This window comes from Asparagus officinalis, chromosome 5 (genome assembly GCF_001876935.1).
Source record: "Asparagus officinalis chromosome 5, Aspof.V1, whole genome shotgun sequence".
NCBI classification, from domain to species: Eukaryota; Viridiplantae; Streptophyta; class Magnoliopsida; order Asparagales; family Asparagaceae; genus Asparagus; species Asparagus officinalis.
In genome coordinates, this window is record NC_033798.1 from 16,419,850 (window position 1) to 16,491,938 (window position 72,089).

At 39.3% G+C, this 72,089-nt stretch overlaps 1 protein-coding gene across 1 annotated transcript; it reads right to left on the reverse strand.

The window, feature by feature from the left end:
* Positions 6,956-43,005, reverse strand: LOC109843785 (CSC1-like protein At4g02900). The gene is made up of 13 exons (XM_020412748.1): positions 42,849-43,005; positions 41,843-42,178; positions 41,281-41,430; positions 40,489-40,624; positions 26,655-26,756; positions 25,268-25,387; positions 25,078-25,158; positions 24,341-24,681; positions 23,928-24,173; positions 22,785-23,109; positions 14,346-14,579; positions 13,532-13,788; positions 6,956-7,259 (listed from the first exon to the last, which is right to left on the reverse strand). Exons 2-12 carry the CDS (start codon positions 42,154-42,156, stop codon positions 13,555-13,557), a joined length of 2,283 nt encoding a protein of 760 aa, XP_020268337.1. The 5' UTR covers positions 42,157-42,178; positions 42,849-43,005; the 3' UTR covers positions 6,956-7,259; positions 13,532-13,554.

Below are 72,089 nucleotides of genomic sequence, written 5' to 3' on the forward strand. Positions count from 1 at the left end.
TGTAAAGAAAATACTGGGTATGGAGATCAGAAGAGAGCGGGCGAATCGGCGATTGTTCTTGAGTTAGAAGGGCTACATAGAGCGGGTGATCGCGAGGTTCGGGATGCAAAGTGCAAAATCGGTGGTGACCCCATTGGCTGCACACTTTAGGCTTTCAGGTAAACAATCTCCCACTACAGCGGAAGATAAGGTACACATGAAGCGTGTTCCTTATGCTAGTGCAGTTGGCAGTTTGATGTACGTCATGGTATGTACTCGCCCTGATATTTCACAGGCGGTTAGTGTGGTCAGCAGATTCATGGCGAATCCGGGAAAGGCGCACTGGGAAGCGGTGAAATGGGTCCTGAGGTACTTGAAAGGTACCGCGGATACGGGTCTGTGTTTTGGTGGAAATACATGTCAGGTCGACGGGTATGTGGACTCAGATTATGCGGGCGATCTTAGATAGACGGCGATCTACTACTGGTTATGTATTCAGGATACATGGAGCTCCAGTTAGTTGGCGATCGATGTTACAGGCTATAGTTTCACTTTCTACTAAAGAGGCCGAGTACATGGCCATGGCGGTGGGAGTGAAGAAAGCATTGTGGTTGTGGGGTCTTCTAGACGATTTGGGGATTGAGCAGGAGAACGTGAACTTGTGGTGCGACAGTCAAAGTGCGATTCACTTGGCGAAGAATCAAGTTCACCATGCTCGTACCAAGCATATCGATGTCAGGTATCATTTTGTGCGGGATGTCATAGAGGAAGGCGATATTTCTCTCATGAAGGTGCATACGAATGAGAATCCCGCAGACATGTTAACCAAGGTGGTGACAGGTAGCAAGTTCCAGCATTGCTTGGATTTGCTTCATATCAGCCTGTGTTGATTTGCCTAAGAGGGCATGGCCCTGCGGGGCAGTGATGGAGGTGAGGTGGAGACTATGTTGGAGAATGATTGCAGAACTACGGTTAGCTTGATCTCGGTGGAGGGTACGTAGGCAGTCGCGGTATAGTGACGCAGCTGGTTTGGCCTGGTTTGGCCTATATCTCTCTGGTAGAGTTCGTGGGGGGTTCTTCTGGTGTTGTCGTTCAAAATTTGAGGTTTATCAAATGATGAACGAGGTGGAGAATTGTGATCCCGCCGCTAAAGCTCGCCAAACTGCTTCGGGTTTTCTCCTATAAATAGGAGGTGGTTGTGAAGTGTTTAAGTGTGGGAAAATTGTGGGAAAAATCTCAAGTTGAGTATTTTTGAGAGAAAAGAAAGAGAGGAAGAGAGAACTTGTATAAGTTTGGTATTTTTCTTCATAGTGAAACCCCCTCCCGTGAACGTAGGCTAGTTAGCCGAACCATGTAAATCCCGTGTTTGTATTTGTCTTATCTGTGAGTTGCCATAGCTTGTAGGTTCCCTCGAGATTTCAGTCCTTGAACTGATGAGAGGAAGAGTGTATATTTCACTTTGATGAAATATATCACTTTCGATTCTTGTTTCCTTTGAGAAATAAGAATTTCATTATCTATTCTCGTTTCCTTTGAGAAACAAGAATTTAGAGGTTGACTTGTGCTTTTGTGATAACGAAAGCCAGAGCTCTCTCTCAGGTGATAACGCTTCCGCGGCGGTGGGCGTGACTCTCCGCTCCAACATTCATCTCCTGCATCATTTACTTTCCTGATTTTTAGAAACCTTAAGGTAATTGATAGAACATGAATTTGGAATCTGGCCACGCTCACATTTGTTCATTGCCAAGGAAATACGGGAGAAAAAAAATTCAGTTGCTAGACTTTTCTAGTATTTCTGTCTGCACCTGTCTTTTCAGTTTTTAGTTAGCTTGAACTGCAATCACTGTGTCAGTTTGGTCTGTGTGAAACGTGAGCCTGTGTTTTGGCCCTTTATAAGTGACTGGGTGTTTTTATAAAGAAAATAAAATGTTAAATCGCAAAGGTGGACCTGGATTTTTCTACTCTCTCTTAATACTAAAAAGAAACTTGTTGATTTGCTTTGGTTCGTATTGAGTACATATGCAAAGCTTGCATCCAAAAAAATAATTAAAAAAATAAAAAATAAATAAATAAATAAATAAATAAAGGTCTTAAGTGAAAAACAAGGATAAAGTAAAATGTCTTTCAAAAAGGCAAAATTACCAAATTAGCAATTTTTGTAATCCGTCTGAAGCAGTTTGGCATTAAAAGCTCCTTCAACGAGTTTGGCATTAAAAGCTCCTTGGACGATTTTTTCGAATTATAATTTCACTCAGTTTTCAATTAAGCATTTTTTTTTTCCTGTTACGTTTTTCGCAGGTGATGGTAAAAAAAGGCAATGCGTCTGTCAAATTTTTTTACCCAGTTTTCTTTATCATGCCGCGTCCCGCTATTTTAATTGTTTAATACTTTTTTTTGGGTGAATAATCCGTATGAAATCCAAGCGCAGCTGGCATTTCCGGTACAAGAAAATGTGATTGTAGCTGTTCTCTTGCTCAATTTCCTCATCTCAGTGGAAGAAATTCATGTGCGCTATTTTGGTAAAAAAAAACAATTGCTGATTTAAGTTTGGAATTGTTTATTTATTGATTGCATGTGTCTTTAAAGCATTATTATCTCCTGCCTTTGTTAAAGTTAAACCAATGCATGACACATTTTAACAGGACGTAAATTGTAGTTAGAAGAAAGCAGAGCAAATAACCGATGCGTTTCATAAAAAGCAAGTTGTCTAATAATCATATCATATTCCTTTTAAAAACACGAGTTCAGGAAAATCTTTCTATGATCAATATTACCCTTTATTTTTTTAAATATTATATTTAAAATTTAATCTGTTGTAATTCTAATTATATCTTATCTAATCCCACATGAACTATTTATAACTCAACAATTTAAAAAAAGATTAACAAACTACATGGAATATTATTTTAAATTTTTTATTTAAATCTTAATCTATCTTAATACTAATTATATCCTATATTAACCCCACATGAACTACCTATAACTCAGCAATTTAAAAAAATAAGATTAAGATTTAATTCAAAAATTACACAAAATATCTTTAAAACTTTAAAATTACTCAAAACACCGTGACTTTTTAAAACTTAAAACAACAAACATGATATCTAAAAATTAAAAACAACCCCCGAGGAATTTAAAAATTACAATTATACCTTCAAAATTTTTAAAATTGTAGAAACAACCTCAAAAATTCAAATTAGAAAAAACACCCTAAAATCAATGACTTTAAAACTTGCAAACAACATAGATAGATTTCGTGGATTACAATTAGGCACTTAAAAAGTTAAAATTTATAATAAATAACCTCAAAGTTACATAAACTACAAAAATTCCCTCAAAATTTAAAAATCGCAAAAATCCTAAAATTTTAAAACTTATAACCGGTAGACATCAAATCTAAAAATTATCAGCAGATCATTGAAAATTTAAATTTATCAAAAAACAACTCAAATTTTTAGTAATTATTAAAAACACACTCAAAATTTCATAGTTGAAAGAAACACCTTAACATTTAAAAACTTACCACCAACTCTTAAAACATAAAAATTACAAACATACAACTTAAAATTTAAAAAATTAAAAAAAATAACATTAAAGTTAAAAAAATTACAAAACAAACCCTTAAAAGTTTAAAATCACAAAAGGCTAAAAATTAGCAAAGAAAAGAGTAAATGTTTGATATCATTTCATTAGGATATATAAATTTAAGTTTCAATTTAAAGTTTATCATCCTTTTTTAGCATCTAAAAATAGTCTAAGTTGACGTTGGTAAAAAATAACAATTACGATGATTAAAACTATCTAGTTTAGGAATAAAAATTTAAAAAATATATGACAGATTAAAAATTAATATTACTATATAAATTTAAGGAACATATAATATTAGTAACAACATTAATTGATAGAAGACTAAATTACATAAAACTAACAAAAGACTATAATACATATAATATTAGTAACAACATTAATTGATAGAAGACTAAATTACATAAAACTAACAAAAGACTATAATATAATAAGTTAGCAACAACATTAATTGATAGAAGACTAAATTACATAAAACTAACAAAAGACTATAATATAATAAGTTAGCAGTAATTGATTATAATGTATAAATATTCATCTCTGATGTTAATAATATTTATAGAGTAAAAAAATACAAGGATTATTGCATGAAAAAACTATCAAGAAGTTCAGAGATATCCTTTAAAAAAATTAAGCTTTTTTATTTTTAAATAGAGAAGTGAAGTAAATAAACCCAAAATATGAAAAAAAATTCATGAATCACTTGAACTGAAATTGACAAAAGGTATATCTAGCAAAGAGCACCGATGAGTTCCCCTTGAAGAAATGTTTAACAATTTTGTCCCAATTAAAAAAACATTCACCGTGAAAGATACAAGAAAATTTAGTTTGTATGTATAAATTTTCTTACTTTATTCTTGAAATACTAAATGAATCATAAGCTTAATATAAAATTACATATAAATAATCTTACAATAGAAACTAAAGTGAAGTCATTGATCAACTATGTTGCGAGATATAACAAGCCAGATAAGATGAGAGAAATTACTATAATGGACAAAAGATATATAGATGATAATTAGTTACAATAGCATAAGTAAAAAAAATTAAAATTGATATTTTTCTTTTTCCAATATATGGTATGACTTTGCAAGTAAATTTATTTGGGGATATGACTACTTAATAAAGGATTAGTTTTTAAAGACACGATCAAAGATAAGTACATAATAGCACTGTTAGATTTCAAGATGTTTAAATATGAATGTAGCATATTTTACTACTAAATTTTTTATTAAAGGTCACTAAACATAAAATTCACATTATATCTGTCTCAAATTTGTAGGAAAAATATGCATGTTATCGTAAATTATGTTAACAACCAACACAAAGATACAACTTATTAAAGAAATACAAGAATGATAAATAAACCAAGCAAACATACATATAACACAATAAAAAAATATTACACTTTAAAGCTACTACGCATGACTTATTCTGAACAAGCTGCTAATATAGAAGCATATCCATTAAGGCTCTTTATAAATACAATACAATTTTAAACTATTGATGTATGCAATAATCACAATATTAAAGAGGTATGATCTTATAAGACCTACTCTAAAATTTACACAATTTAACTTAAAAATACTCTACCAATATACAGACACGCTATTGGACCTATAATGTAAAGATAACTACTATTTACAATAAAGTTGAGCTGTGGTTCTAGCTTGCAAAGGATACAACAAGAAGATTGGATAGAGATGTTAATAAGAATGTCCAAATGATAAATATCACAAAATTACTAATAAAGTAGTACCAATGTTGAGTAATATGCCTTATTCATGAAATAAACATATCAAGATTAAATATTAACATTATAATTTAAGACAATTTGATAATAAAAAATACAGTTATTTAATTCAGATAATTATGGAAAATAACATAGATAGAGTAAAAGTAACATTATTTAACGCGACAGAAACTCTTATTGGATGCAAACCAAAAGAATTTATTGCAAAGAAAAAAGAGATAGCTCCTAACCTTTTTTGAAAAATAAATTAAAAACAAAAAAATTTCATATATATAAAATTAACATTTAGTCTCATTGAAACACAAAAATAATCAATGTCTGTATTTGTAGAATTTTTGTTGAACATCAAAAATGCATTCAACTTCTTTGTGAAGTAAGACGAGAAGACAAAACATGAACGAGCTCAGGGAAAAATAATTACACAAGAAATCCAGCTCTAGTCTGGTGTCACAATCAATATAGATGATGAAGACACGGCTCTAAAATTACTCAAGAAAAAGATTAATGTGAAGAATGATTGATCTTAAATCAATAAAAAATGAAACAAAAAGAATAAAAGATTTTATTTTTTGAATATTTTATATTGAATAAATTAATTTTTTGTGGAAAACCAGGAATCTTTAGAAATGATTTTCATGAACTCTTTTAAATATTTTTATATGGTTATGTAGATGCTTTTATCATATAAAATATACTAGAGTTAGCATTAATCTTTAGTCAATGATTTTTTCTGAAGTCTATCAATTAATTAGCAACAGACTTCATATTCTCTTTAGTTTTATTTTAGCTCACTTTTAATTTATCATCTTGGCTTTTAAGCTTTAATTATCCACCTTTCTTTTATAACACTATTTTTAAGTGTTTTTTTTTACTTTTACAACATCATACTTTCAAGCTTGGTTTTATGTCGATCCAAATCATGTGAAAATTCAAATTGGCTTTAGATTATATTTGTTTCCCATCAATTTAATTATCAACATAAAAATTTAAACTTAATGTAGCCCATTCAAACAAACATCAAAGAAAATAAATAATCACAATGCTAAAATTTAAAGGCATAAGTGAACAAAAACGATCAAAGTGGACCGAGGAACAAATTTTAGTAAGGGAATAAATTAAAAATATTTACTCATGATATTTAACAACGTGCATTGCACGTGCATAAAACCTAGTAGGAGAAAATATCTAAAGGTTGTACTTCTAGAATGTAGTAGATATTGATACGAGATACGAAACAATTATAGAAAACTCTCTAAACTACTGAAAATTGTTGTAAAGCAATGTTTAACATAAAGGATTAAAAAAATCTAAAACTCTCTAAACTATTGAAAATTGTTATAAAGCAATGTTTAACATAAAGGATTAAAAAGTCTAAACGATCCCGTTTCCTATCTATCCTTGCCACGAAACTTATGCTTCAACGAAGTTTAAAATGTGCAATGAAAAATCATCAAAAACACGTCGTATGCAAAGCATGTGACAAGTTAACTGTTGTTAGTCACGACAGTTAAAGTGAGACAAATTCAGGAGGCTTTTGTTTTCTCTCTATTTTATGCAGCTTGGAAGAGTTTTGTGTAAACACAAAGTTCATTGTGGGGTTTTGTGAAATCCACAGTAAAATTGCCTTTTGGTAATGAAAGAAAGTCCGCCATTGAATCGGCAATACTCCCCCTCAACTTCCATTAGAAGTATATATATATACAATTGCCCTTTGAATGGCTGTATTGAAACTGCAATCCTTTCCTTGTTACTTCTCACTAAATCCAATTGTTTCAAAGAGTAAGGTTTCTGTTCACGTGAAGTAGTGATAATTTACAAGGGGAGATAAATATATGACCAAGAAAAAAGAAAACACAAAAGAAACTCTAATGAATCTATCTCATAACCTTCGTACTCCTTAGTTTGGTATCTTTTAACTTGCTTGAACGAAGCATTTAAAGACCTGCAGAAATGTGAGTCATATATTAGGACAGCATCTGTTGGGAATAAGATGTAGATTTACAGAACTCTTTTCGATTCGGTAACTTGAAAATGGCCTGGAAAAAGCTAAGATGTTCAACGTTGTGTCTTCCAGAAGATTAAAAAGAAAAATAAACAAGGGCGAACAAACACAAGATTTGGGTGGGCATTGTGTGAAGAACCTTGGAGAATGGAATTCCAATAAAATTGCAAATCTGTTGCATTTAAGTTGTCTGCAGCTTGAGTTCAATTAGTTCTTGTAACCTGAATTTTGCATGGAGATGTTGCCGGTTTTCAAAATGTCTAGCTATTTCATGGTGCATTCTACTTATTAATCCTGTATCTACTTCTCACCATCTGGATACACTATTAAATAGGAGGAACCACAAGAATGAGAGTAAAAGTTTCTTACGAGGAAAAATTAATTAAGCACCCTGATTCATCTCAATTATTGGTGGTAAATAACGAGACCAACTAAATAGAGGGACTTATTTTGATCAAAAAAAGGTTTTGTGAAGAGAAGACTAGAGCACTTTAATGAATTGAAAACCTTTATATTTTATGGCTGAAATCTCTTGGGCTTATATAGGCCCCTACAAACACAACCTTACACATAACCCCCTACATATTACTAATATGTCAACACTCCTCCTCAAGATGGGCGAAAGATATCCACTAAGCCCATCTTGTCACATCCTCTAATCATATCTACCGAGCTAAGTCCCTTAGTCAGACAGTCTGCTGTCTGATCTTTAGTTGGAACATGACTTAACTCTGGTAGTCCACTGTCCAGCTTCTCTTTGATGAAGAACCTATCGATCTCGATGTGTTTGGTTCTATCATGCTGCACTGGATTGTTGGCGATACTGATGGCTGACTACCACAACTTTATCTTGGCTCATTGATCCAGATTTAGCTCCACCAACATTCTCTTCAGCCACAACAACTCTGCAACTCCCAAGGCCATAGCTCTATATTCCGCCTCAGCTGTCGATCTAGCTATCACTGACTGCTTCTTGCTCTTCCACGAGACCAAGTTGCCTCCTATAAAGATGCGGTATCCTGAGGTGGACCTCCTGTCATCAGCACAGTTAGCCCAATCAGAGATACAATAACCCTCAATGCTCACATGTTCATTCTTCCTGAATATCTGTCCTTTTTCGGGGGCACTCTTCAAATACCTTAGAATCTGGTCAACTGCATCCATATAACCCTTCCTCGGATCATGCATGTAGCGGCTCACCACGCTCACTGCAAAGGAGATATCGGGACGTGTGTGACTCAAATAGATCAACCTACCCACCAGCCTCTGGTATCTGTCACGATCAACTGGTTCTCCAGCCTCAGCCCCCATTTTGAACTTCTGGTCGATCGGTGTAGTTGCAGGTTTACACCCTTACATTCTTGTCTCTTTGAGAAGATCCAATGCATACTTCTTTTGGGAGAGGATAATCCCCTCCGCTCCTCGAGTTATCTCTATTCCAAGAAAGTGTCGAAGCAAGCCAAAATCTTTCACCTCGAATTCCTTACCCAGTCTCACTTTGAGTTGGGCAATCTCCTTCTCATCATCCCCTGTAATAATCATATCATCCACACATACCGTAAGCATGGTAATGTGACCTCCACTCCATCGAAAGAATACGGTATGATCGATGTTAATCTGCTGGTACTCCATACCTATCATAGTCCTCCTGAATCTGTCGAACCAAACATGAGGAGACTGCTTCAGCCCATAGAGAGACTTCTTCAATCTGCAAACCTTGCCCACTGTCTAATCTATGTCGAATCCTGATGGTATCTTCATGTATACCTCTTCCACTAGATCTCCATGAAGAAATGCATTCTTCACATCTAGTTGGTGTAGCTTCCATGCACCATTTATTGCCAGAGAGATCAAGGTCCGAACAGTGCTCATCTTTACCACCGGTGCAAAAGTCTCATCATAGTCGATGCCATATGTCTGACTGTACTCTTTGCCACCAGACGAGCCTTGTAGCGCTCAACCTGTCCATCTGGATTCTGCTTCGTAGTGAAGACCCACTTGCATCCAACTTCTTTCTTCCATTCTGGTAGTTTTACTAACTCCCAAGTGTGGTTCTTCTCAAGAGCCCCTAGCTCCTCGTGCATAGCCGCTTTTCACTTTGGATCCTTCTTAGCAACCTGCCAATTGTTAGGTACAGTAACAGAGTCTAATGATGTAATAAATGCTCCATGTACAATAGAGATGTTAGAATATGATATAAACTGGGCAAGATCCTAACCATATCTATCGGGAGGATTTCCCGCATTGCTGCGAGTAGTCCTCCGTACTGATATTGGTGTGGGAGGAGTAAGGAGAGGAATAATATCACATTGGGAGGAATCTGGTGGTGGTGTAGGTATCTCAGGAGTCGGAGCAGGCATTGGCAAGAGATTTGGTACCAGTGGCACTGTAGGTACTGTTCCTGCAGTTTGCTTCCCCTTCCTACTATAGGTAAATAGCTCCCCCTGAACCGTGAGCCTAACACCTCTTGTCACCTTCTCCTCTTCTTCTTTATTCTCCTACTCCTCCTCATCCAATTCTTCCTCCCAAGAAATCGATAGAGAAATCGATTTCTCCACATTATTCTCCACATTGTTCACCTGCCTCTTACCATTCTCCCCCTCTCGCCTCATACTTCCAATATCGGGCGAGTCACCAACGAATGAAGTTACCTCCCGGGTGTAATATGGCTCGAGTTCTCGAAAGTGTACATCTATGCTCACAAAAAGTCTCTTCTCCACCGGGCTCCAGCAAACATATCCCTTATGAGTAGCAGAATATCCCACAAAGATGCACTTCACCGCTCTAGGGATAAGCTTCTCGACGGATAACCTGTTGTCCTTCACAAAGTACACACAGCCAAACACCTTCAGTGGAAGAATCCCACCATTATCTCCCTTCAACGTCTCACACGGAGACTTCTAATCCAACACTCTCGAGGACATTCTGTTGATCAGCTGAGCTGCGGTCAACACTGCTTGCCCCCATAATGTTTCTGAGACATTCATGGAGATCATCATGCTTCTAGCAACCTCTAAAAAATGTCTGTTTTTTCTTTCCGTTATCCCATTCTGAGCTGGTGTGTATGGACACGTAGTCTGATGTTGTATTCCCTGAGCTGACAAGTATTTTTCAAGCGCTCTGTTGGTATACTCTGTCCCATTATCAGACCTCAATACCTTCACCACTGCTCCGTATTGAGTCTGAACATACCTATGAAAGTTTTGAAAATAACCAAACACTTCACTCTTATTTTTCATCAAGTATAACCAAGTAACGCGAGAGAAGCAATCAATGAAGGTAACAAAATACTTGTATCCATTCATAGAACTTGTGGAACAAGGCCCCCAAACATCTGAATGTATCAGGTCAAATGCATGAGAACTCCTATGACCAAAACTAACATAAGAGCTTCTAGTAAGCTTTCCAAACTCACATGCATCGTACACAAGTTTCTGTTTATTAGCTTTCTGTTTATTTGCTTTCTCAAACAAAGATGGATACAACCTACTTAAAACACTAAAGGATGAGTATCCCAAGCGCTGGTGATGAAGCATCAACACACTCTCAGTACTCATCTCAGATCCTACTCCTGCTCTCTCTACCATTGACACCAACGCCGAGTCCAGCCCTTCACGATCCAGGTACCATAGTCCACTACTCCATGTGCTAGTCCTAAGTCTCCGTCCTGTCTCCTTCTCCTGGAAGATCACCTTGAGAATGTTAAAAGAAACAATACATTTTAGTTAGAGTATGATAGCACTAATGGACAAAAGATTGACTGGAAAGGAAGGAGCATGTAAAACATTGGACAAAGTTATAAACCTATACAATTGACTGTACCCTTACCAATCACTGGCTAAAATATACCATCAGCTGTTTGGATATTATCAGCCGATGCTAGGTGAGTATACGATGAGAACTCACTAGCATTACCTGTCACATGTCGAGACGCACTGGAGTTGACTATTCATTCTGATAATCTACCAGGAGACATAGAAGCAAGAGCATGTATGTCATCAGTACCTTTGGTCGGATGAGCATAAGTAGCAGTATTGCCTCTGATGAAGAACGAAGTGGATGCCTCCTCAGTCCCACTCCTCATGTCTCCATCTCTTGCTACTTTCTGCTTCCTCCTGAGTATCTCCAGGAGAGCATGATCCTCCTCAGTAAAGACCACCTCAGCTGCTTCTTCTCCTTCTGCTACCATCAGATTCGCCCGGTTGCCTGCTCTTCTTTCACCTCGTTGACCCCCACGGTCACGACCACCAACTCCGAACTGTCCACGTCCATCCAAATCTTCTTCCTTGGGTGGCTTGGTGTAAGCATGCCTTAGATGACCCATTTCACAGTAGTTGTAGCACTGCCGAGTCTCCTCCTTGGATCTACTGTTGCTAGAGACCGCTAATGCTTACTTCACCACAGGAAGTCCACCTGTCCCCGCTTGCAGCCTAATGCAAGTCTCCTCCTGAATCATGACCGAGACTACCTCCTTAAGTGTGGGAATCTTCGGCTGAGCTAGCAGCAATGCAATCCTCTGATCAAACTCTGATACCATCCCCTTGAGAAACACCATAGTCCTCTCCTGTAGAAAGGCTTCTCGCTCCTTACACTTCGGGTTCTTGCAGCTCGTCCGAGGTGAGAAGTGATCATAATCTAGCCACATGCGCTCCAACTCTGTGGCATACTCCTGTACAGTCCTCTCTCCCTGGACTGTGGCATCGATCTCTCCTTTGATTTGGAACACCCTCAGATTATTCCCCACCCCATCATAGGTCCTCCTCAGCTTCTCCCAGACATCCTTCACCTTCTTAATACCATCCACTGTGGCGACGATCGACTGGACCAATGAGTTGAGGAGCCAGATGTACACCAACATATGAATGAACTTCTACTCATCTCTTCCCATCGAGGTCTCAGACGGCTCTGTCTTCTCTCCTGTCAAGTACCCCTCCAGGTTCCTCCCTGCAAGGATGTATTTCACCCGTCATGACCAGCCCAGGTAAGTAGCCAGTCCATCAAGCTTCAGATCGATGGGTGGAAGTTCTAACTTCGTCGGTGACCTTGTCGCGCTCTCACCAGCCGACAACTTCATCAACAGCATCAAAGTTGAGACCTTCGCGGGGTTCAACTTCTTGATGATCTCCTCCATCTATCTAGATCAACCACTGGTTCTCCTTCTCTTCGAACCCTTGTTGTGCGCAGTGAAAATTTCGGCAACACTTCTGTTGCACAACAAGAGTAATATCTCAACTAAATTCTCGTTTTTCAAAGGAAACAAGAATCAAAAGTGATGTATCTCAACACCGTGAGATATACACTATCCCTCTCATCAGTTCTAGGACTAAAATGTCAAGTAAATCTAACAAGCTACACATCCTCTCATCACTTCTATGACTGATATATCGAGGGAATCTATCACGCTACACATCATCGGCACTGCCACCTTGTGGAGCACGGCGAGCGGGAGCGCAACGGTTTAGCGAGCAGCAGCCAGCAACAGCAGACAGCAGCGTAAGACAAAAGAACGCGCGCGCGGCGTAGCAGCAACGACAGCGGAAGCGCGGGACACAGCAGCAGGCCAGCGCGCGCGCGGCAGCAGTACGTGCGCCGGGGTGAGGTGGACAGTGGCTAGGGTTTGGGGTGGCTGTGAGTCGGAGGCACTAGGGCGGCGGCTAGGGTTAGGGTTATGAGGATGGTGGCAGCTAGGGTTTTGACTCTGATACCATAATGAATTGAAAACCCTTATATTTTATGGCTAAAATCTCTTGGGCTTATATAGGCCCCTACAAACACAACCTTACACAACCGCCTACATATTACTAATATGTCAACACACTTGGTATCAATCAATACATTTTTTTGGTCAATTGAACCGACTCCCTGCAATACATTGTGTCGCGCTTACTAGTGTAGTTCCATTGCTGCAGATAGATACTCGAGTCAAATTTTTTGACTTTTTTACCTTGGTGAAATTTGGGCAGATATTACCCCGAGGTGAAAATAGCGAGCCTCGTAAAGGGTAGAAGAGTCAAAAAGTTTAACCGGGGCTATTTTCAACAAGGAACATACATGGCTAGTAAGTTCAAAACAACGATACTACACGAGTCTGTGTGTCTGTGCGCAATTAACCCTATAGCTTTTTGGTGATGCAAGAAGTAGAGTGAGGCTTCATCAAGGAAATAGATCAGCAAAATCAGTGAACAGAACTTCATTGGTTAGTGAGAACTTACAAACAATGATGTAAAGTCAATAGCTAGAAATCAATCTCTGAACCGGCATCAGAACCATGTTTGCTTTCTGCGGGTGTGTTTCTTTGAGAAGTCCTCTTTGTGCGCACGAGAGGGCTAGTTTCTTCCTGATCAATGGCAACTGGGTTCTCGACCTTGTCCTTTTGGAAAACCGGGTGAATGTATGCATCTTGAAGGTAAGCTCTCAAATTTAAGTTTGGCTCGGTAGCCTGCTCTAATGTATCCTTCACCATTGCATCCTGTAAAGAGAAGTTTCGAAGAACAATTTAGAAAATGTGTATGCTTAAAGCCTTTGTTAATTAATTTAGATAAGAACATTGCACTTGAGAGGGCAAAGTTCTAAGAAGACCTCATTGTTTAAACATTGGTAAATTTCACGAAACCTTCAATACTTTGGGGTGTTCCCCACAAAATCCTGCAATACTTTGAGGCGTTTCTCATGAACCTCCCAATGCTTTGTTTTTTGTATTCCCCCCTCCTTTTACTCAACATCAAAGACATTTCTCACATAACCCCCGATGGCCTTAGGGAAAAAAAAAATTCCTTTTTTTTCACATTTTAATTTCTTCTTTTACCAAAAAAACCCTCACAATTTCTTAACATCTGTCTCCGGCAACCAACGGTGAGGGTAGGGTAGGAATTTCTTTGTTTTACAAAAATAAATAAAAGAATGAAAAAGAAGATTTTTTTTTTTTTTTTTGCAAAGTATTGGGAGTGTTACAAATTTTTAAAATGGGAAGTAATATTTGTCAAAAGAGAACGGTGTATCATACAAAATATACGGATTATGACAAACCTGCAATGGGAACTTTACAAATGCGGGCTCAAATCGATTCTTGCAGTATATGTGAAACCATATGGTCAATACCGGGAGGGCGAGGAGCAAGGGCGTAGAATGAGATGCTTTTTTGGTACTCAACAAGCCCATGAGCAGAAGCTGTGATACTATAATTGCAGTTATCAAGCGCCTTTGTACGTCTGGCCAGAATGCTGCCCCGCTCTCATACTGTTGGTTGTAGACGTTTATAATCTTGCAATAGGAAAAAAAAAAACATGGAACTTCAATGTAGTATACAAATGGGAATTCAATTTATACTACAATGCGCATCAGCTTGATTTAGCATTATAGCATTAGCTTAAGAGTGTATAGGATAATATGCAAGTAAAACAATGGAAGAACAATGTCTGTGCAAACAAAAAAACTAAAAGAAAAGAGGAAAATAATGAAAAAGAAAAAAAAATACATACAAATAATAACTACTGTGTGCGCTACTCAAAATTGTTTTTTCAGCAAAAGTTAGGACAATACCACTTAGTTTCCAAATAATGAAATTCCCTCGTAGGAGTCTTATAATTTTAGATACTTACTACCAAATATTTTATAAGTTGGTTAATTAAAGAATGTTCTCGCATGCACACATTCTGCCTCCATCGTGGTCCCTTAAAATGTCGACTATAGCTTATAAAAGGTTTTCGCAATAGCTCGAATGCCCTGATCAATAGGATAGTTTCAGCGTTGCAGGGCATCTCGATGGGTGTAACTCAACTGTATTCCTGTCGATCTATTTCAAGGGTATAAACTCTTAAATCGTTGCACGAAGCGTAGAAGTTCATTTGTTATTGAAGTCATTAAACACTGTATTTCTACATAATGTGATTGGCAGAACTTAACAAGGCAATGATAAAAAGTAGAGACTGTTGTGCGCAGCGAAAATTTCGGCAACACCTCGACGCAACAAGAGAGTAAGATCACAATAGGAATTCCTGTTTCACGAAGGAAATAAGAATCAAAAGCAAAATATCTCAACAAAGTGGGATATCAGCTCTTCCTCTCATCAGTTCTAGGATTGACCTGTCGAGGGAACCTAAATAAGCTATTACAAATCACACAAACAGCGAGACAACCAATTTTACGTGGTTCGACAAATTGCCTACGTCCACGGGGCAAGGAGGGGGGAGATATACTATTAGAGAGAGGGAGAATACAAATAGGGTTTACAATCACACAAATTAAACCCTCACACAAACTCTTAAATCTCTCACAAATATCTCCACCAATGGATGCTCAAAACCCTAACAAAAGCCACTGCAAAATTTCTCCACATGCTATAGCCGCCAAACCTCTGCTCATGAACCCCTTTTGCACCTGCTGCGACTTTTCCCCTTCTGATCTTGCACGCCAACCTAGGGCATGAATGAAACAGATATATATATAGTTGTGATCATATCGGGTGGGCCTGCAATTTCATCTCCTCACGCGGTTTTCATTGAGAGCGGAAAAGGTTGTGGCCCCTACTTTTGCACGAGATACATTCTCAGTTGGGTTGATGTTCACGTGATCTCATGAACAAGTTCACAATTCTTCACCTCGACGAAGTTTTCCCAAAACCGAGCCGACACCAAAATAACCAAATGTCTCACTTGTTGTGTCCAGTGCGAAGTGAAACAACTCACAATAACGGACTCAATCCACAACAAGTCGATACCCAAATGAGAATGCGAACAAACTCCAAACGTCGGTATCTACTCACCAAATCGACTGCATCATAAATTACTGCCTACGTATCCTCTTGCCCAAGAAATCAAGCCACCCGTAGTTTATCTAAATGGCCGCTAACGGCCTCAACAATCACGAATGTGCAATAAGTTTCGACAATGATCAAACTTATTGCTCGGAACCACCTTAGTAAGCATATCCGTCGGATTATCCTTCGTGTGGACTTTCACTATCTCCACATCTCTATCTTCAAGAACATCCCGAAAGAAGTGATAACGAACGTCAATGTGCTTCGTCCTCGCATGAAAAACCTGATTCTTCGCCAAATAGATAGCACTCATGCTATCATAATGAATAGTGACGGACCATTGCGATATACCAAGTTCCTCTAAAAGTCCTCGAAGCCAAATAGCCTCATTCACAACCTCCGTAACCGCCATATACTCTGCCTCTGTCGTAGACAAAGCCACCGTAGACTGTAAGGTTCATATCTAACACACTGACGCACGGGTCAAAGTGAACATATACCCCGTAGTAGACCGGCATTTATCCAAATCCCCGGCATAATCCGAATCAACATAGCCAATGCACAACTGACCACCTCTAGTGTCCCACTCATAAACCAAATCAACATTGAGCGTACCTTGAATGTACCTCAAAATCCATCTCCCGACGTCCCAATGACCCACTCCTGGATCGTGCATGTATCTCAAAACCATGCTCACCGCTTGTGACAAATCTGGCCTCGTACATACCATCGCGTACATCAAGCTCCTAACCACGCTCGCATATGGAGTATTCGACATCAACTCTCGATTTTCAACTGTCTTCGGTAAAAGATCAACTGAAAGCTTCAAATGAGCTCCCAATGGTACACTAACTGACTTTGTATCCATGCTAACATGAAATCGCTGTAGAACCTTCTTCAAATAAGCCACATGTATCAAATAAATTCTGTCATTCTTCTTGTCTCTATCGATCTTTATTCCTAAAATACGCTTCGCCTCACCCAAATCATTTCTCTCAAACTTCTTTAAAAGGTATGCCTTCAACTCATCTATAGCAGATCTAGAAATAGAGACAACCAAAACATGTCATCGACATAAAGTAACAAATAGATGTACGCACCTTCTTTCAACTTGTGAAAATATACGCAAGGATAAAACTGGCTCCGAGTGTACGAATGACCAATCATAGAACCATCGAATCGTCTATACCACTATTGAGGAGACTGCTTCAAACCGTATAGCGATTTCTTCAATTTGCAAATCAATTTTTCCTTCACTGCAGCTCGGAATCCCAATGGCTAAGTCATATATATTTCTTCATCAAGATCACCATGAAGAAATACCGTTCCCAATGGCTAAGTCATATATATTTCTTCATCAAGATCACCATGAAGAAATACCGTCTTCACATCCAACTGATCTAACTCCTCTTCATCAAGATCACCATGAAGAAATACCGTCTTCACATCCAACTGATCTAACTCCAAATCATACTGTATCACCAAATCTAGCAAAATCCGAATTGAAGAATGCTTTACTACCGGAGAGAAAACCTCATTATAATCTATTCATTCCTCCTGTGCATAGCCCTTCGCAACCAACCTAGCCTTGAACCTTAATGGAGTGCCTTCAATGCCCTCTTTCTTCGTGTATACCCACTTGCAACCAATTACCTTCTACCCCTTTGGAAGCTCAACAAGCTCCCACGTATCATTCTTGTGAAGAGACTCCATCTCCTCCTGTATAGTTACCTGCCACGAATCGGCCTCCGAACTCTGCTCGGCCTCTTTGAATGTAGTAGGCACCAATGTAGGCAATAAAAATCGCCTTTAAATCCTTATCAGAGAAGTTCAGAACAAAACTGCTAAAACCTCACCCGAAATAGCGAAAAAGGGGAAAACGCAGATATCTCCCAAACCGTAAGGAATTTGGCAAAACGGAGGAAGCGAACCGAAGCCTTCGGCTTGGTTCGGATGGCTCCATCTCGTCGAGATAGGCGATTTTCATATATAATTCGTCCAATTCCGACTTACGGTTTGAAAGTTACGGCCTATTCTTCAATCCATGCTCAGGAGCTCGCCTGCAACTCAAATTCGCCTGCAGTCCCAAATCCGCCTGCAGACCCAAGTCTGCCTGCGCACCTGAGCTCGCCTGCAAACCCAGTTCGCCTGCTAGCTCGCCTGCAGACCCAAGTCCGCCTGCAGTCCCAAACTCACCTGCAGACCCAGTTCGCCTGCAAGCTCGCCTGCAGACCCAAGCTGCAGACTCGCCAGCTCACTGTCAACTGCCCACTTGGAGTATGGGAACAGTTACATCAGTGGTCAAATCCCACAAATCAAGGGAGAGGGCACAATACTCCAGGCCCGTCAGATGGCCGTCCACAGTACGAATGAGCGGACAGGCGCCGAAACAGCCTGCACCCTCATAAATGCGGCTCACCTCAGTTGTCCAGGTGAAGGGACGAGAGCCGCCAACGCTCGGTGGTTGGTCAGATCCACGCAAGCATCTGACAGCCGTTGTCACGCATACGAGGAGGGGCTTTCCCACTCCTATGTAGTGTGATGCATAGCACAGCTCTTCGAATGACCATTGACGGTACGAATGAACAGCAGGACGTCTCCGAACAACGTGTGGTCACATCCCATAATTCAAGGAGCAGTCAAGCTATCTCCCTCACCTCTATTAGTGGTCAAATCCCATGAATCAAGGGAGAGCCCATGCCATCCCTTGCCTGTTAAAACCCATCTTCAGCAGCATGAAGAAGGGGGATTGGCCGTTGCATATTCTGCTGGCTAATCTCCCAAAGGTTGAACCTGGACCTTTGCCAAAGGCTCCCTCATTTGAGAACCGAAGCTCCGGCTCCGGCATCAACTTCGATCGGATCGTCCAAGGGAAGCAGACTCGGCACGAGCACCGAGCGAGGCATCCTATCGCCACCTAAAGTCCCCACACAAAAACAAAGAGGGCCTTCCCTCTGCTTCTGTTGTAAATATTTGATTTGTTAGTTTGTAATAAGCTTTCTTATAAATACAAACGAAACTCCTTCCTTCGGAAGAATCAAATTTTCACCCTACAACCAACTCATCGATACTCTCCCTCGGAAGTGCATATGCAACTACTGTATCGATATACCGTGCTGACATCCATATGTCTCTCCTCTGTCTCCGAATCGTAACAGAATCCTAAACCTGAGCCGTCAGTCTCTGATCCTGCACATTAGTACCCGTATTCTCCGTATCACCATCGTGCTCGCCTGGCGTCACCTCAGTCGGCACTCTAATGGACACTGCACCATCTGGACACTGTGGAGCTGTATCGATCTCCACCATCTGTGATATCTCCTCTGTCGGGTCGCTCTCCACCTGATGAGAGCTGAGAAGCTTTAAGATAGAAGTCTCATCGAATGTGATGTCCCTACTCAGCACAATCTTTCTATTAACTGGATCCCATAGCTTGTATCCCTTTGACACCACGCTTGAATCCTACAAATATGGTCTTCCTAGCTCGAGGTTCAAATTTATTTGTTCTCACATGATAAAATGCAGGGCACCCAAATACCTTGAGCTGGTCATAGTCATGTGCTGGCTCTCCTGACCATATTTTTATAGGTGTCTTCCCTTCAATCGCAGATGAAGACAGCCTATTAATGAGCTGACTCGCATATGTAAGTGCCTCAGCCCAAAAGATCTTATCCAAACCACTCTGCGATAATAAACATCAGACATTCTTCAGCAAAAACTGATTTAGCCTTTCTGCCACCCCATTCTGCTGCGGTATATGACTAACCGTGAAGTATCTCTCTATGCCATCGTCTCGACATAACTGCTGAAAAGGGTCTGAAGTATATTCACCATTATTGTCGGATTACAACGTCTTGATCTTTCTCCCAGTCTGCAGTTCCAATCTCTTCTTCCACTCCACAAACAAATCTAGGACGATCTTTCTCCCAGTCTGCAGTTCCAATCTCTTCTTCCACTCCACAAACAAATCTAGGACTTCATTCTTATGCTTCATGGTCCAATCTCTTCTTCCACTCCACAAACAAATCTAGGACTTCATTCTTATGCTTCATGGTGTACACCTAATAACGTCTAGAATAGTCATCAACAAACGTGACGAACTAATATCGATCACCAAGTGATATAATCTTGGTGGGACCCCAAACATCTGTATGCACATAGTCCAGGATGCCACTCGTCCTATGAATGGCCGTCCCGAACTTCACATTCGTCTTCTTTCCAAGAACACAATACTCACAGAACTCAACTTTACCACTCTTGGTTCCCTTCAATAGCCCCTGCTTGCACAGCGCTTACAGTGACTTCTCGCCTGTGTGCCCTAACATGTAATGCTAAAGCCTACTCATGTACACCTCTGAAATAGCCGAAGCAACCTGGCCAATCTCGGTGCTCCCCTTCAGATAGTATAAATTTTAACTGCGAACTCCCTTCATCACCACCAAAGATCCCTTAGTAACATCGCTACAACATTTTTAAAGGTCACCTTGAATTCCTTTGCCTCCAAATCTCCAACTGAGATAAGATTCTTCTTCAGCTGAGGAACAAATCTCACATCCTTTAATTCACGAACTACTCTATCGTGCATCCGGATTCGTACAGTACCTATCCCACAAATGTCACATGACTGATCATTTCCCATGACTATAACTTTCCCATCGAGCTTCTCAAAAGATACAAACCAATCTCGTCTAGGGGTCACATGATAGGTAGAGCTGGAACCAAGCATCCAATGTGATGCATCTAAGTGGTTCACCCTCGGAGTAATCAGTAGAGAAAAGCTCGAATTATCAGAATCATCGCCTTTTGTAATATTCACCTCATTGGCTTTCGAGCCCTTTTTCTTACCGTTCTCCTTCTCCTTGAGCTTCGGACAATCTCCCTTCTAATATCCCTGCTCATTGCAGAATGCACATTGGTTCTTTGCTAATTGGTGATGACCTCTTGACTTTGACCTTCCTCTATTACCACATTTCGGATATGAGCTTCTACCTCTCGTCGACAAGACATCTCCTGAAGTACTAGTGCGAAAAGTCTCCTTATCCTTCCTCCTCAAATCATAATTCGTTAGTGCATTAGTAACTTCACTATAGTTGATAGAAGACCTTCCGTTTAACAAAGTGAGCACGAAGGTATCATACTCCTCATCCGGTAAGGAGCCCAATAAAATAATCGCATTATACTCATCCGATATCTTCTCATCAATATTTGCTAAGTCTAACAATAACTTAATGTAGTTATTCACATGAGCCGCTAGTGAGGTGCCTCGGGACATCTGAAATCTGAACAATCTTCGCAGCAAGTACAACCGGTTCTCAACACTCTTTGTAAGATATTTATTGTTAAGAATTTCTCATATCTTTATTGCAGACGTCATCCCAATCACATCATACTTCAGCTCCTATTCCAAACAGGATCTGATCACCCCATAAGCATTCCTATTCATCTTTTCTCATATCCCTCTTCATATTTTGGTGATCTCTTGTGGACCATGATGGTATCCTCCAAGTTTTGAGCATTAAACGCATCATGTACGTCACTCATCCACAAATCAAAGTTGATTTTACCGTCATACTTCACCACACTAATTTTGGTGTTCTAAAAACCAACTTGAATTGTACTCGCCATCGACTTGTTGCTTTTACCTTATTCTCCCATTGCAAACTAACTCCAAGTTATAGAGAAAGAATCAAACTTTGATAGAAATTAAGAATTACTCAACTGAACCCTAGATCAGATTCCAAATAGATCTCATATCCACATGAGAAAAGCGAAATATTCAACGACAACTCCTAATGTTATCTCCACCGAAGCCTAGAACTCTAAGAACCAAACTTCACACAAGAATCTTCCTCCACCTAATTCTAAAACCCTAAATCTGAAATCTGGGCTCTGATACCACTTGTTGTGTGCAGCGGAAATTTCGACAGCACCTCAAAAGCAAAATATCTCAACAAAGTGTGATATTAGCTCTTCCTCTCATCAGTTCTAGGACTGACCTGTCGAGGGAACCTAAAAAAGCTATTATAAATCACACAAACATCGAAACAATCAATTTTACGTGGTTCGATAAATTGCCTACGTCCACGGGATAAGGATAGGGGAGATCTACTATTAGAGAGAGAGAATACAAATAGGGTTTACAATCACACAAATTAAACCCTCACACAAACTCTCAAATCTCACAAATATCTCCACCAATGGATGCTCAAAACCCTAACAAAAGCCACTGCAAATTTTCTCCACCTGCTACAGCCGCCAAGCCTCTGCTCACGAACCCCTTTTTGCACCTGCTGCGACTTTTCCCCTTCTGATCTTGCACGCCAACCTAGGGCATGAATGAAACAGATATATATAGTTGTGATCATATCCCTTCTGATCTTGCACGCCAACCTAGGGCATGAATGAAACAGATATGTATAGTTGTGATCATATCGGGTGGGCCTGCAATTTCATCTCATCATGTGGTTTTCATTGAGAGCGGAAAAGGTTGTGGCCCCCACTTTTGCACGAGATACATTCTCAGTTGGGTTGATGTTCACGTGATCTCATGAACACGTTCGCAGAGACAACATCATCAAAAAGCTAAAAGCAAACAACCTATGATATGGAGCCGCGGATAGCAAAAGATACTTAAAATAGTATAGAAAACTAAATTCAGCTCAAAGTCCAGACTCCAGATTTGTTGGAAGAAAGTTGCAAAATCGACAAACCTGGTGTCGGAAAACAACGTAAGACAAACCGAAGAAGACTACTATGAAAGGAAGCAGAATCGGTGTCACTACTGAATAGACAAGGCCAAGCAAGAAATACAACTGTATCCTCGGTTCAGATGTTGCAAATTCCAGGCTCCCAGGATCCATAGCTTCTTCTCTATCTTTCTCGGTTTTAACTAGAAATGCATTCTTTAAATGAAACACGACCAATGGTTTCAACCTAAGAATCTCGGCAGCAATTCCTGCCCAACCATCCACCATTACGTAGGTGATAAAAAATGTTGCTTTCATGGGGATGGACACACCAATGGTTTTGGGAATCCTGCAAAAGGAGTTCAAATTCAATATCAAGATTTTTTTCTAGGCATTAGATGGTGTCAAATGAAGTTGTTCGCTTTGAACTTATGTGCAAGTAAGATAACATGAAAGAACCAAAGAATTAAACATAAGCAGGCCTAAAGAAGGTTGCTTTTCTGGAAATATGATAAGGAATTCTTTTTCAGTAGGAAGCAACTGAAGAAGATAAGCTCATGACAATCAGGAGAACGCGTTTATGTGTTCCCTCGAGGTGACCAAAAGTAAAGCATGATAACAGAAACTAGAAAATTGGAACAATACAAATTACCTACTGGTCCTGCTTATGCCTATTTTACCCCTTAACAACAAGTATTGGCGATCTAAGCGCTAGCTGACTTCTGAATTCCTTGATGCAAGCATACTTGGCATATCGAAAGTCCAAATAGATTAACTGAGAACCCGTATACTTACTGTGGCATCAATTTTTCTTGGGTTAATTGCAAAAAGACCCCCTTGTAGTATCACCCTTTTTTGTACTTTTAAAAGAGTAAAAAAAGTTCAAGGGGTGTATTCGCACTTGGGCCAATACTAAGGGGTCTATTCGCAATTGGGTGATACTACAGGGGGCCTATTCACAACTAACCTATTTATCTTTGTGCAGATAAAGCAATGGTATTTCAGATGGATCAGCACACAATTAACTGATGAAAGCCCTACGCTTCTTCCTACGAGTCACAGTGAAACTAATATTGCAACTTTTCTGCAATAACATGCTAAGCATAAATGTAATTATGTCTACATAATTACATTGCAAAATTTTAAATAGAAGAAGACATTACGTACTCGGTAGTAGATTGATGGAGAAACTTTTCGAGTTGCTCAAATGCTGTTCCAGTGATTATGCTCCCAAGAAACACGTTAACAAAGACGAAAATGTAGTATTTTGCTGCCGACTTTCTGTCCAATGCTGACAATGATGTGTAACCCTCTATCTTGGACATAGTCATTAGTATTGATGGAAGAATGATAAGGAAGAGTTTTAATGCAATCCCCGGCAGAAAACCTTGTATGAACGACTTAACAACAGGCCTGCAGAGCATTCCCATAAGTTAGCATTTTAAGTGAAATGATTGACTAGTTCAGAAACATTTTGAGAAAGCGGAGCAACGATATAGAAATTATAACAAAAATGGAGAATTAACCTGCCCACCAGGCAGAAAAAACAGTTTATAAAATCAAAGCAAAATTACACTCACGCTTCCATTATAGGTTTTAAGAATGGCGCAACCTTCTGTATACCCTCAATATTCGCAAGAGACTGAACAAATGCAATCGGAATCATGAAGAAAAAGGTCAGAAAGAAAAGCGCGACGGTCATAATACACCTCCGAATAGTAATCTCCACAAACGGGACAGAAAGATTTTGCCAATGAATGTCACGAGGTTCAGGAGCCCACTCAGTTAACCATAACGTTGGATTACTTGATTGCTGGGTTTGAGCACAGACAGCTGCACCCCATCGACTTTTAAATGAGACAAATGCTGCTGGAATTATCTCCTTAGGGTCGGTCATTATCTTTTCGGTTTCGAGAGCTTCCTGCATAGACCTTGAGTTGGAGTAAACTAAAAAAAAAAAAATTGAATGATCTACATGTAAGGATACATTTCTTTGGTAGTTGGAGAGGGGTAAATGAAGGAAAGTTCAAAAGTCTGCATATGTTAACACATTCCTCTACAAATATCATACGAGAAATTTTACAAACGATTGGTAGCATCGGGATCATGAACTGTTCACACAGTCAGATATATACTTTAGTTGTTCTAAAGTTCCAAAATATGAAATATTACGAATGGATTAAAAAAATAAGATGCAGAAAACAAGGTTGTTATGATATTTGATAGTTTGGGTGAGCCATTACTGGAAGAAAAAGAGTACATAGTTATAAATATCAGTAAGAGCCTAAAATCCAATAACAAATATAGAGGCACGTACTTCATTTCTTAGCTCCTCAATCTTAGCAGTGTAATAGTCAATTGCATCCACTCTCGTCCCACTGATTCCAAAAAGTCCTGTCTATGATATACGGTAGTTTTATAGATTGGTTAGAAGACCTGAGTCATTTGAACTCTTATGAATTAATAACAATATTAAAATAGAAATAACTTTTATGAACTCGAAGTACCTTACAGGTTGGCCTCTTTGAAGGATTTCTAGTAAACTTGTTTTCATAGTAAACAAGCCAATTCTGCAGACCTTTCCTTTTGTCGACAAGTTTTGCAAGTGCATTCGCATTATATACAACCTACCACCATATGTAATATACAATATAATTAGAGATTTATAGGCTTTTCCTACTAAGCAAATTCTAAACTAATGGACATATTCGAAAGTATAAAACCACCTTTGCAAGATGACAACACATATACGCATCTTTCTGTAGTTCAAGAAAATCACCCAAGAATTTGAAACAACATGATAAAGTATATGGTGCATATTAACACACAAAATACCAGTCCATTTACACTAATAAGAAATAGATATGATTAGGAAATATTTGCAGCCAAGATATGTAGGTCTCTTCCTTTAATGTCACCCAAAAAAAAAAAAATCCAGTCCTCAATTGCATTAATACAATAAACCTCTAAACCTTTTGGTATGTCTGCTAACACCTACAAATTCAAATTCTATATATTGATCTTCACAATAGATCCAAAGACATGAAATTGTGAATGTTTATTATTCATGAAATAAGTGCTGATAAGTACTAGTTAAAAAACACAATAGATCCAAAGAAATGAAATTGTGAATGTTTATCCTTACATGAAATAAGTGCTGATAAGTACTAGTTAAAAAACAACAAGCATCATAGAGAAGATTTTTATTCTGGGCATGATTTCACACTACAAAAACAAAAATCAGTAGCAGAATTTTCCGGATTAAAGGAACCAGGAGTCTGGCATGAACATGGACATATATTTAAGGAAAATAAAAACCTAAATCTGTTTTCCTTTTTGTTCCTCAGAATAGAAATTTTAATCATCTCTCGGGAACCCAGACAATCAATATGGAAAAATAAGATGGAGCTTCTATAATTAGTCAAATATAGAGTTCCAAACATATTAAAGCCTATGCAACCTACAATGGATACATTGTGGGTAATCTAGAAAAAAGTTAAACGAGATGACAGCATAGGACGACTTGAGTTTACCTCTAAAAATCATACGACTGATCAGTAAAATTCAGGCATTAACTGTAAGTAGCTGACTTAAGAAGCAACGCTTCCAAACATGCCAAACCCTCACAGGCCTACTATGGATTCCTAACAGGCTTATCATGTAGACAAATTTAAAGATCAAAGGACCTAGAGAAGGGAAAAAAATAAGGTCGGGAACCATAGCTCAACTTTCGACTTATCTTAAACATGTAATGAAATTAAATAAACTAGGCATTCCATTAATGACATTTCATCAACTGAATATGGATTAAACTGCGAAATATAACATTTAATTAAGATGCAGAATTACAGATGAAGAAATCTGCTGCCAGGGAGAAATCTTAGAGATCCAAACCTGATGGGTGAGATAATGCTCACGGTGATTTACAGAAAAGAAATGTTCAACATGCTCGCTAACTGATTCGTCCGGATCTGGAGGGACATTTCTCACGAGGACCTACAAGAAATGGGAGGGAACCAACTGATGGCTCAGATGAGAAAAGTTGAAAATATATAGATTAAAAGCAGTGGAAGGCTATAAATAAGAAGTAAATAATACTATCAGAGTTCAGAGAAACAGAAGAATGCAAAGCAAGAATGAGATATCAACCACATAAATGAACAGAGAAACAGCAAGCGTGCCCTTACAGGTATTTTGAAGTTCGGAAGATTGGTGGGTTTAAGCTATTGTTAGGTCATACTAGCATTCCTTTATTTGTTTGTTGAATGACGGGTATAGCTTGTTTGTTCCTAGACATGACTCTTGTTTGCATCATCATACCATCTAACCATGTAGCATCCACAATTCCAGGGCGTCTTCTATAAATCATGAAAAGTTATTAACAGAAAGTGTTTTTCTTTATTTTCCTTTTCTTTTATTGAATTCGTGAAATATAATATCATCAAATGATGTGATGATCACTACTTCAAAGTTATCAAAGATTACATGGTTATATGCACTCCATTTGCTGCATGCTCCACATTCTACCTTTTGATGGTATTGTTGCGTGCAGCAGAAATTTCGGCAGCACTTCGGCAGCACAACAAGAGAGTCAGGTCGCAATAAGAATTCCCGTCTCACCAAGGAAACAAGAATCTGAAGCGAATATCTCAACAAAGTGAGATATCGGCTCTTCCTCTCATCAGTTCTAGGACTGACCTGTCGAGGGATCCTAAAAGCTATTACAAATCACACAAATAGCGATACAACCAATTTTACGTGGTTCGACAAATTACCTACGTCCACAGGAAAATGAGGAGGAGATCTACTATTAGAGGGAGAGAATACAACTAGGGTTTATAATCACTCAATCTAAACCCTCACACAAACTCTCAAATCCCTCACAAATACCTCTCAAAGGGATGCACAAAACCCTAAAAGGGACTGCTCAAAATCTCCTCAACACTTCTGCGTTTTTCTCCCGCAGCCAAAGACAAAATCACCTCTGCCGAAGAAACAGCCGCACAAACCAAGACTCCTCGCACTAACAAAACCCTAGGAACAATGTTCCTTTATATAGCCTCCTGATAGCAACTTAATCAATCGGGTGGGCCTGGGCCTTCGTTCACGTCCTCGTTCACAATTCTTCACCTCAGTGAAGTTTTCTCAAAACTGAGCCGACACAAAAGCAACCAAATATTTTACTTGTTGTGTCGAGTACGCCGTGAAACAATTCACAACAACGGACTCAATCCACAACAAGTCGAGAACCCGAACAAGAGTCCAAACAATCTCACCCCCATCAAAATTAACTAATCCAAAAACCGGCTGCATCATAAAGACTGTCTACGTATCCTCTTGCCCAACGAATCAAGCCGAACGTAGTTCACCTAAATGGTCGCTAACGGCCTCAACAATCACGAATATGCAACAAGCTTCGACAATGATCAAACTTGTTGCTCAGAACCACCTTAGTGAGCATATCCGCCGGATTATCCTTCGTGTGGACTTTCACAATCTCCACATCACCATCTTCAAGGATATCTCGAACGAAGTGATAACGAACATCAATATGCTTCGTTCTTGCATGAAAAACCTAATTTTTTGCCAAATAGATAGCACTCATGCTATCATAATGAATAGTAACGGACCTTTACGATATACCAAGTTCCTTCAAAAGTCCTCGAAGCCAAATAGCCTCCTTCACAGCCTCCGTAACTGTCATATACTCTGTCACCGTCGTAGACAAAGCCACCGTAGACTGTAAGGTGCATCTCTAACATACCGACGCACGGGTCAAAGTAAATACATACCCCGTAGTAGACCGACGCTTATCCAAATCCCCAGCATAATCCGAATCAACATAGCCAATGTATGACTGCCCATCTGTAGTGTCCCGCTCATAAACCAAACCAATATTGAGCGTACCTCGAATGTACCTCAAAATCCATCTTACGGCGTCTCAATGACCCACTCCTGGATCGTGCATGTATCTCGAAACCATGCTCATCGCCTGTGATAAATCTGGTCTCGTACATACCATTGCATACATCAAGCTCCCAACTGCGCTCGCATATGGAGTCTTCGACATCAACTCACGATCTTCAACTGACTTCGGTGAAAGACCAGCTGAAAGCTTCAAATGGACTCCCAAAGGTACACCAACTGGCTTCGTATCCATGCTAACATGGAATCGCTGTAGAACCTTCTTCAAATAAGCCACTTGTGTCAAATAAATTCTGCCCTTCTTCTTGTCTCTGCCGATCTCCATCCTTAAAATGCGCTTCGCCTCACCCAAGTCCTTCATCTCAAACTCATTTGAAAGCTAAACTTTCAACTCATCTATAACCTACTTGGAAATAGAGGCAACCAACATATCATCGACATAGAGCAACAAATAAATGTACACATCTCCTTTCAACTTGCGAAAATATACGCAAGGATCGAACTGGTTCCAAGTGTACGAATGGCCAATAATAAAACCATCGAATCGCCTATACCACTATCGAGGAGACTGCTTCAAATCGTATAGCGATTTCTTCAACTTGCAAACTAATTTTTCCTTCCCTGCAGCTCGGAATCCCAATGGCTGAGTCATATATATTTCTTCATCAAGATCATCATGAAGAAATACCGTCTTCACATCTAACTGATCTAACTCCAAACCATACTGTGTCACCAAAGCTAGCAAAATCCGAATCGAAGAATTCTTCACCACCGGAGAGAAAACCTCATTATAATCAATACCTTCCTCCTGTGCATAGCCCTTCGCAACCAACCTAGCCTTAAACCTCAATGGAGTACCTTCAATGCCCTCCTTCTTCGTGTATACCCACTTGCAACCAATTGCCTTCCGTCCCTTTGGAAGCTCAACAAGCTCCCATGTATCGTTCTTATGAAGAGATTCCATCTCCTCCTGCATAGCCACCTGTCACGAATCAGCCTCCGAACTCTGCTCGGCCTCTCTGAATATAGTAGGCACCAACTCATCGATACTCTCCACCGGAAGTGCATACGCAACTGTGTCGGCATATCGTGCTGGCATCTGTATGTTTCTCCTCTGTCTCCGAACCACAATTGAATCCTGAACCTGAGCCATCGGTCCCTGATCCTGCACATCAGAACCCGTATCCTCCGTGTCACCGTCGTGTTCATCTGGCGTCATCTCAGTTAGCACTCTAATGGATTCTGTACCATCTGGACAATGTGGAGCTGTATCGATCTCCACCACCTGCGATATCTCCTGTGTCGGGTCGCTCTTCACCTGATGAGAGCTAAGAAGCTTCAAGATAGAAGTCTCATCAAACGTGACGTCCCTACTCAGCACAATCTTCTTATCAACTGAATGCCAAAGCTTGTATCCCTTGACACCACGCTTGAATCCTACAAATATGGCCTTCCTAACTCGAGGTTCCAATTTATCAGTTCTAACATGATAATATGTAAGGCACCTAAATACCTTTAGCTGGTCATAGTCATGTGCTGGCTCTCCCGACCACTTCTCCATAGGGGTCTTCCCCTCAATCGCAGATGAAGGCAGCCTATTAATGAGGTGGCTTGCATACGTAAGTGCCTCAGCCCAAAAGATCTTCTCCAAACCACTCTGCGACAATAAGCATCGGATCTTCTCCAGTAAAGACCGATTCAACCTCTCTTCCATCCCATTTTACTGCAGTGTATGACTAACCGTGAAGTACCTCTCTATGCCCTCGTCTCAACATAGCTGCAGAAAAGGGTCAGAAATATACTCACCACCGTTGTCGTATCGCAACGTCTTGATCTTTTTTTCAGTCTGCAGTTCTAATCTCTTCTTTCACTCCACGAATATATCTAGGACTTCACTCTTCTTTGTCATGGTGTACACCCAACATCGTCTAGAATAGTCATCAACGAAAGTGACGAACCAATGTCGACCACCAAGTGATGCAGTCTTGGTGGGACCCCAAACGTCTGTGTGCACGTAGTCCAGGATGCCCCTCGTCTGATGAATGATAGTCCCGAACTTCACCTTCGTCTTCTTGCCAAGAACATAGTGCTCACAGAACTCAATCTTCCCACTCTTGGCTCCCTTCAATAGCCCCTGCTTGCATAATACCTGCAGTGACTTTTTACCTGTGTGTTCTAACCTATAGTGTCAAAGTTTGTTCATGCCCGCTTCTGAAATAGCTGAAGCAACATGGCCAATCTTGGTGCTTCTCTTCAGATAATACAAATTCTGATTGCGGACTCCCTTCATCACCACCAATGATCCCTTAGTAACATTCGCTACAGCGTTTTCGAAAGTCACCTTGAATCCCTTCGCCTTCAAAGCTCCAACTGAGATAAGATTTTTCTTCAGTTGAGGAACAAATCTCACCTCATTCAATTCACGGACTACTCCATCATGCATCCTAATCCGCACGGTACCTATCCCACAAACGTCACAGGATTGATCATTTCCCATGACAACACCACCCCCGTCGACTTTCTCAAAAGATGCAAACCAGTCTCGCCTAGGGGTCACATGATAAGTAGTGCCGGAATCAAGCATATAATCTGATGCATCCACATGGTTCACCTCCGGAGTAATCAATAGAGAAAAGCACGAATCATCGGAATCATCGTCTTTCGTAACGTTCACCTCATTGGCCTTCGGGCCCTTTTTCTTGCCATTCTCCTTCTCCTTAAGCTTCGGGCAGTCTCTCTTGGCCTTCGGGCCCTTTTTCTTGCCATTCTCCTTCTCCTTAAGCTTCGGGCAGTCTCTCTTCCAATGTTCCTGTTTCTTACAGAATGCACATTGGTTTTTTGCTAATTGATGACGGCTTCTTGACTTTGACCTTCTTCTATTACCACCTTTCGGATATGGGCTTCCACCTCTCGTCGACAAGGTCTCGCCTGAAATACTAGCGCGGGAAGTCTCCTTATCCTTCCTCCTCAAATCGTAGTTCGTCAAATCGTTAGTCACTTCACTATAGCTGATAGAAGATCTCCCATTCAACAAAGTGAGCACGAAGATATCATACTCCTCATCCGGTAAGGAGCCCAAAAAAATAATCGCCTTGTACTCATCCGATATCTTCTCATCAACATTCGCCAAGTCCGACAATAACTTAGTGTAGTGTAGTTGTTCACATGAGCCGCTAGCGAGGTGCCTCTGGAGTCTGGACATCTGAAATCTGAAGAGTCTTCGTAGCAAGTACAATCTGTTCTCAACACTCTTCGTGAGATATTTGTTATTGAAAATTTCTCACATCTTCATTACAGACGTCACCCCAATCACATCATATTTCAGCTCCTGTTCCAAACAGGATTTGATCACCCCACAAACGTTCTTATTCATCTTCTCCCATACCGCCTCTTCATATTTAGGTGGTCTTTCGTGGACCATGATGGTCTCTTCTAAATTCTGAGCATTAAGCGCATCCTGTATGTCGCTCATCCACAAACCAAAGCTGATTTTATCGTCATACTTCACCACACTAATCTTATTGTTCTGAAAACCAACTTGTATTGTACTCGCCATCGACTTGCTACTTTCATCTTCTTCTCTCATTGCAAACTAACTCTAAATTATAGAGAAAGAACAAATTTGATAGAAATTAGGAACCACCCAACTGAATCCTAAATCAGATTCCAAATAGATCTCCTATCCACACGAGAAAAGCGAAATCTCCAACGACAACTCCTAATACTATCTCCACCGAAGCCTAGAACTCTAAGAACCAAGCTTCCAACTGAATCTTTCTCCACCTAAAAAACCCTAGATCTGAAACCTGGGCTCTGATACCACTTGTTACGTGCAGCAAAAATTTCGACAGCACTTCGATAACACAATAAGAGAGTCAGGTCGCAATAAGAATTCCCGTCTCACCAAGGAAATAAGAATCTGAAGCGAATATCTCAACAAAGTGAGATATTGGCTCTTCCTCTCATCAGTTCTAGGACTGACCTGTCGAGGGATCCTAAAAGCTATTACAAATCACACAAATAGCGATACAACCAATTTTACGTGGTTCGATAAATTGCCTACGTCCACGGGACAAGGAGGGGGAGATCTACTATTAGAGGGAGAGAATACAACTAGGGTTTATAATCATTCAATCTAAACCCTCACACAAACTCTCAAATCCCTCACAAATACCTCTCAAAAGGATACACAAAACCCTAAAAAGGACTGCTCAAAATCTCCTCAACACTTCTGTATTTTTCTCCCGCAGCCATAGACAAAATCACCTCTGTCGAAGAAACGGCCGCACAAACCAAGACTCCTCTCACTAACAAAACCCTAGGAACACTGTTCCTTTATATAGCCTCTTGATAGCAACTTAATCAATCGGGTGGGCCTGGGCCTTCGTTCACGTCCGCGTTCACAGGTACAACATAGACTATATACATCTAATGCAATTCTTATTCTCTAAATATAAAATGGGCGGCCCAGTGGATGAGGCTCCCACCATTCTGAGTTCTGGGGAGGGGCAGATGTGTTCAGCCATACCCCAGCATAAGGAGAGACTATTCCCAAGATTTGAAATGTGACCTCCAGGCCACAAGGAAACAACATGACCATTGCACCAAGACTCACCCTCTACAGCTTTCAACAAAGTATCTATCCATGGTTGAGGTTGTATGAATTTAAGCTACAGTATCATAACCATATGTAGGTCTACCTACAAGCCAACTGACCCTTTGCGCTAAGACCATACCCCGCGTACAGGGAGACTATTTCAAAGATTTGAACCCATGACCTTGAGGTCACAATGCAACAACATTATCATTACGCCAAGACTCACCCTATACAACTTTCAACAAAGTATCTATCCATGGTTGAGGTTGTAAGAGATTAAGTTGCTACAAGTCTATATACAAGCCAATTAGTCCTTTCAGCTTCCAAGGAAAGACAAACTATTTCATGCATTTTCCTTGGAGACCTCAGATTGATAGTTAATCGAGTTGACCAGTTCTATTGAAATTCTTGACTTTGATTGTTGATCAGTATCCAGCCCTCTATGAATAAGCTTGAAAAACTATGCGGACGGGTTTCTCTATTATCTTCCCTCAACGAAGATGGAAAATAGGCTATCTTTTGTAGCATTACGTGGAAATTGGAAAATCTTATACCAAAAAGATGATCAAATATTCCATCAACTTCCTTGACCGTTTTCTCTATTAACTTCTACCCATTTATTCCTATCAAACATTGAAGCACAATTCGTCTTGTCTGAGCATTGTTCGTGCTTTTTAAGACCTGATAGTAACTTCCAAACACTTATCATTTTTGTGAACGTGACACTATAACACAATGGGAATAACTTATACACTCATGCAAGAGGCATCAGATTGGACTTCCCATTATGTTGGACTATCGTCCTTATGATGTAGGACATATTCAGATCTGAATCTGAAAAAAAAGTTGATGATGGTTGAATTTGATTTATTTCAATTAGGATTAGAAAAATTAGTTTATGGTTTTATTAGATTTATCTTTTTCCTTTGGTGAGGATATTATTTGATGTTATCTTCTTTTAGTCAGGATGTTACTTGATGTTATCTCTTCTTGAGTTAGAAAATTTTTCTTTGTTTTTCTATAATAATATAGTATTTTTTTCCATTTGAGGAGAATGAGAGAAGAATGTTTGTGAGAAACTCTGCATGTGAATTGCAGTTAGTATTAGGCATGTGAGATGTTGACATGTAAAATGCTATGGTGTGAAGCCTATTATTTGTTTCTTTTTTTGTTAAATGAAGAGTACAATTTTAATAATATTTGCATTTTGTTCTATTATATTCTAATAAGTTGTCTCAAGAAATCTTCATTTTCTGCATCATTAGTAACAGAGACGAAGAGATCCATCATTGCAGCTTCAACATTAGTGATGCAGCAATTCAAAGTCCATCAATGCTATCCAATTTTAAGCTCGTGGGTAGTTTCTTCAAGAGGGGGATATTTGAAAAAAGTTTAATGAAGATTGGATCTGATTTAGTTCAATTTGGATTAGATAAATTAGAATGATTTTATTTGATTTATATCTTTCTTCGGTTAGGATCTTATTTGACGTTATCTTCTTTTAGTCATGATATTATTTAATGTTCTCTCTTCTTCGGTTAGGATTTCTTTATCTTCTTATTTTTTTATATAAAAGAGATTGCGTTTTTCATAGAAGGAAAAGAAAAGAATGTTTGTAAGAAACATTGCATGTGAATTGCAGCTAGTATTAGGCATGTGACGTGTCGACATGTGAATTATTTAGGCGTGAAACCCATCATTTGCATCTTTTTTCGTTAAATGAATAGTGCGATTTAAATAATTTTCGTCTAAAGAAATCTCCTTCTTGTGGTTTCGCATCACTTTACCTTTAAAAAGAAAATCCAGAACATTCCATAAATATCCATCCAACCATCAACAACAAACTAACATGTATCACTAACCTTCTAACTTTATTCATCTACTTCAAACTAAATTTCCTGGGTGTTGTGCGTAGCGAAAATTTCGGCAACACTTCTGATGCACAACAAGAGAGTAGATCTCAACTAAATCCCTGTTTCACAAAAGAAACAAGAACCGAAAGTGATATATCTCAACAAAGCGGGATATACACTTTTCCTCTCATCAGTTCTAGGACTGACTTGTCGAGAGAACCTAAACAAGCTATTACAAATCACATCAAGACAACGAATTTTACGTGGTTTGGCAAGTTACTTACGTCCACGGGGCAGAAGGGGGGAGATACTATTAGAGAAAAAAGAATACAAATAGGGTTTACAATCACACAAGATCTCACAAATTAAACCCTCAAACAATCTCTTGAATCTCTCACAAAAGGACGGCCATCAACACCTAGAGAACAGCCGCCAAAACCCAAAGGACAGCCGCCAAAACTTCTGCGTTTTTCTTGCATGTCGCCCACGAATTTTCCCCCTCTGCTCACTTGCACCAAAACCCTAGGAACTCACGAAAAGTTATATATATAGCTGCAGGATTAATCGGGTGGGCCTGCTGTCTCATGCGGAGAGGGTCACGGGTGTGGCCCCCCTATCTCCTCACACGTCCCCGTTATCACAGCAAGAGCCTTATCTCCTCATGTGGGTGTGGCCCACTATCTCCTCACGTTCACAATTCTCCACCTCGACAAAGTTTTTTCCAAAACTGAGCCGACACCAAAACAACCAAATGTCTCACTTATTGTGTCCAGTACATCGTGAAGTTAATTCACGACAACAGACTCAATACACAACAAGTCGGGAACCCGAATGAGAGTCCAAACAATCTCCACCCATCAAAACCAACTAATCCAACTGGCTGCATCATAAAGACTACCTACGTATCCTCTTGTCCAAGGAATCAAACCTTTACGTAGTTCATCAAATGGCCGCGAACGACCTCAATCAACTAGACGAGTTCGGAACCCTTCTCCAACATTACCAACAAATCTGTGGCTGATAGCTCTCCTAATGGCCCCAAAGTGAAACAAACCAAACACCTCCTTCTGAGGTGAACCAACGACCATAATCAAATCTGAACTATGTCCACCAGTTATACTCGAATCAACCAACTCATCATCTGCATCCAAAACAATATAATTCCCAATCTGTGTCACCTCAGCTGGAATCCCAAACGATACAATATGATCTGGAGAACGTGGAGGAATCTCCATCCAACGTGAAGTGACATCACACTCCACCTGCTGTGATATCCTAACGATCTGATCAACACTCTTTACATGCCGAGAGTCAAAAATGACATACCTGCTCAGAACAAAATTAGAGTCCCTTAACTGATAACCAAATGAGCCTCTGAATCCTAAACGTGTAATCAGATCAAATCTCGCATTCTTGATGTGATCAAATGCTAGGTAACCAAACATCCGACGTAACCTAAAATCTGAAGCAGCTCTACCAGATCCAAAATCTCTAAACACAGCAGTCGGCAACCTATGAACAAGATGATCCAAATATGTCGAAACCCGAACACCAAAACCAATGCTTGACATCAAACGTCGATCCTCCTCCAGCAATGAGCAACTCACCAAATCTGCCATCTCATTTCGTCGCCCTAATATTTTTCCTCTAATAAAGTGTCTCCAACTGTCATGAGCTCGGCACAAACGGAGAAAAGAACCCCTACCTAAAACAGAATGACATGTTACCTTTCTGCCAACACACTTCCTCCAACTGTTATTGACTTCTAGGACTTCATACTAACGGGACTTAGTTACAACCCACCAATGTCTAGAATAGTCACCAACATAGAAAACTACATACCTATTACCTCCTAAGGCCTCCAAATGCCTGAATGAACACCCCTTAGAAGACCCCTCGATCGATGGATAAAAGTGCTAAACTTCACCTAGATCTTCTCGCTCATACCAATGTGTTCATAGGACTTTAAACTGCAGGTTAAAGCACTCCTCAACAAACAATACACGGTACCAATAACCAAATATCATAGCCTCAACAAACACCACATTCTAGCCAAATCCAAAGATGTCGTCAGCTCATCACCAATCACCGTGCTACTAATTAAATGATATAAATTTCTCTTTTTGACGCTTTCATCACAATCATAGACCCAAATGTGACAATCAACAATGCATCCTCTAATGTCACCCGATAGCCTGCCGGCTTCAAAACTCCAAATAAAATAATATTCTTCTTTAATTACGGAACGAACCTCACTTTATCCAACTCCCGAATCACCCCGTCACACATCATAACCCGAACGGTACTAATACCACTAATAGAGCATGCATGTTCATTACCCATGAGCACGACATGCTCTCTTTTCAACTCTTGAAAGTTGAAGAACTAATTCTTCATAGGGAAATATAGTAAGAAGCACCCGAATCTAACATCCACTCTATAGAGTTGGTAACACAAACTGACTGTAGTGCAGATAACGAATAGCCTGAAGAATCCAAATCTGAATTGTTACCACTAGACTTAATAACATTTACCTCGGAAGCTTGAACAACTTTTCCCTTATTCTTCTCGGTTCGATCTAACTTTGGACATTCGGCTTTCTAATGTCCATTCTTTTTACAAAAAGCATACTGATTTTTATAAACTGCAAAGTGTGCACCTCTAGACTGCGACCTCCTACTACGGTTTGGACCACAGCCTTGAACTGCTAATGCATCTCCCGATGCCTTCTCAGAGGGTTCATCAACACTCTTCTTCAGCTCATAATTCACCAACGCTGAGATCACCTTATTGTAATTTAGTAAGAACAAAAGTACCATAATCATCCTCGGGTAACGAACACAAAAGTAACATTGCATTGTCTTTATCCTCAACCATGATATCCATATTGACCATATCCGAAAGCAGCTTTGTAAAGTTGTTAACATGCTCCCTAATGAAAACTTCCCTCTTCATCTTGAACTGGTAAAACATTTTCTTCAAGTGAAGCCGATTCTCAATGCTCTTAGTAAGGTACTTCTCATTGAACGTTTCTCATAATTTCTTCGCCGACATCTCGTTCATCATATCATAAAATAAGATCCGACGTCAAGCATGACCGAATAACTCTATAAGCCCTACTATTCAACTTCTTCCAAACATTATCCTTCATATCATTAGGTTTCTCTTATAACTCAAGAGCCTCCTCCAAATTCTGTGCGTCCAACGCATCCATCACTTGGCATCTCCACAAACCAAAATTAATCTTGCCGTCGAACTTCGGAACATTAATCTTTGTATTATTGATGCTCATACTCTGTATCGCCTTCATAAGAAACGATCTCGATGTGCTTGTTTTACCCATGTTGTAGATCTAACTCTTCAAATAAGAATCCTTCAGCGAATCCTTCAAAGAAGCCCCAAGTCAAAACCTGGGCTCTGATACCATTTGTTGTGCGTAACAAAAATTTCGACAATACTTCTGGTGCATAACAAGAAAGTAGATCTCAACTAAATCCTTGTTTCACAAAGAAAACAAGAACCAAAAGTAATATAACTCAACAAAGTGGGATATAAACTCTTCTTCTCATCAGTTCTAGGACTGACTTGTTGAGGGAACCTAAACAAATTATTACAAATCACACCAAAATAATAAATTTTACATAGTTTGACAAGTTACCTATGTCCACGAGGCAAGGAGGGGGAGATCTACTATTAGAGAAAAAAGAGTACAAATAGGGTTTACAATCACATAAGATCTCACAAATTAAACCCTCAAACAATCTCTTGAATCTCTCACAAAAGGACATCCGTCAACACCCAAAGAACACCCGCCAAAACCCAAAGGACAGTCGCCAAAACTTCTGCGTTTTTCTTGCACGTCGCCCACGAATTTTCCCCCTCTGCTCGCTTGTACCAAAACCCTAGGAACTCACGAAAAGTTATATATATAGCTGCAGGATTAATTGGGTGGGTCTGCTGTCTCATGCGGAGAGGGTCACGGGTGTGGCCCCCCTATCTCCTCACACGTTCCCGTTATCACAGCAAGATCCTTATCTCCTCACGTGGGTGTGGCCCATTATCTCCTCACGTTCACACTGGAGGCATATGCTCCGATAAAATGGCTCGCTTCCTCGTTATTACCACCGGCTTGATTGTTACTTTTGCGGGTTTTTGTTATTTTTTTAAATGTCAGGCATTCGTTTAGGCCCTCAAGGTATTCCATATTTCCAACTTAACATGAACATGTCTACTTATTTATCTCTAGATTATTGTTTATTCGTAAAATGTTGAATATTAATTCGACAGATTAATGGCTACACAATTTCTACTTGCTTATCTGGGCCAGGCTCGGTTATGGAGGGTGGGATCTAAATTAAAGTATGGTTGAGATGATTTCTTAGGATGTCGCATATCCTAGTACTATTTTGGTCTGATCATGCTTCACTATAAAGTTTTTGCCATGGATTACCAAATGAAACAAAGAAAAAAAATTCTAGTTCCCACTCTTCCTTGAGCTCATTGGATCTTGGAAGTTCTATGAGCCAAATATCATTCTAGCACAAAACTACAACAAATATAGGGTATTATCCTTCCCTACATTTCTTCCAGCTTAAGAAGAACAACATTAAAAAAAAGGAGAGATCTCATAGTTTCTAATTACTTTGCATGAAGAAAATAATCTAGCTACTATTTCACATCTTCATTGGATCCTCTCAAAACCCTTGATCTAGATCAAGTTTATAAGGTGTCCTTGATCATTGCAAATAACATCAAGAAGACAAGTAAAATTCTATTCTTAGCCATCACGTACTAACATGATTTTTCTTTAAAATGGAGCAAGCTGAAATGTTAAAACAAATGGCCTCGAAAACTCCCTTCTAGGGGAACTTTACATGAGCATATACCTCCGTGTATTGATAGAAAAATAATAGCAAGAAAATGCACAAAATTAAAGGCAATCCAACTAATCAGATAGGTTACTAGAAAGTCTTAAGGCCTCAACCTTTACACTAAAATTCTGAAGTTGTCATGAGAGTTGAGGATTGTTTTATATTCTAACATGCCCCTGCAGGTTGAATGACCTTTTTATGGACTGAAACCTAGACTCGCGTAGCAGTATTATTTTTGTAAAATCCACATTAGATTCAGCTAGTGGGATTCAAACTTATGGTGCACTGGTACCATCTTAAAGTTCCTAACCATCAAACCAAAATTCTGAAGTTGTAGTGAGAGTTGAGGGTTATAGTTTTATACTCTAACATAAAGATCACCAAGTAAAGTCACTTCTTAAATTTGATATTTAAATAACTTTGTGCAAAAGTTGAGATTAAATACCGAAGCACTATTGCAAAAAAAAAAAAAAATCACTTACAGTAAATTGATCTGGACGACGGGTTTCAGATGCAAGATAACACAGCCTCGTAGATGCTATATTCTTATACTCTTTATGTAGCACATGGAAAGTCCAAAATGTAAAGGCATATGTAATTACTATATGCGCCCAAAACCTGAAGGTAATGGCAGAAATACTGTATTATAAACACAATGAGCTAAACAAACATAACTGCAATCGTTAGCATTTGGCACAACCATTATACATTTTCATCTAAAATAAATATGTTTTCAATAGGTAGAAATGCTATCAGTAAAATGTATTGCAAACACCACTAAGAAGTTGTTCTCAAAGTTCAATGTAGTAGATATTGAAGTCTTGCAGCTCTCGCTCTCTTACTTGCACCTACATCTTATTCTCCACATCTCAGATTTCTACTTGCGCTCAAAATGGTGAGGTAGGTTAGTTCATACTAATTTTCTCTATTCATCTCTTTGAAGATCACCCCCTCCATTAAATAAACAACTATCATATCTTTTTTCACAACCTGAATCCATGTGCATTTAGGTATCCTGTAATATCGTTGCTAAGTGAGATAATAATTTCAGCATCGTCACAAATTGCTGCTAGTGCATATCATAAGCATGTCCATTATCAAAACAATTTAAGAAATAAGTTCGGGTTTAATTCCATGTTGAGGTCACTAAATGGCTCAACTATTGCCGACCAATATATACAAACAAACTTTTATGTCAATAAAAGACATCACTAACTTAAATGTCATAAATAATATTCTCAAATAGAAATATGAGTAGGGGTATGTGCTCAAACCTGTTTGATCCAGGTGCAATATTAGATATTGAAAGCTTGTCAATGTCATTGAACGTTAAATTGTTAATACGGTCCAGAGCTCCACCAGTCCAATTAACAGGCAGCAAGACCACAAACGTAAGGACAGTTAGGGGGACAAATAATTTTAACCTGCATAGAAGAGAGAAAAAGAAAAAAAGTAACTCATCATACCTTGAAACTAAAATTGAACTTCCAAGCAGTTAGTTGTTAGAAATGTATCAAAGTTACATCCTGGAAAACAATTAATAACCACGATAAAGTTCTGAACATGGAAGGGGGCGTTGTGAATTTTGACACACTCTAAACCATAAATTTTATTTGATAGCAGATAACAGGAAGCAAAAAGGAAACATGGTTTCCCTTGATTAGCATGTACATTGTAGAAAGTTGGAGTCAGCATGGAATTTGGAAGAACAACAATACATGCTTAATCATGGATAAAAGTAAAAACAATGCATAATACGGAATATGGATCCTTCTGATAGATGGCAACAGAGATATGTATAAATGCTAATAAAGCATTTTTACCACTAGAACTTACCCAAGTAGATAGATGCGAACATACACAGCAGAATCTAGGCCTGCATGGTGAATTAATTCAGGTTCCGGCATGTTCAGTGCTGCTGGCATCCAACTCAAAAATCTAAGGTATGTTCTGAGATCACAGTTCACAAACTTGGTTACAACATTTCCTGAACGTCCTGGGTTGGTTCTTATCCCTTTAAGGTACCATTTAGGAAAATATACTCTATCATTAACCGGTTGAAGTCGTAGTAGAGCAAATGCAATAAAGAATCCAAATGCAGACAGAATGTTGATTATTGCTGCCAGACAAATATCTCCAAGCGAGGCCATGCGCTTCTTGAATGACTACGTCCTGAAATTTTTTGGATTTAACAATGTGGGATTAAGGTATAAAGGAAAAGAAACAATCTTATAAATAAATAATACGGTACAAAAGGGATACACGCTATCTGCATTGGCAGGTGCTTTATATTTAATCGAGATCCAAGCCGCACAATTAGTATCAACGAGGCAAGATCTAGCTCCTATTCAAGACCATGTTCATGGCACACATTTGCAAGTCTCTTACAGGCTAAAATTTTCAGCATTTATTTGCAGGTGCTTGATGGAACATTGTCCTAAGGAGGAGATTGAGACACTTGATCTCCAAAACACAAGCTCTCTAGTTGACGATTTACCGAGTATGACCATCACAAATGTCCTCATTCTCCATCAATCAAGTAATATAAGCATACCCTTGTTTATGTACTATAAGGATTTTTCGCACATTTTCAACAATATCATGCGTATAGGGTAATTCAATCAATCTGCTGCAAATGCCAAAAATCAACACCAATGCTAAGCTCTAAACATGGACCAAACTACAAAACTCAAATCCAATTGAAAAAAAAATTAAACAATTACAACAATATCATGTTAACGAGTAGTTTAATCAATTATCCAGAGGAAATTATATAATGGATCAATTTAAATAATGACGAGGGATAAACTGAATAATAAAAAATAATAATAACAATAAATACCTGGGAAAAGGAAAGAAAATAGAAATCCCTCTTGCTTCCCTCTCCTTCGGCTTGAAAACACAAGGGAGAGACAAGGAGAGGAGAGGGACTCTAGAAATTTAGTCCTCTCTTTAAGTCTTCATATGTAAAATAATAAATGTTTTCCTCTGTTATTAATTATTAATATTAAGATTAAGATATATATAACAAAGAGAAGAAAGTTGTTTCTTTTTTGGTTTTGTTGATTGCTGCGAGAGAAAAGCGCAACAGGGGAGGATCACGAGCAGAAGAACCTGAAATCTCTCTTCTTCCCACGCCCCACACCCCACACCTACACATATATTATATGATTATATATATAATATATATATATATATATATATATATATATATATTATATTATATATTATATTCCCATTTCTGGCAGATGTGAGCTCTTCGGCTCCTCTTCTCGTCATTTCTTTTTCCGTTTTTGGTGCATTTGGGCTCTACGGCTCCCGCTTCTTGTAACGGGAGTTCAAAATGGTGACAATTTGAGGCATTTTTTAAAGTAATATAACAAAATGGAGAAATTTTTAAAATAAATCCATTCCTAATTTTATTCCCAAAATTCGACCAAATTCAAATTTTATTACCAAAATCGACCCACTTTCTCGCCACATCAGCCTCGTGGCCAGAAAGTGGGTCGATTTTAAAAAAATCGGGATCATAATTAGGAACTCGCCCATTACGCTGTTGTAATTTGGCAGTTAACAAGCCGGGGTTCGAAACCCCGACTAATTTAGCGTGTGCTAAATTTGTCCGGGTTGGGAACCCCGACCATTTCGAAACACCTAAGGGCTCGTTTGGATAATGAAAGTATTAAAAGTAAGAAGTAGGTTATAGAAGTAACTTTCAAAGCTATGAAGTAGGAAGTAGTGGAAATAGCATTTTTTTTTTTGTTTCATATATTTTTAGAAGTAATAGAAGTAGAACTTCTTCATCTTCATTTACTTTTTTTGTTTGGATAACATTTGGAAATATTACTAGGAAGTAATTTTATCATTGAAAAGTTGTAGAAGTAACTAATAAAGGAAATATTAATAAAAAATTATTTATGTCCTAATTAATATGCATTTAATTACTTCCGAGCTACTTCTGGGTATTAAGGATTGGAAAAATATTTTGGAAGTAAGAATGACATGTAGGCACCACATAAGCATTTAGGGAAGTATTGGAAGTAAGTTTTTCAGAGAACCAAACATATTTTTTTGCTAGGAAGTAACAGAAGTAGCTTTTACTTCTTTTACTTCTTTTACTTCAGCTACTTCACAATTACTTCCGTGCAAACAAACAGGCCCTAATTCAAAATGGTCAGGGTTCCCAACCCCGACCATTTAGCAGAGAGTGCCCCAACCCCAAGTTGGGAAAGTGGCAAATTGGCTAAGTGACACAAAGTCGGGGTTGCCAACCTCGACTACATGTTCTGGGTCCCGCCCCCCTAAATAAATTGACCGAAACCAAATATCTTGTTTGATTCAAACTCAAAATTATAGGATAACAAATTTTAGAATTTATAATCTATTGTTGAACCAAATAAAATTTAGGATTTCTAAAGGCATGATAGGTGAATATGCTTACCTTAGTGTGCTTACCTCCCACAAGAGAACAATACAATTGTATAGCAATTAGGATAACCATACCCAATAAATTTTAAACTCCAACAACTACAAACGGTCATAAACGGTCATATTTTTACAATGAATATAAATATTTCTCAATTTCACTATCTTCATGAGTATTGTTTTTCTATGTAAGATGCCTTCACACAAAAGAATTCAGTAGTTACTATAGAGAAACAAAAATGGTGCAACTGTAAACTCCCAACACCCTTGAGGCAATGCAAAAATAGCAAAAAAATATTAGCTCTTATTATTGGGGTTATGCTAAGTATCCAAAGAAAAAATAGAATATCTTTCAATTGGCTCATGATGATGGAGATTACATGAAGAGTATCAGCAAAATTAACTAGCAATGAAGTATTGGTTAAAGATAGGGAAAAACTTAAAATTAGGAAATTAAAAGCAGAATTGAAAGTTGTAGAATGACAAATTATAATTTAGAAAATGTGTATGCTTTTTTTATTTTTATTGTAAATTTCTCTATTTCATGCCTTGTACTTGCAAAAATGTATTAAATTTGAAATAAAAATTTTAGTCTATCAATTTCAAAAATTCAAAACAAACCCTGAGATAATGTAAAACAAAATGCAAGATAAATGATAATGGATAAGGCTCAGATAATGATCATTTTATCAACATAGAATGTATCACCTATATAATGTAATTGCATTGTAGATTGCATTTAAATAATGGGTTGCCTCATCTAAAAATTGCAAATGCAATATAGATTGCATTCTCACTATTGAATGCCTCCTATAAGCAATGAAATCACATTGTTGGTTCCATTATCAAAATTTGACTAATCATCATTGCCCAACAATATAAATCCACATAAAAGCAATCGGTAACCAATATGACCAATGAAACAATATCAGCTCAAATCGAATCAACCAGCAAGGCACAATCATCCTCTAAAATTGAATCATATCCATTTGTACAAAGTAACAACAACTAGCAAGCTCAAATCAACAACCCGTAAGCAAGCAACCAGCAGGCAACGACAAGCAACTAGCAAGCAGCAAGCTCAATACAACAATTAGCTTAAACCAGCAAGCAACAAGAAAGATAAACTCAAAACATAAAATAACTAAAGAAATGGAATATTAGAGATGCATATATGATTTCCTGTATTAGGGGCTCGGATATAGGTACAACATTGAAAGCATGGATTGCCTCATCTAACAATAAAATTGCAATATAGATTACAATCGCACAGATGGATTGCTTCACTTAATCATTACAATACAATATAGATTGCATTCACATCCAGGATTGTCCTATCTAAACATTACAAAAGTATTATGGATTGCATTCTCATAACAAGACCATCTTCATTGCCTAATAATTAACTCAAGCCCACCATTAGTTAAAATGCTCTTAAAAGGAAGAATTGCATATAAAATAGCCATACCATTACCCCCACATGCGAAGAGGCTGTTTCCAGAATTTAAACCCATGACCTCTAGGTCACAATGCAACAACCTTACGTTGTGCTAGGGATCGCCTTCTATCATTATATATGGATATATAAACCTGAATCAAGTGCAAATAACATACAAGTTAAACCACATACTTATTTATAAAATGCATGCAAAAATAACAACATCTCTGTAAGTTCTCAAACCATGTCCCAAAGTAGTAAAACATGCACGAAGTGTATAAAGTAATATATGCGTCAAGTTTCCAAAAGGAAAACGCACAAAATAGCATATTGGACAACCATCATTCATTGTTCTCAAATCCTTGGTCCTCGATGATCTTCTCTATAAAAAGCTTTTGAGCATTTTTTTTACTTTTGATGATCAACCTCCTAGCTTCTGATACATGCTCTTATAAATAATCAAGAATTTTATCCAACATCTCCTTAGAAAACTCAGCCTCATGTGATAATAGGGCCTTCGCCATGCTCCCACTCCAATATAAAATGTGTTGATTTTAAATTGACCAAGACATTGACTTAATGAAATCATGCATGAGTGAATCATCCTCTTTAGACTTGCTATTCTTCTTCTTAGAATGAGATGAATCACTTGATGTAGAAGTTACCCCACTAAAGGCTTTAAAGTTTGAGCCTAAATGTTGATGTTTAGCCCACTTAGTATCCCAGGCTCAAAATATGAGTTAGAGGATAAATCAACCTCACTTTCACTAAGATCTATATGATCCTCATCAACTGGAATATGTTGCCTAAAGCCAAGCTTCTCAGTCATATCTCTAGTAAGATTTCCCCTTGCTTTGTCATCTTTTACGATATAACATAAATCATCATAGTATGTGAGAGGAGCGTTCAAGTATGTGACGCCCCTATTTTCACTCATGGCTACAGTCCAAGGTGAACCCAGAGATGTCAAACCTGCCATGCACCCACACTGTGCAACAACAAGTTTCTCCAATCACAGTAATATCCTCTAGTGGGGTCAAATAAAAGCGTAGGTACAAAACAGGCAAAGAAGTAGAACGACAATAATAGACATGATAAAGAAGATGATATCTCATAAATAAAGGTCATGTCTCAACTGAAAATAAACTGAAATACATTTGGAGTCTGCAATAACATACGATGTCTCAATATGAATCAAAACGGAACGTCGAACTAAGGCTCATTGCCTTTACAAAATGGAAATAAACTCTAAGTCTGAATAAAATTTTAAAACTACAGTAGAGTTTCTACAAGTAAAAATACGCGACGACTACTATACCAGAACTCCGTCACCCTGCGGCTCTCCGGAACTCCGAGCTACCTGAAAAGGTATTTAAAAAAAAGAAACAACAACAAGAGCGTCAGAGCGCTACAGCAAGATTACCTCCATCCGCCCCCAGGGGAAGGGCTGCTAGATGGAGTGAATGTTCTATCTATTAAGCATAGTCTACCTAGATTTATTTTTCCCGTATCTAAGTGGGATTAATATTTAGAAACCTACAACACGAGACGTAGTACGTCGAGCGAAATAATCCAAACAAGGAAACCCTCATGTATATACCATAAGTCTCAAATTATAGATATCTAAACATTAATATCGAACGAAGAAAAACAATCTAATAAAACCAACAATTAAAAATCCATAACACGAGACTGGTACGTCGAGCGAAATAATCCAAACAAGGAAACCCTCATATATATACCATAAGTCTCAAGTTGTGAATCTCTAATCATTGATCCCAACTAAGAAGTAAAAAGGACAATAAAAGAAATAAGATATCAACACATCGTATTTATAATATCTTTCACTATCACTGGAGAGATAGAATAAAATACTAACACATAATTTTGTATACTTTCAAAAGTAACATATCTCAGTCATATAGTTCAATGATAGGTCGTATTCAAAATCGGCATCTGCCATACTTAGGCTATCAAGTAATTATCTCAGTGCGACGGACTATCCTATAGGTATCCTGAACTGTGTATACGGCTCATTAGTCTCATCGCGATCTCAGTGCATAACATGAGTGCGGGACGGACTACCAAATAGGCATCCTAGAAATACGTCTCACGAGCCTCATCACACCCTAGTGCAGGACGGACGGCTAGATCAAGCCTCCTAAAATCCGACTCAATGGCCTGTACATGTGGAATATCGACGCACTACCTCATGTAGTACTGAACTGAGCTCATCAACGATATCCACCTCATGTAAATCTTTGTATCTCTGGTATGTCGACGCACTATCACATATAGTACTGAGCTGTGCTCATCAACGATATTCACCTCATGTATAAACCATGTATATCTGGTATGTCGACGCACTATCCCATATAGTACTGAGCTGTGCTCATCAACGACATCCAACATGTATATGAACTATATCTAATTCAAATATGATCAAATCAAAATTCATCATAATCCCATTAGGATTCTTAAATGTATAACATAATATATTCATGACTATACGTATAACATCAAGCGGCTCAAAACTCCGCAAACGCACCTCAAAACGGCGCAACACAACTCCACAAAACGAGCAGGAAAAACAGATGTGATATCTGTTAGTAAAACAAGCATATCTTTCTCTAGGAAAACTATTTTTACAAATGGTTTTCTGTTTTGAAAACTAGATTCACACATCTTTCAAATGACATAAGTTTGGTTCAATTTGGAGTTCATTTGTTATCCCAAATATCCAGTTAAACATTATATATGTGCATCCGTTTTTCTGCAGGACATGTTGTTTGTAAATATAACATATCTTTCTCTATACAAACTCTTTTTAAGAATGATTTTCTGTTTTGAAACCTAGATTCATACATCTATCAAATGACAAAGGTTTGGTTTAGTTTGGAATTCATTTGTTATCCCAAATATCTAGTTAAATATTATACAATTGCTGTAGTTTTCTGCAGAAAATATTTATTTAGTACATCTCTTAAATTTCTCATATATAAATGAAATTATGAAAAATCCTAATGATCATGATCATGATACTATCATAGACAGCAAGAAAAAAATTCCTAATCTCGCATTGGTTTATGTTTTAACATCAAAATTTTAACTTTTATCACGTCATGTTAAGATTCAAGCATGAAAACACATATTCAACATCATATTAAACATCTAACTAGTTATTTAACTATAGGGAAGGGTTTGAATGAAGATAATCTTGCCTTAGATGTCGTTCTAAGCCTCTGAAATAACCAGCAACTAAAAAGAAGTACAACCAAGCCGTTTTCCCCTTGCTACACGTTGATGATCTCGCCCTCGTGTCGATATTTGCTTCACAAAGCTCTCAAAATTCTCAACTTGTTGGAAGAGGGGCTGCTAGGATTTGAAACTCTGATATAAGGATGTTAATTTTCGTGAAAACATATGTTTATATATATATGCAAACCCGAAATAAACCCGTTTGATCCGAACCAGAAATCCTAATCCGACTAGGAAAATAACCTTCGGTATTTTGGTCATAACTTTCACGTCCGACCTCGGAATGAGGTGATCTAAGACTTGTTGGAAAGATATTGAAGATACCTACAACTTTTGTTTTTTAATTTTTTCTAAATTCCAACTACATCTTTGAGAAAAAATATAAAATATCTTCACTGGTCATAAATTTTCAAATTTATACATCGAGCATGAATTGTGCATTTGCTCTTATATATATACATATATACATTGAATTGATCTCAAACTAATTCCTAGCATACTCAAACATCATAATATGTTATTTATAAATATATAATATATTTATTATTATTTATCATAAAATATTCAAAATTTTGGGGTTTTACAAAGTAGTTCTTCAACCTAGAGCTATTACATTTCTTGTCCTGTATAATAAAAGAATACAAGATAAATATACTAGTAAATAAAAATTCAAAGTTAACTAATCAAACACAAAAATATACCCATGTTCACCTATCATAACAATCTGGATCCATGGTGATAATCTTAGTTTGCGGATCATAACTAGCCCCACTCATATTCATGCCAATACGCATATAAAAAAATTTAGACTTCAAGCACTTTACATGGTTCATGACATTCTCTTTGGTGAATTCACCTCCACACTTCTTGTTGAACTCATTTGTAGCTTTTTTATATGCTTGCATCTTAAAGGTTTTGTCAGCTTTGAGACCATCCTTTGCCATTTGATCAAGAAAGGGAGTTAACACATCATCGTGATTTGCACACTATTTAGCTTTAGGCACACCCCTTGTTTTTTCTTTCTTGTTTAAGACTGTTGATTGAAATTTCTTTTAGCAAATACTTGTTTCTTTCATTTGCGTGGTGAAGTAGCTTCATCTCCAACATTTGTTGTTCTTTTTAAAGAACGAGTCTCACATGAGTGGGAATCATTGCTATATGGACTAGGGGAGTATGGATAAGTGGGTGGCCACTGTGAAGCATATTCACATATGACATAGGTTGTTGAGTCATAAATGAATACTTGCTATCATAAGGACTGTAAGATGGAAAAGGAGGTGGAGGAGCAATGTATTAGGTAGGAGGAAATTGTAGTGTAGTGCGAGATGGAGGAGCCGTGTAGTATGAATAATTAGGTGTTCTAGGTGAAAGAGTATCATTGCTTTTATCACTGTCATCAAAGTATGCCTTACACAGTTGTTATGAATGATATAAATAAAAAAAAAATTAATCCTCCTGTTACTACAATAAAGTAAGAAAAAATGACCATATTATTTATTATAATATAGCATGTTCTTCATCACGTAAACTGTTGATGTCTAAATGACTCAACGGCAAGATTAGCGAGTAGTCCTGAATTAGCGATGAGGCTCGGGGCCGTTAAATATGATGTAGGTTCCCTCATCTCTTTTAAAGGTCGACCCCTACCTGTATAAGAGAGAAGCATAATAAGATCGTTAGAGGATCGAGAGTTGGGTTCTCCAGTGTTTTCTCCGACGATCAAGTCAATTTTTGAGCTTGAGTGGAGAAGAAACCAATGAACTGAATAAGTTCTTAGATTAGTTGTGCAGAAATTGTATATTTGTAGTCCCCTGAAGGGTCTGAGGATCAGCCTCTTGATTAGTGGGTGATGAGCCTATATTTATACCCAGCTGAGAGGGTAGAAGTGTAATTATGGTCGAGTCTAGGTGGCTAGCTGGATTGGCAAATAGCTTTACAGTGTCAACGACATAGACGACGAGTCATCTTCGATTGGATGTGAGGGCGATTGAGGAGACATGGGGGTGATGAGTCATGGAGACTTGTGGCCTCAACAATGATGATGGTAGATAGCTGTTGGCATGGAGTTCAGGTCGAACCACCTCTTGAGTCGGCTTTGTGAGAGGGACGATAAGTACTGTCTTTTTTGTCAGCCTTGCAAGTTGTCGACCCAGCCAAGTGAATGAGGGTAGTTAATTCGAATGATGAGGTCGAGTGAGAGCTAGTCTCGACTCAACTAGCTCTAGAAGGGTCGAGTGCCTAGGTGACCTAAGTCGTCCCTGACTAGGGTGAGTTGGCATGATTGATGCTAAGATGGGATACGTGTCGGCTCCAAGAGGATTATCACTTAGGTTATTATTGCTATGATATAACCATAGTAGACAATACATCAACTATTACAATAATATATGCAAAAAATAATAGTTAAATTACATTCCAATCTCGGTGTTGTCTCTACCATGTTATATATTACAATAGTCTTCCCACATTTTTGGTAGTAATTTGATCACTCTTTGCTCTTCATTCATTTATTGAATCTCTTTCATCTCTTTGCTTCATAGTTTGAGTAAAGTCAACAACTCCATCTTCATCGATGAAATTATCCTCATGCAACAACTCATCACTCGAATCTTCTATGGCATTATAGGTATGAAGTATATATATGCAAGAGCTATATCAACTTGGGTTGGAAAGGGTAATCGCAAATAAGATTTTGAAACAATTCTTCAATATTCCAAAAGTTGATTCAATTTCAGACATCAGAGATGAATATCTTAAATTGAACAATTCTTGTCTATATTTATTAGCCTACATTCTGCTCATTTAAATAATAACACAGACTGCAATATGGAGAGGTAAAGCTAGGCATGGTAGTGTCACCCGCATCACACAAATAATATTTTCTTACAATTACCAAAAAGAAAGTTAATAATGTTTTTAAATTTTAATTAAATAGACATAATTTATTTGAATGCTTTATTACCGTCGTAGACTCTCCATCAAAGAGGTTATGTTCTGTATAGTGTCTCTTAAAGAACTCTATAATTATTTGCGGACTCATCCTATCCAGGCAGAACATACAAAAATAACTTATTGGGAGTGCATACAGCTAGAACATTTTGAGTTACACCTTTATGATCTCTAAAATGTGTATCAAGTCTAGTAAGAAGTATGGCGTCGATATGGGTTCCATCTATCATAGCAATGCAATCATATATCATGTATTGAATGTCTATTATTTAATAGAAGGATTAAGTTACATATTTTTAAGTTTTTATAATCCATAGTTATTAACTTGAAATGAGGATAGTACACTGGATTGTCTGCAATCTCTAGCTGCACTTCATTTGATGCTTGCTTCATATACCGCCCCCTTAAATGACCAATTGACTTCTAAGCATTTGTTATAGTATCTTGAAATTGTTTCTCTTGATCTTATGAAGTGTGATTTAATAATTCTATTTTTAGTTTAATGGCCTAATATATTAAGTAACATGATCAACTGTTCTTCGACTCTGACATCCCATGAATCTTTTAGTAGACCAGTATATCACATTATTCTAACAAGATTTTGGAATGCACATGGCCTCATTCTAACATAATCTTTATAACTTTCACTATAGCCATTGAACACACTGTTTATGTGCCTATCTCTAGAATCTATCTTCTCTTTTCCCCCTCCTTAGGGTGATAATGAATTGATTTTCTTATACAACATATTCTCATTAAACAAGCAAAGACACTAATAATAGCAGAGATAGTAGCAGTAGAAGACATCATCATTAGTATTTCTTCATTAATGTCATCCATCTACATTGTTATAAAAAGAAATATTCCTGTAAAAATACTAAGCATCAATTTTAAACATGGAAACATAGTAAACAATAATCAACAATATTTCCACATTGTCCATTATTATTAGGGTTGTGCTAAGTATAAAAAAAGAATGTAATTTCTTTTAATGGACTCATGATGATGGTAATTGCATGAAAAGCATCAAGAAAAGTAGCAGTGAAGTATTGGTTCACATATATTATATAGCATTATGGATGGAACATATATTCAATGATCTCATATTGACTCATATCAAGACAAATTAGCTTAAATTTAAAGATAGTGTAAATCCTTGAGTTTGTTCAAATGCACTAATGTCTCCTGTAGAGTAGTTTACTACACTAACTAAAATGACTTTATTAATAGGATCAAATCCTTAATGAAAATGATTGAACAATGAGTTGTGTCAAATTCACATACATTATTTCCAAACCCTTTTGCTTTGTAGCTATAAATAATAAAATCTTGCCTGAGAGCTTGAGACAAGAAGCATAAATAGCTACATCAAAACTTGACGGACCCAAAGATTTTTCCCATAAACCCCCAAAAATTTCAAAGAAACCCCAAATCAAGAGATTTGCATCAGACAACAATCCCAAAATTTAGAAAACAATATCACACTGCCATATTGACAACCCTAATCAATTTCACCCAAATCATTTTCACCCTAATCAATTTCAATAATTTTGAACCTTAATCAATTTTACCCAAATCAAAGTCTCCAAAACCATAATCAGAAAGAGAGTAAATTAGAATTACCTATTGTGGATGTCCTGGGACTCAGCAGTGAGAATAAAGGATAATCCCGAGTTGGTGATGGGGCTTAGAGTGGATATGGATGATATAGGTTCCCTCATTTCCTCATACGACTGATCCATTGTTAAGAATAAGAGAGCTGCAAAATAAGCACGCTAGAAGAATGGAGTTGGGTTCTCTGATGATTCCTCTATGATCAAGTCAGTATAAAGCTTGAGTGGGGAAATAATAAACTGAATAAGTTCTGAATGTGGAGAGTTAGTTAGCCAGAGTTGGCATGCTTGTGGCCCCATTGGGGTCTCTCTCCCAGCCCCTTTTCAAGTAGGCAATGAGCTCATATATATACCTAGCTGAGAAGGGTAGAAGCGTAACTCTAGTTGAGCCCAGACTGACAGCTAAATCAGCAGATAGCTTACAGAAGTTGACTGCATATACAATGAGTCACCACTGATCTGATGTGATGGTGATTGGAGAGGTATGTAGGGTGATGAATCATGAGGACTCGTGGCACGAGCAATGATGATAATGGATAGCTGTTGGTGAGGAGTTCGAGGATAAACCGCCTCTCAACTTGGCTCTACAAGATGGATGATAAGTACCGCCTTTTTAGTCAGCCTCGCAAGTTGTAGACCCAGACTTGAGTGAATGGGGGGCCGATTCAAGTGATGAGGTCTTGTGAGAGCTTGTCTCACATTGCCTCTACTGGAGAAGGGACGAGTGCCCATGCTACATTGGTTGCCCTTGGCGGGTGTGAGCTGAGCTGCTAATTACTATGTGACACGTGTCGACTCCAAGAGGAGGATTAACACTTAGGTTAAATGATGATATAACACTGGCCCCTTTCGTTCAAACTCAAGGTACCCGAGTCTGGGTCAAATAGAATTGTGGCTAGCCGAGTCCTGAGGTGCATTTATGGGAGTTTGTCGAAGAGTCTTTTTTGATATGATGTTGCTGACATCATAGGAGATCTTGCTTTGCGTCGCCTCAACTCTCGTGCAAGGATTGTAGGCTAATTAAGATGAGGGGTGCTCCGATCCTAGAGTGGTCACCTCGTATTCTGGAAATAATCTCGGCCATTGGTTCAGAACTGATCTGTTCGTTATAATCTTGCCACCTGTCGGCCTCTCTGGCTTAAAAGAACTAAAACTTTTTTCACATTTTCTTCTCCGACAAACTTTTGAATAGAATGACATCTTTCAGAATCGGTCCCCGCTATGATAGGGAGCCGTCCTAGGAGTTCAAATTCAAACCCGGGCGATATCTCGATAAGAGGGGGTTAGTCTTTGGTTCTCTATCCACCCAAACTAGAGATGTTGAGTAGTTCTATCTACCTCGTGATGATGAGATCCTCGTCGAAATGCCATATGTTGGCCTCCATCAGTGCCTAAAGGGCTACATGGTCTGAGGAGCTCTAGTGGAATAGGAGTTGTTCGGCCAATATGAGCGAGTTTGAACGTCTTGTCTCAAGCTCCAAGGGGCGTTGGAGGCTCAGAAGGCCAAACTCCATAGGACTATCTAGGTATTAGCTACCAGTGAGGATGAGCTAGCCACCTGGAAAAGAGGCAAGGACAAGTAGCGCCGTGAGGTGGAGATGCGAGAGAGGATGCTTGGGGGGCTCAAGGCATATAATAGTAAGAAGTCAACCATGATTAAAAAACTCAAGAAAGACATTGGTCATCTCCAGCATGAGATCCATGAGCAAGATGATCGAGTTGGAGGATGAGACCATGGTTGAAAGGCAAGAGAGTGGGGTCACTTTTGAGCGAGCTCGGCTAGCTCATCAACATTGTTGAGAGCCTCCAGGTGTAGCTAAAGGAGGAGATGGGAGCCTGTGAGAAGATGAAGAAAGAGGTGGTATGAGAGGCACAGATGCTAAGAGACAATGAGAGTCATCTCTCACCAAAGTGCAGGCTCTGTAGGGTTGCCTTAACTATCTCGAATATGAGGCCTACCGAGTGGAGGTTGTAGAGAAATACCGTAAAGCGCTCTAAGCAAGGTGGAGGTGGCTCTGGCTTGTAAAGTTGGCTTCAATCATCTCTTAGCGCAGATCCCTCATCTGTCTAATCTTGATCTCAATTGCTTCTTCTACCTCTCTCGAGTCACCAATTGCCTTGATGCCCTCAAGGAGATAGAGAGGAAGGGAGGTGGGCTAGTATTGGATGTCAATGACATGGATGAGGAAGGTGAGAAGTCAGGAGCGAGCTCTACTCCAGATAGCTCGGGTAGTCGGCCTGGGGATGATCAAGAAGAAGAGGCTAGGTCTGACTCTGAGTCGACTCCCCAGCTGACTTCTGCTACCGTTACTTTTGCTAGGCCGACTTCAGCTCCTGGGTCGAGTGCTACACTTCCTAGTCCTACTCCTGACCCGAGTTGAGCCCCTTAAGATCTCTATGCATCTTTTTATTTTTTTTGTCATTTGTCTAATGTAAATACTGTAGTACATATTTTGGTTTGTGAATAAAAATAATTACCTTTGTGCACTCAATCTGTGAACCTTTCTTGCTTGTTGTATTCATTTGTAATTTACCTCATATTGAGATTTGTAACTGAGATGAGTTAGCTTTATGACTTGGGGTTTACTTGAGAGGATACCAAGTTATAAGTTAAAGTCGATCAAGTTGATGCAATGCCTTGGTTTTATCTCAAACGGGTACCAATGTCTTTCGGGTTCGCGTCAGCGGCATGAAGGTCGACTTAGCTTACTGCCTTGGTTTTATTTGTAATGACACTGAGGCCTTTAGGTACGTGTCTTGAGCTTAATCATGAGAATGATGCCAAAGTCTTAGAGTCAATGACGTGCCTTGGTTTTATCCCGAATTTATACATGGCCTTTCGAGTTAGAGTCAGTCACGTTAGGGATGACTCGGCTTCATGCCTTAGTTTTAGTCATAATGACACCAATGTCTTTAGGGATGTGATGCGGCATAAACATATACCAAAAAGGTTACAAGTGTACAACCATGTCAAGTTATAGTATAAAGATATCAATCCCACGAGGAAGGTGTTTTTGTAGGAAAAAATATAAAATTGGTTCTTATGTTGTGTGCGTGACAAATAGGAGTGATAAGTGAATGTGATTGTGGAGAGATAATGAGAGTGATAATGTGTAGATCAATGTGTTTGAGAATAAATATGATCAATAAGGCAAGAAAAAAGAATGAATAAAATTGAGAAACAAATCAAAAGTAAAATTCAAGAATAAAAGAAAATACAAGAAATTAAATGAATAAAATTGAGAAACAAATCAAAAGTAAAATTCAAGAATAAAAGAAAATACAAGAAATTAAAGATGATGGATTCAATTATAGATATGGGTAATCTCAAGAATAAAAGAAAATACAAGAAATTAAAGATGATGGATTCAATTATAGATATGGGTAATCTAAAATTTAACCCACTTCTTAGAAAAGGATGATTCTCAAGAGGGTTCTAGCCTAAAGGCGAATCAAATAAAATAAAAATAAACAAAAAGAAAACTAAACCCAAGAGGGTTCTAGCCTCAAGGTGAATAGTGCAAGAAATTAAAATCTATTACAAAATAAATTACAAAATCTAAACTACAGAATAAATTACAAGAATTAAATGCAAAAAAATAAATCTACTATATAAGCATGAAATAAATCTAAGGCAAGAGGGTTCTAGCCTCTTGGCTATTTAACAAGAAAATAAAATCTAACTACAAGCATAGAAATAAATCTAAACTAATAAGCAATAAAAGAGAAAAAGAAAAAAAATGCAAACCTTCAAATAATTCTCCATCTTCATCTTCACCTTCATCATCCAATAAAGAGAAGAAGAGAAAAATTTAAAATGGTGAAAAAAATTATTATTATTAATTGCAACAAAAAGTTATAATTTTGGAAGACCTTCTCAATTAAGAGTAGCCATCCTCTCCAAAAGGAGTTACAAAAATTTTCACACCCTTAACCCCTCACTCTCTACCCCTATTTATAGTAATCTTCAATGAATATGAGCCATTGGATTTGTCTTGAGCCCCAAGCAACAATCTCCACCTTTGAATTTGCTTTTTGTTCTTCTCTAGCCCAACATAGGAGGCCCATATGATTTTTAAAATTAAATGAAAATTTGGTCCAATGGAGATCTGTAGCAAAGAAACAAGTCCGGCCCTTCATTTGATTTTCAAAAATCAATTCTGCAAAAGTCCGGTCCTCATTTACAAGTCCGGCTCTATTGGCTTCATTTGATCTTCCAAGCCCAAGCAAAGTCCGGTTCAAGAAAAAATCAAAGCTGCAGCAAAGATGATTTAGAGAATGAAGAGCTGCGGCCCAAGTCTCCATTTGATTTTACAATGTAAATCTCCAGCAGCCGGTCCATTGGGGATTAAATCCTTCAGCCCAAAGCAAGTCCGGCCCATTTCCATTATTCACTTGTGATTAAACTTCAAAGCTTCAAGTCCGGCCCATTTTCATTATTCACTTGTGATTAAAATTCAAAGCTTCAAGTCCGGCCCATTTTTTTCTCCAAACAAAAAAAAAATGAAGAGCTGCAGCAATCCAATGAAACCGGCCTAAGTAGAAATAAACAGCAAAACAATGATTTTCCAATCAAAGCCAAGTCTGTAGTTGATGGGCTTTGGGCCTTCAAGTTTGAGAAAAATAGGAGGAGCTACCATGGATGTTTTGGGACATTTGGGCTTTTAAAAATCAAATATTTCACTTTGGCTTCTTGAATTTCATTTACTCAAGGGCCTTTGTTGAGAGATGGGATTTTTGGGATTTATTCTTCATTAACCTGTAATTAAAGATAAAAGCAATTATTAGTGGTATATTTATTCATATAAAATAGATAATGAGGGTATAAAATTGTAATAAAATATGATTATCAGGATGTGCCTTGGGCTTAATCATGAGAATGATGCCAAGGTCTTAAAGTCGATGACATACCTTGGTTTTATCCTGAATGGGTACCAAGGTCTTTCGAGTTAGAGGCAATCGCGTTAAAGATGTCTCGACTTCGTGCCGATTTTACTCGTATGACACCAAGATTTTTAGGTATGTGCCTTGGGTTTAATCATGAGAATGATGTCAAGTCTTAGAATCAATGGCGTGACTTGGTTTTATCCTGAATGGGTAGCAATGTCTTTCGAGTTGGAGTCGACTGCATTAGGGATGACTTGGCTTCGGGCATCTGCGGAGACTTAGGCACTACAAGTGCATAGCATAATAAAATTGTTAAAAATCAAAAGATTTTATATCACATGTGTGTCTTACAATCAAAATTATTGAAAGTATTTCTTAAGATGCTCTATGTTCTAAGGATACTACAAGATTCTTCCATTAGAGCTTCTCAATAGATAAGTGTCGGGACGCACTTCTTCGATGACCGTATATGGTCCTTCCCAATTGGGCCAATTTACTACACTTGGTGTCTCTATAAAAAATGGCTCTTCAAAGAATTAGATCACAAATGCTGAATCTCCAGGGTCGGACCATGCTTTTGTAGTGTCAGGCGATGCGTTGTTGACTGATGACTTACTATGGAAGAGATTTCTCGCGAACTTTATCAAGGAGGTCGAGTCCGACTCGAAGCCTTGTGGAATTCAAATCTACGTCAAAGTGTTGCATCTGATTGTTAGTATGCCAACTTCTACTAGGGCGACCATCTCGGCTCCATGAGCTAGCTTGAAGGGAGTTTCTCCCGTGGAAATCTTATGAGTGGTACGGTAGGACCGCAGAATTCTCGAAAGTTCTTCGACCAAGTTTCCAACCATCTTGTCCACCTTCTTCTTTAAAGCTTAAAGTATGTATTTGTTGGTGGCTTCTGCAAGCCCATTGCAATTGGATGTGCCACTAAGGCGGACTTGAGCTGTATCTTCCATTCTTCGCAAAAACTTCAAAAACCTCTGCTATCGAATTGAGTGCCATTATCGGTAAAAAAAGAGATAGGAAAACTAAATTGGTAGACAATGGATCTCCACAAAAAATTGATGCTGTTGCTCTTGCCAATTTTGGGCAACGGATTGGCCTCTATCTATTTTGTGAAGAAGTCAATGGCAACAACCAAGAATCTCCATCGTCCAGAGGCTATTGGGGGAGGCCCCAGAAAATCTAATCCCTATTGAGCAAACAAAATCAGTCTCACAATGGGGGTGAGTTTAGCGGCTAAAGCTCGTGGCACGTTTGAGATGAATTGGCAAGTCTTACATTTGGAGACGATTCTTCTAGACTCGGCTAGGATGGTGGGCCAATTGTATCCTTGGTGGATCACCTTTTGGGCAAGAGTTTTAGCTCCAGGATGAGTCCCTTAATGGATTTCTTTCAGAACATAATTAGCCTCTGTCGGCCAGAGACATTGGAAATAGGGCCCTATACTACTGCTGGAGTATGACATTAGATTAAGGTGATTATTGAACGTTAGATATCTTCAAGCATTCCTTTGTAAACTCCTCACTTCAGTAGCATTCTCTGGTTTGATGCCCCCATCAGGTATTGAATGAGTGGATCCATCTAGCATTCTCTGGTTTGATGCCCCCATCAGGTATTGAATGACTGGGTTTGAAGTTTCCATGATGCTAGGGTGCTTGAGGGTGTCCGTTTGCACAGGTCCTGAATTATTCCCTGAGTTGGATAATTCAAGCTTGGATAAGGTGTCTACCTGAGTGTTGAGAGTGTGGGGGACTTTGGTGATCCTGAAGTCTTTGAATTTGCTCAAGAGCTCTTTGACCGCCTTCAGGTAAAAAATCATTCTTGAATCTTTGACTGCATAGTCTCCCCTTACTTGATAGATAACAAGTTAGGAGTCAGCCAGGATGTAGATGAGCTCGACCTTGACTACTAAGGTGGCTCGAAGTCCATCCAAGAGGGCTTTATATTCAGCCTTGTTATTTGAGGCAGAGAAGTCAAAAGCGATGGAGTGTTCATGCGTGGACCCACTGGGGCTACACAGGACTACTTTAGCTCCACTACCTCCTTCTTTGAAAGATCTATCCACCTTTAGCAACCATCATAAGGCAACCTTGGGTAGGTCATGTTTGGGAATGCAGCACTTCCAAGATGTAGGTGTCTTGGCTGTCTTAGACGTTGAAGGCTTTGGTAGGTGGACCAGTATGAACGGAGAATATTCATCATCCTTTGTGGTCGACTCTATCAAGAAGTTATCCAAGGTCTGGGCCTTTATGGTCATCATGGGCTCAAATTGTATATCATATTCACTAAGCTCAACTGACCAGTGTAGGCATCAAGAACTACCTATCGGCCCCGAATATAGTTCAAGGCGATGTAACAATGAATCGTTGACACAACAAAGTCACGAAATGTTCAGAACAAGACCACAGGCTCACACACTCACCAACCAGCTCTAAAACATTCGTACGTTTGATGAACATTCACTTATGAATCAACAAAACGCATGAAGCAAACCATAAGTTTGATAAACCGTTCGCGAGTCAGCGAGACACATAAAGCAAATCACAAGCTTGGTAAATTGTTCGTGAGCTAGCGAAATGCACGAAGTGAATCGTAAGTTCGATAAATCATTCACGAAACACATGAAACGAATCGCGCACGAGGAGATGAATCAATGAACACACATAAAGCAGAAAACAGCTGCAGAGAAAGCAAACAGATGAAACAGAAAACCGTCAGAAAATCAAAAAGACGGATAAACGGAAGCCACGGGGCTCGCATGAGTGCGAGCCACCAAATGGTGGCTCGCACTGTTTTGGGCTACCGCAGACAGTCCCAACCAGTCGAAATTCCCAAAAATGTGTTTTTTGATGTTTTATCAGAGTTCTTTCATTCCAGGACTTCTTCAATCGGTTTGAAGCTCTCCTAAACATATCTGAATCGTTATCAACTGCATAAGACATCAGAATACCTATCTTATCAGAAAACACGGCGATAAAATCCTATAAATAGAAGCCCATGGTCTTCATTTGAGAGGATCTGAAATCAGAGGGTGGGGTGTTGTCGATTTGAACAGTAGACCACGAATTTCAGAGGAGAACTGGAAAATCTTGGTGAACTTTTTCATAAAGAAAAACCCTTCGAAAGATTTGAGATTCTTTCCCCCTCTTTCCTCTGGATTAAACTTAGTTTTAATCTCAAAAAGAGCCACAGTCTCGCTTGGTTGTGATTATCACTTCTGTAATTATTTCCTTCATGAAACAAGAGCATAATTAACCTTGTCAACCGGATCTAATCTGCAATGGTCCATGGACTAACGCGTCCCCGACACAGGCAAAGATCCCATACAAAGCAACAGGAGATAAACTACTAGTGTGTTTTGTTGGATAAAGTTGTAATTTTCACTTTTTCATTGTAAGAAGATCTTATAAAAAGATCGACTTTTCTTTCAGTTTGAACTTGTAATCGATAAACGGTGTAACAGGTTTAACAGCAATGAAAAAAGCAACTTTTGACAAAAATAACCAGTTAATACTACCAAGTGCTTTCTTCAAAGGCAGATTCGTCCACACTATTATAGTATGTGCCTAAAAGTAGGGGTGAAGCCCCCCTGCTTGTAGCAATGAGAACGAATGAGGCTTTCTCAATGAGGATGTAGTTCAGTTCGACCACCTTTAAGATATGGTTGATATAGTATACCAGCCTCTTGAATTAGGACAGAGGTAATAGCTTCCGGGGAGATGCCAAGTAAATATATAGGGTCTCCCCTTTTCTGGGTTAGCTCAATAGTGGTTTGATGCTCAAATATCTTTTAAGGTCCCTAAAGGCCTCACTACACTTGGCCATCTAGCCTATACCTTCCTTCAACTCCTTTATCCCTCTCAAAGTTTTGAAGAATGGCAAGCTTGTCTAGCAGATTTTGAAAGGAAGCGGCCTAACATCGCTATCTTGTCATTCAACATTTGGATGTCCTTCAGTATGTGAGGTTCAAGTAGCTGCTCTGTAGCGTCTACCTTCTTGGGGTCGATTTTAATGCCTCACCGAGTAATCATGAAACCGAGAAACTTGCCTAATTGCACTCCAAAAGCACATTTAGCTAAGTTGAGCTTCATGCGATAGTGTTAGAGGACAGAGAAGGTCTTTTCAAGATTCGACACATGAGACGATGCTTGCTTTGACTTTACATGGATTGTCTATGTAGGCTTCCACATTGTGGCCGATCTGGTGTTTGAAAATCTTATTGACCAACCTCGGTAGGGAGCCCTTGTATTCTTAAGATCGAAAGGCATCACTTTGAATAATTAAATCCTCTAGTCTATAATTAATGAGGTATTCTCTTGATCATACTCTGCTATAAGGATCTAGTAGTTCATGGCCTGAGCTCTCCTCCACCAATTGGTCAATCCTTGGGAGGGGGCCGTTGTCTTTAGGACAATATTTATTCAAATTTGTGAAGTCCACACACATCCTCCACTTGCCAAAGAACTTCTTCACCAGCACCACATTAGATATTGCCACTCTGGGTATCACACTTCTCTGATGAAGCCGGCTTTGAGCAGTCAGCCGACTTTATCTGCGACCATCTTTTGCCTCTCTAGGCTGAGATGTCTCTTCTTCTGTCAGACTAGCTTGTTGTGTCAGTCGACTGAGAGCTCATGGCTCGCTACTTCAGGAAGGATTCCTGGAAAATCTTCAGGTCACCATGCAAATACATCTGCATTCTCACATAGGAATGCGATCATAGCTCCTCATTGAGGTTCAACGATGCTTGACTATATCTTGACCTTCTTTAACCCTCCAAGGTTGATCGACACTTCTTGGAGCTCTTCGACAGGGGTCATCAGCTCCCGCTTTAGCTCCTTATCCATCTGAAGATGTGTCTTCTCGATTGGCAGGGTCTCCAACACTCATTTCCTCTTTACTAAGAGCAGATAACATGATCTGGCCTCTTAGTAGTTGCTCTTGGCAATCTTAACTTCTTCTACAGTTGAGAACTTCACTATCTAGTGGTAGGTTGAAGAGACGACCTGCAAGCCATTTAGGGCAGTTCTCCCAAGAAGAACATTGTAGGTAGATTTAATGTTCATCACTAAGAACTATGTTTAGAAAATGGATTAGCAAGAGTATTTGTCGATCATTAGCGGGAGAGTGATCACCCCTTATGACAACATCGAATATCCTATAAATCTGATGAGGGGACCCCGACAAGGTTGCAGCTTGGACTTATCGATCCCCATCTGATTGAAGGCCTCCATGAATAGAATATAAGTGGAACTCCCCATGTTGACCAAGATCCTCTTAACTCGAAAGCCATTAATTTCGGCTGATATAATGAGAGGGTTATCGTGAGGCATCTTGATGCCTTTCTAGTCCGTGTTGTTGAAGGAGATGAACTGATCTATCCTCGACTTCTTCTCACACATGTTGACATCCAACGCTCATATAACATACTTTTTCCGAGTGTTATTGGACATTCCTCCTACTAATGGACCACCACTGATGGTGTTGATGATGCCCTAACTATCGATTTCTGTAGGCTGCGTGTCCAGCTGTTGTTGGAAACGAGGTGATCTAGAGCGGGACCTCCTATGGGATCTTCCTAAAGTGGGTTCTCCTCAGCAAGCGGGTTCTCCTTGACCTTGCCAAAAGATGATTCTCTTCAAGAAGCCTTTCTACAACAAATCTTTAATATCTCTCTGGAGGACTCAACAGTCATTGGTATGGGGAACATGGTCTCAGTGGTATCGGTAGTACTGTCGAGGGTCCAACTTCATGCGGGGAGGAGTGGAGTTCAAATACCCTTCCTTCTGAACCATGTAGAAGGCTTATGATAGGGAAGTGTTGAGGGAAGTGAGGGCCAGCTTCTTGGCCACCTCTCTCTTCTGGTACCTCTTGTTGGTCCTGCTTAGCTTGGAGGTGGTTCTAGGTTCTAGGAGGAGGCTCCACCATTTCTTCTTTCGGAGAGGGGTCAACCCCTGCCACTGATGCTGTCATCATCTATTGTTGCTGTCTCTGCTACTTTTGCTACCCTGGCCACCTTCTTATAAGCTTGGACATCTTCTGCATCTATATACCCATGTGCTTTGGCCATCAATTGCTGACTTGCTTCCTAATGAGTGAGTCGGCCAACTCATTCTCTACAATCATGCTGAGATTGCAGCCATAGCGATCATGTTGCAAGGGTTATAAACTTCTAGTCTCTTGGCTTAGAACCTCTTAATGTAGTCCCTAAGGCTCTCTCCAGGTTCCTGTCTCATGTGTAGCAAGACATGGGAGGGTAACTTTTTCTTAGTGTCGTCCAAAAAGTGATGCACAAACTTCCGACTGAGTTGTTTGAAGCTATTGATGGACTTTCTGTCTAATGAATTCCACCATAACTTGGCGCTCCCCATCAAGGTGATTGGGAAGGACTTACAGATGATTGGCTCTAATACTTGTTGCATAGTCACCATGTCATAAAAATTCTGAGCATGCTCAGCTGGACCTCCCTTACCTTTATACTTCTCAATGTGAGACATCTTAAATTTGTCACAAGGGGCATTCTTAATCCAGTCGGCGAGGGGAGTATTCCCCCTAATGGTCTCGGTGACTAGGTTGAAAGGTCCGCTCATAACCAGGCACGGAGTTGGTGGCAGAAGGGCCTAGAGCGACATGAGGATGTCAGAGATCGTGCGATGCCACCCATGCGGCACACTCCTAGCCATCATGACTAAGGCTAGGACTTTCCCCGTCACCTCCATGTGCTGTTAAGGTGGCCTAGGAGGAGTGGCGAAGAGAGTCTACTGGTGAGGCAGGATAAAGGTGTATTCATAGTCCTCTAGAGCTTGTTTCTTAGCTTAAGCAGCGAGCGTAGGAGGAGGGATGAATGGTTGACTTGCCGGAGGTGGAGGAGGAGGAACAAATGATGGAAATGATGGAGAGAGTTGCTAAGGAGGAATCTGGTTGAGCAGTTCGTTGGTAAAGGAGGCGAACTACTGTTGGAGAGATTGAGAGAGTCATTGAGCAGATTCTTCCAACTAAGCTCGAGTAACATAGCATGTATGCGGCTCTTTAGCTAACGGATTGAAAGATTAGCTTGGATGATCTGAACCAACAATTTTTTGGTGAAGAAGATCGACGGCCCCATGGTGGGTGCCGAACTATTGACGTTCAGGGAATCAATAGTGATACTAGAGGATAATCTCAAGTTATTGATAGGGCTTAGAGTGGATATTGGTCCCCTCATTTCCTTGTATAGCTGATCCTCTATTGAGAATGAGAGAGCTACAAAATAATCACATTAGAGGACTGAAGTTGGGTCCTCCGGTGTTTCCTCTAACAATCAAGTCAGTATAGAGCTTGAGTGAGGAAACAATAAACTGAATCTGAATGTGGCGGGGGTTAGTTAGCCAGAAGTGGCATACCTGTGACCCCATGGGGGTTCTCTCCTAGCCCCTCTGTATGTAGGCGATGAGCTCATATATATATACCCAGCTAAGAGGGTTAGAATCATAACTCTGGCCGAATGCAAGCAGACAACTGAATCGCCAGATAGCTTACATGTGTCGATTATAAATTTGATGAGTCATCACTACTCTGATATGATGGTGATTGGAGAGTTATGGCGGGTGATGAGTCATGAGGACTCATGGCACGCGCAATGATGATAATGGAAATATGTTGGTGAGGAGTTTGAGGACAACCCGCCTCTCGACTCAGCTCTATGAGCTGGGTGACAAGTATCACCTTTTAGTCGGCCTCACAAGTAGTCGACCTGGCCTTGAGTGAATGGGGTGCCGATTCAAGTGATGAGGTCGAGTGAGAGCTCGTCTCACGCCCACTCTACTAAGGAAGAGATGAGTGCCCATGCTACCCAATTCGCCCCTGGCAAGTGTGAGTTGAGCTGATAATTACTATGTGACACGTGTCGACTCTAAGAGGAGGATTAACACTTAAGTTAAATAATGATATAATACATGTAGATTCCTAGAGATTCGGATGAAACCCTAGCACAGCAAGATCATCGAGATAATAGAAACCCCTAAATTAATTTCACCTAGATCAAAGCTTTCTCATCTAGCTCATCTACCAAACCAAAGTTATTTCAAGAACCCTAGCTATTCTCCATCTTAAAATTGAGATTTGATAAAAAAAAAATTCATCAATTTGAGAAGACGATTGCTAGGATTTTTGAGCGCATTCTGGAGGAGGTAGGTAAAAGAGGAGAGAGAGAACTACAAGAGGCAGTGAACGTAGTCCTTTCTTTTCGTCACAAGAAGAAGCACGAGTGGAAGTATTAAGAAAGTAGGATCTGAAGTGGAGCGATGTCTCAGATAGAATACATCGAATCCTCTCCATTTGATAGGATTTGACAAATTCTAAAAAAGGGATTGCTTTTTTCAATTTAGGGATTCAAACATTCCAAATATTTTTTTGAATCAAACAAACTATGGAATCCAAATTAAAAAAACTAACACTTTTTTATCCTAGAATTTGTAAGCCAACCCAAATGATAAAATTTTTTGTGAACCAAACTGATTCTAAAAATGAGGTGTCAAATTATTAAAACAGGATGTCACTGTTAAAAAGTTCTAACTTGGGTATTAGAATGTAAATAAGTTTTTTTCTTCAGATGAATGTTGTTTTGTGATATTATCCCCTTAAACCTTTAGTATTTTAAAATTAGTCAATCAAACCATTGAAATATAGATTAGGCTCCTCAATTTTAATAAGTTGTTTCAAATTTAGCCCCTCAAATCATTAAATTTCCTACGGAACCTCAATTCTTATAGGTTATTTTAAATTAATCTCTATCCAACAATAGCAAGATATAAAAATTGAAGAACCTGACAACAATTGCAACAATTTGAGAGACTAATTAATAATATAAAGATTCAGGGACTAATATCAAAAAATAAGAATTTTTAAAAAGACTCTTTTTAAAAAATAGTTAGCAAAAATGAATTTTGAGGCAGGATGCACACAAAGCAAGATACTGCTTTGCCTGAACTAGCTAGACAAGTTGCAAACACTAACCAAGACTGAAGTACTAGGACCAATCGAAGTCTAGATCCGGAGAGACCGTGCTAAATAATAGCAAAATAGACCTCTTTTGGGCCAGTTCACCAAAGCTGGCCAAAAAGAGGTCGATTTTACAAAATTTGATGTTTAAAATACACGGGACTGCTACTCTCATGTGTTTAGCTAGTGCTAATCAAGAGATTAAAATTCTCTTAAAATTACATGGGACTAGTGTGAATAACAGAGACTAACCAATGCTAAATCTATATACACAAGACTGGCAGTCTCATATATTAAACAGACAGACCCACGGGGCTGCCAGACAAATACACAGGAGAACTAGTCTCGTGTATTTGTCGGGGTATAACTATACTTAGCCATGCCCCAAAATAGGGCACATCCGCATCTCTCTTGTTCTCATTCTCTCTCTCAAGATCTCTCTCTCTCTCTCTCTCTCTCTCTCTCTCTCTCTCTCTCAAGTCTCTCTCTTGATCTCTCTCCCCTACCCAGTTCATCCTCTCTCACATCACCTCCTTCTCTTTCAATTCTCTGCCTCCCCCCACACATTTTCTCTCCAAACCCAAACCGAACCTCCTCCCTAAAATTTCTCTCTTGATTCACTCCAACACCAAGTGCCACCACCTACATCAATTCTCTCTAGCATTGTTGAACTCCGCTGTTATCTAACCTTTCCGATGTTGACAAACTTCAACTCTTTATCAAGGTGAAAATTTCTAATTTTGTATAATTTTTAGTTTCATTTGTAGTATGAAAATAACCCTAAATTTTGATTAACTTTATTTTAAATTTGATAATAATATGGGTTGGTACAATTAGGATTTAACTAGAAATTTGGTAGACTAAATTTGATATAGAGGTTTTTTTAATTACGGTTTAACTAGAAACAAGATATATAAAATTTAATTTATGAAGTGTAACAGATAATTTGATATGATGAATGTTAATATTTCAGTTTCTATGGCAAACGTAATACCTGTTACTTGCTTCTTCAATTGAAGAATGAGTGTTGGAATGATATTATGCCTCTATACAAAGGAGGATCTAGAAAAATATTCTTGTTATCTAAAACATGCAACTTCAATAGAATGATGAAGGAAATACACAGAGTTACTAGAATTAAGCATAGAGAGATGTTCTGGATTTGTTTGATAAATAAAAAAAGAACAATTGCTATAGAGATCACCAATGATCAATAATTAATTAACATGATACAACTCTCTAAAAAGCATAGTACAGTTGTACTTATAAGGATTGTGACTGTAAGATCATGTAATAACTCTATTTAATAACAATGAGTGGGAGGTTAAAGATTGTGAAGGTACTTACACCGTTTGTTTCTATAACCAAGAGTGCAGTTGTATTTGCAGTATACCACAATTATAAAAATTGCCACGTGAACATATTTTAGCGACTATTTCCAATCAAGATGGTGGTGCTAGATAGCCTTGTGATCGATATTGTTCAGATTGATATTCAACAAATAATTGTCGAAAGGCTTACAAGGAGAGTTTTCATCCTCTCGATGATAGTTGCTATTGGCCGGCTTATGACGGACTATGTCTATTACCACCTTAGTACAAAAGACAAGTGGGATGACCTTATTCTGTGTGCATTAAAGGTACCATGGATCAAGGGCTGGAAGGAGTGGCATTGCAAATTAAGTATAATCAATGCAATCAATTTGGTCATAATAGGACTCATTGTCTATCAAGAACACGTAGATAGCAATTAATTAATAATAAATTTTCTATGTTTATTTCATGATTTTTATTATAATCTTATTAATGCAAGAACTAATATGTAATTATATGTGTAGGCATATACATTATGCTTCCCAGGCCGGATAGTGATGACGTCCTCTATGATCAGTCACGACACTGTTCGGAGACTATATCATTTTTAGAGGTAACCAATTCGTCGAATACATGAAGGCTAATTTCTTCATTATTTTTTATTTTGTATTCTAATATTATATTTATTTGTTGTGCAAAGAGGACCGGAGCTAGTTATGGTTGATCGTAGCCTTGAACATACCCGTTGGCCACTCGAGGAGTGAGCTCAAATAAAAGTTTTGTTCTCTACAATGGAACGAATTGTAAGCTCACTCTCAAAGATACAACCCTGTAGACGGTAAAAAATACCTCTATAGGCTTACAGGAAATTCGCTTGCGAAAAGAGCTCGCACGCCCGGTTCTCTGGCACGGGCCTAAATCGCATGGACATCGCACATGCTCGATTCTAGGTTCGCCTTACGGTCGGCTCGCCAGCATGAGTTAAGATCGATCAGGATGGCGGAAGTTCGCCTTTCACTCAACTCGCCTGCCCGAGTCCAGAGTCGAATCCGCCAGCAAACCCCAAGACCGTCAGTACAGCTGGGTATCCTCCACCCCACGTGCTGAGTTGGACTTTCCCATCCCTCTCGACCCGAAGGGAGAGAGCACAAGCTGGCTAGACCCACTCGAGTACTGTACACCTACTTCACCGCCTCTCCTGACCGGAAAGGAGAAAGCACCGTGCTCAAAGCACGCCGGGCGGTCACGCACAGTACAAGTGATCGGACAGACACTTCATCGATCTGCGAACTCATAAATGCGGTTCATTAATGTTGGTCAAATCCACTCGGATAGCAGTCATTCGTTGCCTCACATACAAGAATGGGCCTTCCCATCGTAGGTGACAGGACATAGAGCACAATCCCTGGAATGACCATTCATGGTATCGAGGAACGGCGAGACGTCTCTGAAGAGGATGTGGTCACATCCCACAATTCAAGGAGAAGTCAAGCTGTCCTTCTTTCATTTAAAAACCCCTTCCAGCACGATGGAAGAGAGGTCGCAAAACTTGGAGAAAAAAGAGTTGAGACCAAGCTGTTAGCAAATCCTTGCATTACAGCACTGCTGCCTAGTTCCGAGCTCCGATCGCCGACGAACCAAGCAGACCCGAACTCCATTGCCCCGAGCTTCTACTGCGAACTGAAGCTCTCCAGCAACCTCATTCAAACGGTCCAAGGGAAGCAGACTCGACCCGAGCATCGAGCGAAGCGTCCTATAGCCACCTAAAGTCCCCACACAAAACAAAGAGGGCCTTCCCTCTGCTTCTGTTGTAAACATTTGATTTGTTAGTTTGTAATAAGCTTTCTTATAAATACAAACGAAACTCCTTTCTTCGGAAGAATCAAATTTTCACCCTACAGAAGATGGCGACCACAGTGGGAGCAGCTGTTTCATCGAGTGAAATGGTGGTGGCTCAGTTTGATGAGGTTACTATCGGGACGACAGTAGAGTCCCTCGAAATCGAGTTCATCGGGACGACAGTGGAGTCCCTAGAAATCGAGTTCGACCAGGCCAAGTACGAAGAGTACTTGTCCTCCTCCTCCTCTGGTGGCGATGCGTCCCGCAAACGCCACAGAGTCGTGCGTCGAGGCCGACCTCAGACGGTCAAAGCCTCAGCACCTGAGGGTTCCACCCGAGTTTCATCGGAGGAACCCACTCCCTCGCAATCGATCAGGGCCAACCCAGAGATCGAGCGCAAGAGGCAAGGGTCTGCCAGATGGATCGCCAAGCGGTCCACACAGACACCTACCTCGGAGGAAGCGCCGGTTCACTCCGGCACAAACCGCAATGCCACAACCCACGGTGACGTTCTCCCCGCTGGGAGAACTAACCAACAGCGACGGCAAACACCCGTCAGACAGGGGGTCCAAACCTCCATTTCTCATAATGGCCTGAACCATCACACAGGCCCGAGAAACACTAGACGGGAAGGCAAGCTGCCCGACCTCAGAAGGCCCTCCAAATCAGGAGCGTCAACCGAGGACAGCAGAGCCATCCGCTCAGGAGGACTTCGCTTCTCAGGTCATATCCCTGATGCGAATAACTCACTCCGAGCATACGAGCTTACCCAAGTAGGCGAATCCTCGAAGGCTGGCGAGCCTCGCCATAATCATTTGGCGGATAAACGTAAAGGAAAGGAAATAGGCGGTTCCTCCCGAACCCGCTCTTCTAAACACGGGGTCGAAACTCGCCCACATACTGGAATTCGCTCAAACGCGAAGACTCGCCAGTCAAGGCGAGATCGCCTGACTCCAACACCAAGGCGTTCCACCCAACACGCGCCAGAGAGAGCGCCCAAAAATCTCTCGTCAGCTCACCAGAGCGACTCTTCTGAGGCCCGGGGTTGTCACCAACCACCCGTAGAAGACCTCAGAGAATTCTTGACTCGCAAACGCACTATTCACGAGGCGAATCCTCAGTGTCATTGCGAGAGACTCATCCACACGGTCCTCGCCAACTGCCAATGCGTAAGGACGGCGAAACCTTCGGTGTTTGAGAGACTTTCTCAACAGGCCTCTCGACCGAGGCCCTCCCGTCGAAGGCGCCGTCACCAGAAAAGACGCGCTGCTGACGACCTGGAACTCTCATCCGCCACAGTCAACATGACGGATAAAGGGAAGGCGGTACTCTCCGACTCGCCAGACTCGGACTCCGTCTTAAGACCTAACACCCGG

Excerpts from the sequence above, each read along its gene's own strand:
- LOC109843785 (XM_020412748.1), bottom strand. The coding sequence starts at position 42,156 with ATGGCCTCGCTTGGAGATATTTGTCTGGCAGCAATAATCAACATTCTG. Across the intron at positions 25,159-25,267 it reads CAAAGAGGCCAACCTGTAAG|ACAGGACTTTTTGGAATCAG; the intron begins GTACTTCGAGTT and ends CGTATATCATAG. Across the intron at positions 23,110-23,927 it reads CTCCATCAATCTACTACCGA|GATTCCCAAAACCATTGGTG; the intron begins GTACGTAATGTC and ends CTCCTTTTGCAG.